The 72089-nt window shown below is 38.5% G+C and overlaps 2 protein-coding genes and 1 pseudogene across 4 annotated transcripts; 2 read left to right on the top strand and 1 right to left on the bottom strand.

Moving 5' to 3' along the window:
- Positions 1-37835: 37835 nt before the first annotated feature.
- Positions 37836-60963, bottom strand: LOC145119684 (pentatricopeptide repeat-containing protein At1g25360 pseudogene; annotated as a pseudogene).
- Positions 60964-62621: 1658 nt separating this feature from the next.
- Positions 62622-67712, top strand: LOC145121214 (uncharacterized protein At1g51745-like). Its single transcript, XM_079056994.1, has 3 exons — positions 62622-63212; positions 64763-65634; positions 66378-67712. Exons 1-3 carry the CDS (start codon positions 63025-63027, stop codon positions 67460-67462), a joined length of 2145 nt encoding a protein of 714 aa, XP_078913120.1. The 5' UTR covers positions 62622-63024; the 3' UTR covers positions 67463-67712.
- On the top strand, positions 67671-71127 carry LOC145121215 (gamma-tubulin complex component 2-like). Of its 3 annotated transcripts, XM_079056997.1 has the most exons (10): positions 67679-67799; positions 68217-68303; positions 68373-68447; positions 68526-68657; positions 68775-68900; positions 69004-69111; positions 69479-69541; positions 69850-69924; positions 70459-70664; positions 70760-71127. In XM_079056997.1, the coding sequence occupies exons 2-10, from the start codon at positions 68298-68300 to the stop codon at positions 70890-70892; spliced, it is 924 nt and encodes a 307-aa protein (XP_078913123.1). In that variant the 5' UTR covers positions 67679-67799; positions 68217-68297; the 3' UTR covers positions 70893-71127. The 3 variants fall into 3 exon arrangements, with proteins under 3 accessions (XP_078913121.1, XP_078913122.1, XP_078913123.1); XM_079056995.1 differs by lacking the exon at positions 68217-68303 and having other exon boundaries at positions 67671-67799; XM_079056996.1 differs by lacking the exons at positions 68217-68303; positions 69004-69111 and having other exon boundaries at positions 67671-67799.
- The last annotated feature ends 962 nt before the right edge of the window (positions 71128-72089 follow it).

Below are 72089 nucleotides of genomic sequence, written 5' to 3'. Positions count from 1 at the left end.
CAGGTGCTCTGCCTTTAAAAGTGATGATTACTTCCAGAGCCAAAGGTCCCAATTCGGAGTAGAATGAGACCTATTTATAGTTTTCCCGAATTCAGATCACCACGATGTGGTAAGGCCACCACGTCGTGGTCTGCGTGTTTATCCCGTGTTCTACAAGTCTTCGAAGCAAATCGGGATTCTTCACTTCACCACGCCGTGGGAAATCCACCACGACGTGTTGGGTATTTTTTCTTCATTTTAAAGCTTTGATTGAAACTCCCAACTCCCAGGTCCAGCTTCCAGCTTCCTTTTTGCCCCAAGCATGTCTTTTATCCGTATAACACAATTCATAACAAATTAAGTATCTTTTGTTCTAATAAGGGCATAAAAGTAATTAAAATTTTAAGTTATGATGTATAATTATGTGTATAAATATGCAAATATCAAAATACCCCACACTTATTCTTTGCTTGCCCCAAAGCAAATTGATTTCTTATTTTACCAGCAAAGTACAAAACAATCCATTTCAAACCCAACCATTAACCCAAGACCTCAATGCATGTATTTGTGTCTATAATTCCTAAGAACTTCCCACTCCTATATACTCACAATCCTTATGAACCTTCACCCCTTAGCTTATACGACACTTATTTTTGCAACCCTCCGAATCAATCCTTAGAAATCTTCCTTACCCTCAAGGTATTTTTGGATAAACAACCAAGCATACATAAATTCTAGAAATTACAACTTCGATACCACAATGGAGCTCTTTGAATTCTTCATTTTCTTTGTATATTTGATCTTTGATTTCTTTGAATTCACCACCTTTTCTGTTTGATTTTTGGTATCTTCAACTTTTTGGGTTTCTTCAGAATTTTGATCTTTGAATTTCATAATTTGACTGCTCCAAAACTCTTGAACTTTTTGGTAATTTCTCTCTCTTTTGTTTTTTTTCTTCACATGTATCTCACTTTTTTTTCACTCAAATCCTACATTCTTAATCAAGGATCTTAGCTTCAACCATTATTGGTTAAGGTATTAGTCTAAGTGCAATGACTAACTAAGCTTTCCTGGATAGATTTCAGGTTTAAGCTGCAGAACGTATTATGGCATACAAGCTACCAGATTACCTTTCATACCTCATGACTTTTCACTAGGAAAAGGGAAGCCACAAATACACTGTAACATGTGTTGGCTCAGGTAAACATTTGGGTTCTCATCGGATCATCCCATACTATACTAGCAAAAATTTTAATTAGCTAAGTTTCCTAAGTTAAACTATTATTTCAAGTTTATATGAATGCAAATTCTGAAACTAGCAATGCAAAAATTTAAAAATCAAATGCTTTTTCCTATGAAATATAATATACCCCCTACCCCACACTTATTTCATGCAATGCCCTCATTGCATGTTATGCAATACATAAAATGAACAAAGAGGGAGAAAACGGAACAGACGCCCCTGGGATAGAAGATGCATCTTGAATCGTGTGGAAATTTGTAGAAAAGCCAGGTTGCTTGAAAGTGTGAAACGAAATTGGAGAGTATAATGGCAGCCTCCTTATGCGATGAACAACTCCCCCACAACATAGGAACATGTCAATCATGTCGTGGCAGCCGGGATAATACTTCTTTATCGTGTTAAAATAAATTCTATGGTGTGGGAACAACTCATCCATACCATGAGAATGAATATAAAATTAGAAACGCCACTATTGAAGTGCTAGACTTCTGAAAGTACGGGATCAGACTTGAAAACGGACTCGAAAAGCACCACCTCATGGTGGACCAAACAGATTGTGATTTTGTTATTTTAACTGCGACACCACGACGTGGTGGATATTACCACGACATGGTGGTCTTGAAATGGCAATTTACTATGCCGGAATCAACTGATTTCTGGAATATTTGTGGCACCAACTAATGTATGAAGCTGGTAGGCATGACTCCTCACTTATTGACGCAACAAACACCCTAAAAATTACTCAAAGCTCGCTTCTCTCGTCATTTCTAATCTTTCTCTATAAATCACCTTCTTTTGCCAATAATACCCTCTCTCAGACTCTACAAATTACACCTGGAAATCTAAAGCAAAGAGGAGTAGTGAAAGTAGGAAACTATTATGATTAAAATCCTTAATGATCGATTAGATTCAAGAACAGATAAAAGAAGAACACAGTAAAGATTCAAGAATGTCGAATGATTAAACGTCATGCCTTAGAAGAACTCTATGAGGAATTGCTACTGTAGAGGCGTGATTAGGGTTACAAAGCAAAAGATAAGCGACACTAAAATACGATACATGCATGCACCTTAAATACTCTAAACCTAGAATTAATAACGAGTGGACAGGCCCAACTCGATAATACAAAAGTCTAACTAATAAGCCCAATGAAGCAACACTGAATAACCAACAATCTCCCCCTTTGCATCAATTGAGGCCCAAACCCTTCAGCCTTGGATTCGCTTCTGCACATCATACACCTTCGGAATGATAGCATAAATTGCTTGGCGAACCTCAATGTACCATAGAACCATATCTGAGAAGCACTTGATATCATCTTTGTTGTTGCCTTTGAACTTGCTCACCTGCTCCAAAATATACTCAAGGAAGGTTGTGGTATAGAGATGCTTATTAGAAAGATAGAAACATCCTTTGCGAAAGTCTGCTCCAGTTCGTTCCCTAGCAGAATAAACCACGAACCAATCTCCATTGTAAAGTTTCCCTGGCTTCAACTTTTCAAAATATTTGGGAGTTTCCTTACGAACAGCAGAATGCTTCTTTCTCAGAACAGCAGCAACCTCAACATCCATCTCCCCAATCTCCTGAACATAGGACTTTATCATGTTCTTGAGATGAGACATGACAGGTTCATATTTTTCTTTGTCCTTCAGCAATATGTTGTAAAGAACGAACCAGTCATATGGGTTAAGTCATTGAAGATCTGCGAGAGTAAACCCGTAGCATTGGCTAACTGAACCTCGTGTCACTTTGAACTTAGCGTTCGAAAAGCTATCAGTCTCGATCGGCCCTGTAACTTTCACACCGGTAATTTTGCTCAATGACCAGGTTTCGTATTGTGGCTTCATATGCTTCAGATAAAACGAGAACATCATATGATCTGCTCCGCTATCTGCGAATGGAGTGTTCGCCACTTTAACAAAAGAACGAAATCTGAAGGCTTTTGGAGTAATTGGCAGATCCAGTTGTGAGTCTCGTGTGTTCTGAAGATCAAACGAAACTACTGGTTCTAACCAATACTGGCTTGGAAGAGCAACAACATCATGTTGGATTCGCTTCATGGTCCATTTGGGAAACAAGAGCTTTTTGCTCGGATGAGTAGCTTGTGCTTCTTTCTCAGCCCTTTCTTTTTCTTCAGCTTCACGGATTCGCTGGTGCTCATCCAATTCAGCTTCACGAACTTTTCGTCTTTTTAGTTCTTCTTCAGTAGGCTCTTCTTCGTCTTCATTATCAAGAATTGGGTCGTCACGGAACAGCTTTTCCTTTCCTTTGGGTTCGTTCTTGACAATAGGCTTGACAGGAGCTTTAGGTCCTTCTTTACTTGATCCACCAGCCACACTTTCTCCCCTTGTTTCGGATGAAAGGATTGATCAGAAACACCTTCAAGGCGGAGAAGCATGGCGAAGACTGGCCTTAACTTTTCTGCCAGATGCTTACGCATGGTGATGGTAATCAAGGAGTCCCTGGTCTTAATGATATCTGAGAGCATGACAGTAACATCAGTTATATAGCTTCGCACGACTGCCCTCTCAGACTACAGATCATGGACCTGCTTCTCCGAAGCTTCAAGTTTGGTACTTAACACCTTGGCTTCTTCTGTCTTGAGAGCGAGAGAGTCCTTGAGGGTACTCTCCTTTACCAGTTCATCTTTAAGCTGAGAAAGCTGAGACGAGATAGTGGCTTGAAATGATTCATGGTCAGTTTTAAGACCAGTACGAATCTCTTGGAGTTTCGTCTTCTCAGTCTTGAAGAGGGAGCCCAGACTCTTTAATGCTTCATTTGCGGATGTGGTGTTGGAATTGAAAGTAGTTTGGAAGTTATCCGTGAAAGCATTAGTTTCTTAAATTAGTTTATCGACTTTTTCGGTCGTGGACTTGCAAACCTCAGCAGAATCGGCGACAGCTTTATTTCATGTTGCAACAGTAGCAGAGTGTTGCTTCATGATTCGCTCAAAAAGAGACTCAACAGCTGCTTTGGCGTATGCATTAGTAGAGGAAGCTTTGTTAGAGAGAATCGGTTGGTCAACCTTTTCATGTAGGGACTGGAGTTGCCCTTTCGTGACTTGCACCTCATCTTCACTCTCAGTCCGGATTTGGAAGGGACTGTAAGTAAAACCCCCAACATCTTCGTCTTCTTCATCACAAAAGACCATATCTGGATCATCACGGTTAAGAGGGGAAATAGGAGGTGAAACATGAGTGGAGAAACCTGAAGTTTGAGCCCCCGTATCAGATACGTTGACTGAAACGAAAGGTAGGATTGAGGTAGTAGGAGCTACTGTGGAATCAGTGAAGAGTGGGATGGAAATAGGAGTGCTTGTTTGTTGTTGAGAAGAAACCAGTGGAGGGCATGAGACAATGGTAATAGTTATAGAGGTGGTTTTGGGATAAGGAGGAGGAGAAGGAACAAAATCATTAACATGTGGAGTTACCTCGGGATTGGATGTGTGTACTGTGTTCTGAACAAGTTCCTCTTTATTGTGAGCGGTGTCATCCTCCTCGTTTCGAACATGATGCTCCTCCCTATTGTGATTATCGGATTGTGTATCAGAATCTGAACCGTCACTTGCACTTGGTGTTGGGGTCTTTCGCTTGCGAGCAGGTTGCTTTCGCTTCTTGGGATTGACTCCAGAAGGAACAACTTTCACCTTTCGCTTCTTTGCAGTAACAGCCAGCTCAAATGGACCCTCTTTCGGTTGTTTTTACTTACCCCCTTCTTCACTTTGTCAGCTTCATCAATGGACAAATGCATCTCAGGAGTAATGGTGCGAGCTCCTGAGGATGAAAGCTCTTTATATTCCTCCAAAATCTTACTAGCAGCTGGAACACAACGATACATAGTCTCTGGAATGGAACCATCGAAAGGAAACTTCAAGACATCAGCGATAATGATCTTGGTGGTGTGAAAACAAGCAATTGAGGACAACAGTGAATCCTTCATGATGGTTATTTGGTATTTCTCGGTTGCTCTTTGAACCACAATAGTCCAAAAACGAGCATAGAAAATCTCACTGTGTCGTGTTGTGGAGTGAGTGCTTTGCACCAGTTGAGACCACATAATTGTGTCGTATTCAAGGTTAATTCCATAGTAAAGACCATACATCAGAGTGATAAATTGCTTACTTGCACAATATGAAACTGTGACTCTTTCAGAAAAGGCCTTGAACAGAAGAGTGAACAAACCATTCCATCGAGGAGGCAAATTGGGTTTTCTGATCTTGGATATGGATGGAATGATCTCTTTATATCCCATCTCATAAAACATCTCGAAAATAGCTGCAGTGGAGATCGATTCTGGATTCACCATTGAATCATCGTAAGCAAGCCCTAACCTGGACTTGGTGATGGAGGTTTTCTTGTCAGAAATCTCGAAGGTGATGCATTCTTCCTCCTTGATGTATGATGTTGAGGAGTAAGCCTTGTACAGTAGAGACATAGGAACGCACTCGACCTTAGTTAAGGCATTGACCAGAGGGGAATACTTCAGGAATTCAACAATGGGAAGCATGTAAGAATCATACTTGAATGGAGTCAGATCGAGAATCAAGTTTTGATTCTGTTTGATGGCAACCAGTGATGAATTAACGGTCTGATCATGAACTGATGAAGAACCAGCCATTGTTGCAGGTTGATGAAGAAGATAAATAGTAGAGAGAAATCATCGTTTGAGGTTCTTGAGAGAATTTGATAGTGGTAAAGGTAATTTCAGGAATCAAAAACCCTTTTATACGATTACGCAGGAGAGAGAATGTGAACTGTCGATTGAGTGATTTCTGTTGAAACGACGCCTGAAAAAGCGGGATTTGACAGCTGTAGCCCCTAAAAAGGTGTCAGGCGGCGTGATGAGTGGAAACGTTTCAAATTCCACGCGCCTAAATTTCGAATTCTTATCCTCCAACAGTCGCGTCATCGTTTTCTTATTCTCATCCTTTTAAAATGTATTCGTTCCAATGAATAACCATCCAGTCGTTCGCATGAAGTATCATTCAATCTGCGAAACTGAAAATGCCATAAGTACCACAAGCAAGACTTTAGGAAAATCAAAGAGATCTTCATGCGAGAGTGTGCCAAAGAAAAAGAAATAAATCAATATTTATTTGTGGTATTTTAGTGATGTCTTAAAAGACACGAAACTATAGATCCCGGGCGACGATCTCTTCCTTCAAAATCAAGAGAGACTAAGAAGTGTCTGTGTGGTTTCCCGTTGAAATATGATCAAATGCTTGATAAGAAACATTTAAAGGCATCTTTTAAATAGGCTTCAATGGGTGGCCAAATCTCCAACCGAACACCGAACTTAACATAAGAATGAATGTTGGATGAAGTACTCGTGTGACCAGTGTAGTCAGTTGAACGAGTAGGTAAGGAATTATTTTAGTGACAAGATTAAGCTTTTGAAATCTCAAAAAAAAAAACTGGATCTTATGGGAAGAAGTATCTTGGAATCAGAACACTTCATAAAGATCTCGCAAAAGAAAAAGAGATTTCATGATACATACCACGAAAGTGGTTTTCGTTAATTCCATGGTGAAAATCTAGAACATTTTAATTGTTCACCGTTAATTCATGTAAGTGTGTTTGATTTGGGGTTTCACTCAGTTCGTAGTGAACGAAACTAAGATCATTAACACTAATGTTGTGCAACCATAAACCTCAGTGGTATAGCTGAGAGTCTCAAGGGTTGCATTGATGAGAGTGTAGGCAATGGAGAAATGTGAAGAGGGTTCCAGAGAAGCGAATGTACCTCTGCTAAACGAAAGTGACTAAGCAGATAACTCTTAATTCAAAGAGCGAAGAGTAAGGTAGCTCATGACTAATGTAAATTTATCAGCCTGGTTGGGAAGAAACGAATGGTAGATTTGATTCATTAAGGCTTCACATCGAGTCAATCGAGGCTTTGGACAACATACAACAGCATGCTTCTAGGGACACTTAGCTAATACATAGATAAAAAAAATGTTATACCTGCCCTTTCACACGAAACTTTGCCTCCATGATCACCTGAAAATATTTTGGGTTTTTGTAATATGTGAAAATAAAGAAATAGATAACACAAAGAAAGTATTTTTGTATTTTGAGATTTTTCTAAAAAATAAATAGGAAAAGAACAAAATATTTTTGAATTTTGAATAAAATAGAATATGGTACAAAGGAAAATAAATGAACATCAAACAAAAATAAAAATAATTTTTTTTTATGAGACGAATTAAGGCGAACGTTGGTGCCAATTCCTGTCCCGAAAAAATCGGAAACGAGTTAGAGCGAGCGTTCGTGCCAATTCGCGTGACAAAAATAAAACTAAAAGCGAGCAAAAATTATTAGAGACGAATTGAGGCGAACGTTCGTGCCAATTCGGTTTCCGGAAATATCGGAAATGAATTGAAGCGAGTGCTCGGGCCAATTCGCGTCATAGGAATAAAAACGAAAGGATAACAAATATTTTTGGATTTTTCAAACAAAGATTTTTGAAGCTTTGACACATTATACATAAAGTACAAAAAGGATATTGGTTTAACCGAACCACGAATGAATAGTAGACAACGATGCTTTGCGAGAATTCGCATCGATTCACGTCAACAACCCTATTAAAGCGAAGGTGGTTTCGGTACATATTCAGCTTCCATCATTCCAAGGCCTTGAAGAATTCTGTTGAATGTTGTTTCAGGCAAGGCCTTTATGAATATGTCGGTCAACTGATCAGCGGATCTTACAAAGTGAATTTCAACATTACCGTCTTCTATATGATCCTTGATAAAATGATACCTCAGTGCTATATGTTTCGTCTTTGAGTGTTGCACTGGGTTGTGACAAATGCGAATATCACTTTCAGAGTCACATTAAAGTGGGATTCGTTTCATGCTTAAGCCATAGTGACGAAGCTGACTTTGAATCCAGATGACTTGAGATGTACATGAAGCAGCAGCTATATATTCAGCTTCAGCTGTTGATAAGGAGACACACGTTTGCTTCTTGGACTGCCAACTAACAAGTTTGCCATCGGGAAATTGACATCCTCCAGTGGTGTTTTTTCTATCTAATCTGCATCCTCCAAGATCAGCATCCGAAAACGCTTGAACAAAGAATCCTGATTTTGCTGGATACCATATGCCAAGAGATGAAGTTCGTTTCAAGTATCTGAAGATATTCTTGACAGCCACCATATGAGGTTCGTGTGGATTTGCTTGGAATCTAGCACAGTAACAAACGGAAAACATAATATATGGTCTACTAGCTGTTAGAAATATTAATGATCCTATCATTTGACAATAGAGGGTCATATCAGAAGCTGGTTTTTCCAAAGATGATGTCAGTTTCGTTCTGAATGTCATTGGAACCTTTGCTTTTGAGTCTCCCACCATTCCAAACTTAGCCAGTAAGGTCTTTGTGTATGCTTCCTGATTAATGAAAATTCCTTATGGTCCCTGTCTTATATTCAATCCAAGGAAAAAGTTAATTGGACCCATGGAACTCATCTCAAATTTAGTTTCCATCAATTTTCGGAATTCAGCTATTAAGCTAGGATTTGTAGAACCGAAGATGATGTCATCAACATAAATTTGAACGATCGTTAAGTGGTCACCCTCTTTCTTGCGAAAGAAGGTTGGGTCAACCGAACCTTGTTTAAATTTAGACATTTTAAGAAAGCGAGTGAGCGTTTCATACCAGGCTCTCGGAGCTTGCTTTAGACCGTAAACTGCTTTGTCTAAAATATAGCAATGATTGGGATACTTTTCGTTCATGAATCCAGGAGGTTGCTCCACGTAGACTGTCTCTTCTAGTTCGCCATTTAAGAATGCACATATAACATCCATTTGAAACACCTCAAGGTTCTTGTGTGCTGCGTATGCCAGGAAGATGCGAACAGATTCCAACCTTGCAACTGGTGCGAAGGTTTCTTCATAATCGATGCCTTCTTCCTGACAATATCCCTTAACCACGAGTCTCGCCTTGTTTCTTATAACATTCCCTTCCTTATCCATTTTGTTGCGAAACACCCACTTTAAACCTACAACTGATGCATCTGGTGGAGTTGGAATTAGCCTCCACACTTTGTTTCGTTAAAACTCATTGAGTTCGTCTTGCATCGCGTGCACCCAATCAGAATGATCAAGAGCAATGTTGACAGTTTTGGGTTCTACCTTGGAAACGAATGAGTTAAACATGCAATATTCTACTTGAGAAAATAATGTAGTTCGTTTCTCTTTTTGCTGAGATCTCGTAAGGACTCCTGCAGAAGATTCACCAATCACTTGGGTTTTGGGGTGATCTATGAGTCCATTTGGCTAGTGGTGGATAGTTTGGATCATAAGAAGGATCCAGTTCAGCATTCACTTCTTCGAATTCAGATTGAGCATCTGAATTGTCATTCGCATCCTTATTCTCCCCCTCGAATGACGAGTGGTCCTCTTCTTCAGGAATTGAGGTATATCCTATGAGTGGAGATTCAAGAGACACTGTGGCAAGTGAGTCATTCGAATCAGAGGGTGGATCTAGAGAAAGAGACAAAGTGTAACCCTCCTCCTGTGATGCAAGGTTCGTTTCTTGTGAAGTTGGTTGCTCCCCCTCAGGACGTGCATTGGAGTTAGAATTCTCCCCCTGGAATGTAGTGCTCGTATCTTGATGCATGTTCGAAGTTAATGGGTGATTATTCATGTCTGTTGCAGCGTCATCAATTATCTTCTTTAGTTCGTCCACTTTGTTGTCAGTTGCTTTAGCTTCGGATGTGACATCCTTTTCTAACTCATCAAAAAGTAGCATGAATTCATCATATAGATTTGAGATTGGAATAGAGGTTGGGCTCGGCTTAGGAAAGATTTCCTTAGATTGATACTCTTTCGACTGAATCCTCTTCAAGTAGTTGTCGTCGAATGTGACATAATAAGTTTCTTCCATCTTCTTTGAGCGTTTCTTGAGAACCCTATATGCCTTTGAGTTCAGTGAATATCCCAAAAATATACCTTCATCAGCTTTCACATCGAATTTGTTTCGTTGTTCCTTGGAATTGAAAATGAAACACCTGTTGGATTAGATGTCTAAGCCCATAACTATTATTGGTATGTACTTGACCTGAGAGTAGCATGGTCCATTTGGGTTGCATATCATCAGGACAATTTGTTAGGATGGACTTTTGAGAGAAGGTTATTTATAGTTTATTAATATATTATAAGTTATAATATATTAATATGAAATCATATGTTTTAATTAGTATCGATCAATAATTAATTTGGAATTAATTTAGTGATCAAAAGAGACTAATTAAATCTATGGGGACTAATTATGATAATTAGTTATATTTATATGTGTTGGGCTTATGATCCATGTTGGACCAAGTTTATGTATGGATACATAAAGAGTTGAGCCACATGAACCATGGATCATAAAACCCATGGGTATGGATTATGGGTTATACCCATGACCCTTGGAATCCTACATATAAATAGGTTACTCCATAGCCAAAATCACCACTTCTTTTCTTAGAGAAATATGGAGGTGTTTTGGTGCATGGAATTCTCTCTCAAGAGCCACCTTTGTCCTAGGTGTGTTGTGATTCCATTTGAGGCATTTCATACTATTGGTGCTAAGCTCTTAAGGCCAAATACATCAAGACTTCAAGCCACATAAAAGGTATGTTTCCCTAACTAGTATATTATATATATGGTTTATGTCAAATGCATGTTAGTTATAGGTTTAATGCCTTGGAAACCATTTGCATGTATAATAGAGAAAACATAGATCCAAGGTATTTAGGGTTGTATGTGCACCATAGGATGTTGTAGTATACTAAAACCCAATAGTGGTATCAGAGCCATGGGTTGTTTTCTATTATATTTGATGCAAATGTATTTTTTTTTTTCAAGTTGAAGGAAAAAAAAAGAAAAAAAAACATGAAGTTTGTCAAATTTTATGATAATTACTTGTTTTTGTGAAAAACTAATTATTTGTAAAATTTGAATCATTTGCTATATGAGTTGAATTATGTCAAATTTAGTAAAAGATAAAATGATATGATTATTTTATTAGTTTTAAAAGTTTGATCTAAAGAGTTTTTTTGAAACCTCCATAAGTTATAGATATGAAAAGGTTTAAAAAAATTGATTCAAAATTTTTTTATGGAGTTACAAAACTTGGTCTTAATATTTTAAAGAATTCAATAACTTGTTCTTAAGTTATGGAACATGAAAAGTTTCATCATAAAACAAAACATTAAACTCCATAAGTTATGGAATCCAAAAGTTATTTTTTTTTGTGTTTCCTTGATTTATGAGTTAGTTTAGATTAATGAAAAAAAATTTTGTGTTTTAGTTGTTTTCAATCCTAATTAATCTAGAGGTAGTTCATAAAATGTGTTTTTATAACTTGTCCTCAAGTTACATAAAAGGTCACATTTATGAATCTTAAAACTCATAAAAGTGTCATAGGTTACATAAAAAAAATGAAGATTCTTTTTCATTAAATAGTATTATGACTCCATAACTTGTCCTCAAGTTATGGATGTTTAAGAGTCACTTCTTTAAAAGTGTTATTAAAGAATAAGAGGTTACATAAAAAATAAAGAGTCTTCATTTTAATGAACCATTAAACTCATAAGTTATGAAATGAAATTTTTTTAATAATTTCAAAAACTTGCCCTCAAGTTTTGGAATTTGTAAAGTTTTCCCATGAATACTTTAATTCCAAGTTAAGCCCTTAGAATTTTAAAAGTTAAAATTCAACCCTTATACTTTATAATATTATAAGTTAATAATATTTATATATATGTATAAGAGCAAGTCGTCTTACCATTAGTAGGCCTCATTCACGAAGCCGGTCTATAAGGGGGGTATAAGGTTACTGACTATAAAATGGCAGTTTAATGGGTGTCCACTCTCACCCACCGCTTCCTTGACCGGTGGAGGGTCGTTAGCCGAACGGGTAGGACAAGGACTATAATTCTCCCTTCATTAAAAGTATTAATGACAAATACTAAGTAACTAAACATTTATAAATTCCCAATCTTAGTTACTTAGGAAAATGTTAATTTGGTGCTAACCCATGAAATTACACTTTGCACTTTCTTAAGTCAGTTAGTAGAGCATGTGTGGTTAACCGGCACACTAGCTTGATTTAACAAGGTAGGCAAAGGGTAACTTAATGTTTATCATAGCATCGGTGGAGCGTGTGTGGTTAACCGGCACATCGATTGAGGGGTAAATATTAAGGGTACCAAGTATATTTTCATGGTTCCTTCACACCTTGTTTTGTGATCCTCGACATCCCAGTCACAAAACCTGAAGGGCACACTCGAGATTGAAACATGCCATTGAAAAGTTCAATGAATCTCAAAAGAATCTAGGAGTTTCAAAACCAATTAAAACCTAATAATACATTTCGTTTATCTTGGTGGAAATTGGTGAATCGTCATTCACCTACCTTCAAATATTTTATAGCTTGGATTACGGCATCCCTCTTCCAAGTTATAAAATAGTTTGTTGGGTCCTAGCCTTAATATATCATATTGGGTGTTATATTAAGGACTTAAATCAACTTTACGTGAATTTCTCCCATTGTTGATGTCTGGTTTAGACAACAATGATCTTCCCAAACCAAGCTTTCCTAATGAATATGACTTCCCGAGTTTGGCTCATGGAAGTCATACTTCTCTTCCTCCACCACCTCCAATTATTCTCCCTAACCCACAAGTTCAAGGTCACTCAAGCCCTAATGGCAAGCAAGGTCTATGTGTGATCACATCTTAGAGATGAAGTCACATATTGACAAGCCGGGAGAGTTGGGTGTCAAAGTCTTGAGAAAGTTGGATGTTCAATCACTTTCTAAGTCACATAGTGAGTTCCTTTGGGACTACTATGAAACAGACTATGACATGAACCTTAATGATCATATCTATTTGCTTGGTGCTGCTGAATCAGCAATGATTTGGAACGATAGTAAAGCAAATTTGATTAGAAGATCAACTTCCCAAAAACTTTATGGACAGTGACAATGGTGACACTGGAAATCCAGAAAAAAACATTCTCTTCCCAATGGAAAGGGATTGACCATAGTCAACCTGGTTGACCAAATGGTAAAGAGAAAGGCTAAGTCTGAGATAGTCCCATTACCAAAGGGTCCATATGTTTATTTTGCCAAAGGAAGGGGCGTTGATTGCAAAGCTGCCAAATTTACCTAAGGATGTTAAAGTCAATAAGTTTGACTCTACATCAGGTAGAGCCCATTATCTAACTCTGTTAAGTTCTATTCTGAGAACCTCATTACATGATGTGACTGGGTCACATGTTGATGTTTTAAGAATCAAAGAATAGAGAGAAATCTTAAAGGAAGTATATGCTGATTCTGATCGCGAAGGTGGATTTCGATCGCATCAGAATTTTGAGCAGTTGCTTAAGAAGTTATGATATATTGCTAAAGGAATAGATAACAACAATTTTCCATGTGGATTGTAAGGATAAGTTTTTCCGCAAAGTTTTAAAATAAAAGAAAATTGTTTAATTTTATTTATTTGAAGTATCCTTACAATGGCATTTGTGGAAAATTGTTGCTTATATGATTCCACTGACAGCAATATTGGAAAATGGATTTGATTCTTTCATTTGTGGTAGTGTCTAAATTTACCAAATCAGGAAAGTTCCTCATCACCCAAGTTTCAATTGGACCGAAACTTGGAATCATGCAAGTTGAATAGTATGATGAATGAGAACTTTCAAGCATTGGGAAATCAAGACTAATTACTTGTTCACATGGATGTGTGAGTCAAGTGAAGGACTAAAGGGATCGAGTACACATTCTTGTGCACTGCTCATGTCCACCACAAAGCTCGTTAAGACTATTTGATTTACTAAAGTTTAGTAAATATGGTTATACTTACAAGTTTAAGTATAATTCTGAAACATTGGAAAAGTCTCAATGTATGGCAGAACGAATGGGAAGAATCAAATTAGGCAGAAAGATAAACGTTTCTCAAATCTGAAAAGATGGGTGAGTACTTTAGTATCATGTTTGTGATCATCTTAATGATTTATAAATCATATCATAATTAGTCCTCTAAAGGTCATCTTAGTGCATTATTATGACTAAGAAGAGGAGTCATGAATTGTTGAAATGGTTAGATCAGGAAGATGAGTCATACTTCGTTCCAAAACAATTCTTAGAGTCACACTCCAAGATTGTAACTTGAGTGACATATCTTAAAGAAAGGTTTAAAACACTTGTCAAATGTAAGAGTAAAAGTGTCCTACTCTTGTACATTTGAAATTGGTAAGTTGTGATGTTTTGGATAAAACAAAGACCAACTGCCAATTGTGTGAAGTGTTTGTCTTGATAAAGAATCCGCACTATCTCTTGAATATTTGGCAAGATAGTCTTATATGTCAAGAGGATAGTGGGAGTCTTAAAGATCCTAAAAAGAATTTCAAGAACTAATCAAGAATAAAACCTGAGGTTCTTCACTAGCACACGACTTGAGGTTTATAACCTATCGTGTTGACATATTCTGTGCCCATTCCAGTTAAAGTTGGCTTTGCATAGGAGTTCTGAAAGTTCTCAATTGGTTGCATAACAACTTGGAAGCAATGGCAGGCCCTGTACTGCCAGGTGGCAAGAAGTTAAGATTGCATAAGTTCAGTCCATATGAGTTTGGATTTGTCATTATCCTTGTCTTGTGACTATGGTTTTGACGATTCACATGGATAAGAACACATACACCATAAAATCTAAGGGTCATAAGGTTTCTCTCCGATTCATGAAAATGATGGTGAGGAAACACTTCCACCAAGTAGATTTGAAGCAGATGGCAAAAGGTCTAAACAATTGAGACTATGATTACGGCATCCCTTTTCATAGTTCTGAAATTGTTTAGACACACATGCTTGCTATCTAAGGAAAGGTGTATGATTTTGATAAAGTTTTATCAAAGCATCTCGTATCAGAAATCTGAACTTTGGTAAGAAAGTCAATAAAGTATTGATTTCTAGAAGTCCAGCTGATTTCTGAGTACATGTCAAAGCTAGTGGGAGCATAAATGTTATGCTAATAATCATCATGTTAGTGGGAGCATGATAATTATTGTTAGTGTTGCAAGTTAGCAATGTTAATTATAGAAAACAAAAGTTTCAATTCGTGAGGCTGCAGGGATTGAAAAAGTTGTTTTGCTATAATTAAGGGAGAGGATATACTTCATTTCAGTTCTAAAGGCTTAGATTGAGACCTTAATCATCCTTACTCAAGAATATATATATATATGAATTTCATGTTGGATTGGTTCAACTTAAGGAAATTCTATATATTGCGTTCTCAAAATTCGATTATGATTACGACATCCCTCTTCATAGTCAAATTTTGAAAACATGGCAAATAAAAATATTGTAGCAAAAGACTGGTCTAGAATCATGTCTTTATGTGAGACATCATGAATCGTGTACCATTTGCTTTGGGTACAGGATCGATTGCATGTGCTATAATATTTGTCATTTCTAAATTTTTCCAAATGCCCAGAGGCATTAAGAAGGGAAAAGGTCTAGAATTGGATATGACTAAAATGATTAAGCAATTGTCGAGGATAATCTGAGGTTTACCAAAGATTGGTTGCTCAGGGACAGTTGGAAGTATAGTGCTAATTTTGGAAGGACCATATTGACATATTCTGAAAAGAGGCATCTCTTATTCAGAAGTGATAGTCAAAATGAGAATATGGAGTTGTCTCCATAGGTGGAAGTTATCTGTGTAAGATTAGAAAACTTAATGCAAGAAGCATGTCCAAAGCAATGTACTTTGAATATGAGACTTAGTTTCCATGGAGTTGATCTCCATTGGAATACCTTATAATGACTGTTGACAAGTCTTTGTGACTTTGTACATATTCATTACAGGAGGGTCAGTGCATATAAGTTTAAAATCTAAACAGATTTCGATAAATGATAGGAATTTGAAATTCTCACATTTTTCGATAAGGATTTGGGAGTGTGAAATTAGAATCATTGAAATTATGTTCAATTGGTTTATTTCACAAAGTAAGGATCATAGACAAACATAGAGTGCATACTTGGTGTATGGCAAAGCTATTGTTTAAGAAAAACATAGTGTACATGCTTGAAGCATGGGACAACTAGTGTTTTTAATTCGAGTATAAAGTTGATAAAACCGAAACAATGAATAATGAGTAATCAGTATGTATTTATATTCATAGGGTTTGATACCATATTTGATTCATTTATTCTTGTGTTTCACTTTGCATGTTTTGACTTCCAGAATAACTAAGTCGCTCTTCCTGAATGATTAAGTTATTCAAACCATCCACAGTCGGTCATATGTTGGAAGTAGATATGAATCAAGACTGTCATGGGTTGGTTTGTAGAGGTCCAAGTTGGTGGACAAAGTGGTGCTACAACACTCATGAGTGCTCATAAGTTCTGAGTATTGGATTCAATCCACGCTCATTTGAATCACTTCATGGATTTTATCACGAGTGATCATGAGACGATAATATCTTATATTCTTAAAACCTAGAGATATGAGTTGTTACTATGAGTTGGTTATACATTGATTGCACGAAAACGCATTGGTAACTCGATGTTATAAAACGTGCCTTTGTGTATGATTCAACAAGTAGTATAACAAGCCATATGAGTCGAAGTTTATCCATTCCTTTTACCTTCGGGATAAAAGCGATATTTGTGGGCCCCTCGATGATTTAGCGATGACACATGTGAGTGCTTGGCCAAGCCAGGACTGATTTGATTTGTTCAATCAGTCAGTCATCATAAATCGAAAATCGGGAAACAACAAATGGACAGAGAGAATGATTATAATCTATGTCTCAGTCCATATGATATCTAGAATGGAGGAATATATGATCCCTTATCTAATGGACGCGTCATTGATTTGTTCAGAGTTCGACATCGGCTTTAAGAGCTACGATTGCTAGTCGGGTTATGAAGTCGTACTTGCAATAATAGTTTTAGACTTATCCAAGTGGGAGACTGTTGGATTAGATGTCTAAGCCCATAACTATTATTGGTATGTACTTGACCCGAGAGTAGCATGGTCCATTTGGGTTGCATATCATCAGGACAATTTGTTAGGATGGACTTTTGAGAGAAGGTTATTTATAGTTTATTAATATATTATAAGTTATAATATATTAATATGAAATCATATGTTTTAATTAGTATCGATCAATAATTAATTTGGAATTAATTTAGTGATCAAAAGAGACTAATTAAATCTATGGGGACTAATTATGATAATTAGTTATATTTATATGTGTTGGGCTTATGATCCATGTTGGACCAAGTTTATGTATGGATACATAAAGAGTTGGGCCACATGAACCATGGATCATAAAACCCATGGGTATGGATTATGGGTTATACCCATGACCCTTGGAATCCTACATATAAATAGGTTACTCCATAGCCAAAATCACCACTTCTTTTCTTAGAGAAATATGGAGGTGTTTTGGTGCATGGAATTCTCTCTCAAGAGCCACCTTTGTCCTAGGTGTGTTGTGATTCCATTTGAGGCATTTCATACTATTGGTTCTAAGCTCTTAAGGCCAAATACATCAAGACTTCAAGCCACATAAAAGGTATGTTTCCCTAACTAGTATATTATATGGTTTATGTCAAATGCATGCTAGTTATGGGTTTAATGCCTTGGAAACCATTTGCATGTATAATAGAGAAAACATAGATCCAAGGTATTTAGGGTTGTATGTGCACCATAGGATGTTGTAGTATACTAAAACCCAACAACACCTGGAACCAAAAACATGGAAAAACTTAACATTAGGTTTGTGATTGTTTAAAATTTCATAGGGTGTAACAGAGAATCGCTTATTTAGAATGGATCGGTTTTGAGTATAGCAAGCAGTCGCAATTGCATCCGCCCAGAAGTATAAAGGCAGACAAGCGAATGTGAGCATGGTTCATGCAGCTTCACACAAAGAGCGGTTTCGTCTTTCAACTACACCATTCTGTTGTGGAGTATATGGAGCACAGAAGTTATGTGAAACTCCTTTATCAGCAAGAAATTCTTCAAACGCCTGGTTTTTGAATTCTAGCCCATTGTCGCTGCGAACCAGCTTTCGTAGTTGAAGCTCTATTTGCTTTATAAAAGTCTTGAGTTTCGGAGTAGCTTCAGATTTCTGTTTAAGAAAGAACACCCAAGTGAAACGAGAAAAGTCATAAAAAAAATAACAAGAATATACTTACTACCACTAACACTTTCGATTGCAGAAGGCCCATAAAGGTCGATGTGTAGAAGTTCCAAAGGTTCGATGATTTTCGTGTTTACAAGAGTTGGATGACTTTTTCTGCTTTGCTTTCCCATTTCACAGGCTGCACACAAATGTTCCTTATCAAACTTCAAGAGTGGAAGCCCTCGCACATGATCACCAAGAACAAGCTTGTTGATATCTTTAAAATTAAGGTGCGAAAGTCTTCTATGCCATAGCCAGCTGTCATCAAAGTGAGATTTCGTGAGCAGGCATATGGCAGGCTTCCCTCGTATAGGTTTCAGATTCAAAGGATACATTTCTCCTTTTTGCTCCGACTTTAAGAGAACTGCTTTCGTTCTCTTTCCGATTATTTCAGATCCTTCATCATCAAAGGCTACTTTCAAACCGGTCCCCACAACCAATTGTGAAACACTAATTAGGTTGTGTTGCAAGCCTTCCACGTATACCACCTTACGAATTGAAAAATCTTCGTTCGTTATCATCCTGTATCCTTTGATCTTTCCAAACGAATTGTTCCCATACTTTACGTTTCCACCATATTTGAGAGATCGAAACTCTCTCAGTTCCTCCTTCCTCCCAGTCATGTGACGCGAGCAGCCAATGTCAATGTACCATTCGGTGTCAAACTGCTCGTCACTAATAACCTGCAAAATTAAGCAGATTTAGGAACCCAAAGTTGCTTGGGTCCTTGTGAGCTTTTTACAAAACGAGGAAAAGTAATTGCGAGATCAACCATAGGATTTCGTTTGATTAATGTGGTTTCATCTTTCTTACTTATGGTGAAAACTTTTACTTTATTATCTTTTATTTTAGTCTCTTTTGAATCAGATTCTTTTCGTTTGTTTTTGGTTTGATTCTTGACGAATTCTTTCTCAACTCTCTTTGTATTAGAAGTCGATTACTTGACTTGTCACTTATAATCTGTCCAATCTGTCAAATATCTTTCGTGTTTAAGTGGACCACAATACCGGTGATTGACCAGATCTAAACATGCAGGTGTGTGCAGATAAACAATATTGAATTGTTTGACAACTTTGATCCCAAATTAGTTTTGGAATTTAGTTATTATTTTTGTTTTGGTTAAATTTGTTCATAGTTTTCCTCTATGCACAAATTTAGGGGGAGAATTAAATTAAAAAAAATCAAACAAAAATTAGAAAATTCAAAAATCAAACAAAATTCAGAAATTTCAAAAATCCAAAAATATTTTTGTTTCTGTTTTTATTTTTCAGAAAATATAAAAAATACAAAAATATTGTGTGCTGAGTTTGTTTTTAGTTTTGTCTTGAAAAGTGAATTCAGATGTAGATGAGACTCATGGAGACTGTATCAAGATTTTCTAAGCCAAAGCTTCATCCGTGATCATTGAAGAATTATCATTCGAAGGAACAAGAAATGAAGATTATTCTTTCAACATTCAATCTTTTAACCCCAGAAGCAAGGTGAAGCTGTACTTGAAGATTATGTGACAGATTGCATTGAAGCCTCCTCAATCAATTTGCTGCTATCTATGTACCCGCTGTAGTGATCCAGAAGTTTCGTTCTCTATACTCTCGGAAGATTCTCAAGCTGAAAGCGCCAATTTTCAAGAATCTCTACATGAAGCCTCCTCACCCAACGTACGTTCAAAGTCAAATTTTGAAGAGAACCCCAATTGTTCAAGATGAAGTCACTCACATAGAAGATTCATATGTTCATCTTGAAGCTGTGAAGAAATTGAACACAAACGCTGAAGCCAAGCTCCAAATGAAGATTGACAAGAAAAGCCAGCTACATTTTTAGGGGGGTTTGTTGGGTCAAAAGAAAAGAAAGCTATAAACCAAGGGGGAGATTGTTGGGTCTAAAATATTGGTTTATACTTTACTTTTCTAGGCAATTGTATTTTTCACTCTTGGACCAAAAACAGCCTTGGATTTACGGTTGGTGTGTTTGCTGCTCAGGTGGTGTTCACGGCCGTGAACTGGTTTGCGGTCGTGAACCCATTTGCAGTTGCTTGTTTGGGCCTTGGGTTTGCGGTCCATATATATATATATATATATATATATATATATATATATATAGAGAGAGAGAGAGATGTAAGGGTGAGGAGTCTAGAGCAACAAGGAGTCATAAGAGAAGCGCATATTGTAGAGAGAGAAAGTTAGAGAGAAGAAGAGTGTGTGTGTCAATCTTGTGTTGGATCATAACTCTTATCATCAATACATTGAAGATTCATCTTATTCTTCTTCTCATTTTTCTTCATTATGATCTTGCATCATCCAATTGATTGGGATTCCGCACCATCAATTGGACCTGATTGATATATCAAGCAAATTTGGGACTTACAGTTGGTTTCAGAGCTTGGATCGTATCAATCATTTTGGCAAGATATGGAGCATTTTTGCACTTTTTCTTGAAGGATTTTGCCTTTTTGGATAGTTTTTGAAGAAATATTGGGGGTTTGTTCTTCACGTCTTTCATAAAAACGAGTTTTTGAGCAAATTTGGGTGGAAAACGCTGTTTTTTTTTCGTAATTTCCGAAGCGTTTGCGGTCAGAAGAATGGTTCTCGGCCGGACAGAAGAAGGGTTTTCGGCCAACCGAAGCAGTGTTCACGGCCAACCAAAGCTTTCAAGGCCCCGAACCAAAGAACCGTTTACGGCCGGCCTCGCACGTGTTCGGTCCTCGCGTTTACGGCTCATCAGCCTTGTTTGCGGTCAGCAGTCTCGTTCTCGGCCCAGCAGCGTGTTCGACCCAGCGAGTCTTCGGTCAGCAACATTGGTGCGAGAGTTCGCGTCCAACAGCAAATACTCAAACAAATTTGGGGGTTGCCAGGTTTCGAACCCAGGTCCCCTGCCTCCACAACCCACGTGTCTTACCACCTGATCTAGGTTGCCTCACGTTTATCATCTTCCAAATTTAATTAAAAAAGGCTCGCTATTTCGACCTATTTTCGGATTTTTGACAAATTTTGCCCAAAATTAAAATTTTCAAATTTTCAAATTTCATTTTCAACCCAAAGTTTTTGACTTTTAATTTTTGACTTTTGACCTTAAAAATTGACTTTGACTTCCAAGTTTGACCTTTGACTTTAAACTTTGACTTTCTCGTTTAACTTTCAAATTTTCAAATTTAGCTTTTCGCTTTGACTTTTAAGTTTGACTTTTTAAGTTTGACTTTTAAGTTTCATTTTTTAAATTTGACTTTTAAGGTTGACTTTTGAGTTTTTTTTTAGTCAAAGGGCATTTTTGGTAAACAATGAGTTCTTCAAGCATCCCGATCACTGAAGTTTCATGTACTCCATCTTGTGAAGCTACGATTAAATTTCTTCGTGAACAAAATGATTTACTAAAAAGGGTAAATGAGGACCTTAAATATGAAGGATATACTCTTAGGAAAGGTCAAAAACCCTTAAAAGACCAACTAGAAGTCAAAATCAAGGACTTCCGAAAACTTCAAGAGGAATATAGTAACAAATGTGAAATAACTATGTTAAGAGACAACTTGCCGAATTAACTGCCGAACTTGATGCATTAAAAGCTAAATATAAAGATGTTGAATTCAACTTTAAGAAATTTTATGTGTCAAGTGAGGTAGTTGCGTCCATGATTGAAAAACAATTAACTTTTAAAGATAATCAAAACAAGTGTCTAGGGTATCATAATGTGCCACCTCCTTTCAATGACAACTATAACCCACCCCTTGAGACCAATGAGGAAGAAAGGATTGCTCAGTATGGCCAAACCCATGTCCCAACTTCAGTTAAGACTGAACCATCTGGGCCTACTAAGGTTATTAAGGTGAATGTTTCTGATGCTCCTACTTCATGTGTAGGTAAAGTAGGGAAGATGAGAACAAGGAGAACACTATTGACCAAACCAATGTCTCCTTGAACTCTGAATCTGTTGCTTCTAACTCAGTTATTTCTGACAAACCTGCTATTGGCAAGTACAGGTCACCAAAGCAAGTGAAACAGACGGCCTGCTGCAAGTGTGCTTGTGGGAACAATCAGAGACAAGGCAAGGGCACACCACCAGGGGTAGGAAGAAACAACTCATACGTGAAGAAGCATACTTGCTTTCACTGTGGGACTCCTGGACACATTCCCAGATTTGTCCAAATCGCGCATACGTTCCCTACTATGCACAAGGCTGGCAGAACGCACCAAGAGGGAGATCTTTTAAAAGAAATCCTTCGAGGCCACGTTCAAGCAATGGTGACTGGAACGCACAGAAGGTCAAGAATCTAAATCTCAAAGTCAAGAAGGTAATGTCGGCCAAGAAGTCCAATCCAAGAGATGCTCCAGTGAAACAAAGATCAGTTAGATCAAAGTCATCTCGGCGGTCGACTTCAAGTTCAAAAGCAAGTACTGAGGCATCCATCCGAGCGAACAAGAAATGGGTTAAACCCGACTACATATGGGTACCAAAGGTTCACTCTCCCAAATCACCTAATCACTCTAACATTTCTTCATCTTCTGTTTGTGATAAGCAGGATATGTCATGGGAGATAGTATCTTGCAAGGATGATAAAGGTCGACCCAGTTTCAAAATGGACTAGGTTCCAAAGATCAACTGATCCCGCTCTGTGCTGGAGAAGCTATGAAGGCATATCATCAGACTTCGGTTTGTTGATAGTGGCTGTTCCTAGCACATGATAGGGAACATCTCTCAACTGTATAACACTCAGAACTTTAAGTGAGAGTATGTGTACTCTGCGGGAAGGGAAGAAAGGAAAGGATCACACATGGGGTTTGTGCTTAACGATGTGAAGAATTTTCGGATCTGTTCTGAGATCGAAATATGTGTGCTGTTCTCAGACTTTATGGATGCAAAATTCAATCGGTGACTTACGGTTTGAGTTTTCTTCTCGATACTCCTAAGTTTTCTCTTACATTGATTCGTTTAAAAGATAATCTTTTATTTTCTTATAGTCTTTCGTTAGTAGGTATTGTTTGGGAAGTGATATGAAGTATAGTGCTAAAAGGAAATTTATGATGCGTGTAATGCACTAAAGCCGAATTGTCTAGACACTGTGTTCAGTGTGCTGGTAGGCACAAAGGATTTAAATGGACTAGACTAGGCATAGATGGACTGTGAAAAGACTTGACAAATATTGACTTAGATAGTTCCGTTTGGTCTGACAATACGACGCTTGGGTAGATTGAGCAGTGAGATAAACATAGGAACCTGCGAGATACACTACATGTTAATTATCTAGAATTGTGGTTTAAGATTTCCTCGATGTACGGACTCATGTCCTTAATTCCGGTACTGATAGGGCGACTGTGGGGTTCTGATAAAATAGGTCTATAGGAAATTATTTTTTGCTTTCTATCTGTTAGTCATATGTTGCTTCCTCTACGTGATTGGAAGAGATCTGACTTGGAATGCAACATATGCAACTCTATTTCTATGCATCTCCTTATCTATGCAATTCTTTCTATCTGTTAGTCATATGATGTCTCCTCTGCGTGATTGGAAGAGATCCGACCTGGAGCACAACATATGCATCATTCTACTTCTCAATCCCTCTATATTAGTTAGCCATATGTTATCCCCTCTGTGTGATTGGAAGAGATCCGACCTGGGTCACAACATATGCACCTATCTCAAAATCTGACTTCTCTCTTAATAATTGTCTACTCACCTAAAGTAAAGAGTTCTTTGGAAGTTCTTGATTACCAGGGTATATCGAGAAGTGGGAAACACGCTCTAGTGCATCTAAAATTGAACATTTAATAGGTTGTCTGTAGATCTCGCTGCTGAATTTAAGTGGACAACAATATCCTTGATCGTCGTCAGCTAAATGTCTATTTAAGTATATAGGTTCAAATGACTTGTCACTTATAATCTGTCCAATCTGTCAAATATCTTTCGTGTTTAAGTGGACCACAATACCGGTGATTGACCAGATCTAAACATGCAGGTGTGTGCAGATAAACGATATTGAATTGTTTGACAACTTTGATCCCAAATTAGTTTTGGAATTTAGTTATTATTTTTGTTTTGGTTAAATTTGTTCATAGTTTTTCTCTATGCACAAATTTAGGGGGAGAATTAAAATTAAAAAAAATCAAAAAAAAATCAGAAAATTCAAAAATCAAACAAAAATCAGAAAATTCAAAAATCCAAAAATATTTTTGTTTCTGTTTTTATTTTTCAGAAAATATAAAAAATACAAAAATATTGTGTGCTGAGTTTGTTTTTAGTTTTGTCTTGAAAAGTGAATTCAGATGTAGATGAGACTCATGGATACTGTATCAAGATTTTCTGAGCCAAAGCTTCATCTGTGTCATTGAATAATTATCATTCGAAGGAACAAGAAATGAAGATTATTCTTTCAACATTCAATCTTTTAACCCCAGAAGCAAGGTGAATCTGTACTTGAAAATTATGTGACAGATTGCATTGAAGCCTCCTCAATTAATTTGTTGCTATCTATGTACACGTTGTAGTGATCCATAAGTTTCGTTCTCTATACTCTAAGAAGATTCTCAAGCTGAAAGCGCCAATTTTCAAGAATCTCTACATGAAGCCTCCTCACAACGTGCGTTCAAAGTCAAATTTTGAAGAGAAATCCAACTGTTCAAGACGAAGTCACTCACATAGAAGATTCATATGTTCATCTTGAAGCTGTGAAGAAATCGAAGACAAACGCTGAAGCCAAGCTCCAAATGAAGATTGACAAGAAAAGCGAGCTACATTTTTAGGGGGAGCTTGTTGGGTCAAAAGAAAAGAAAGCTATAAACCAAGGGGGAGATTGTTGGGTCTAAAATATTGGTTTATACTTTACTTTTCTAGGCAATTGTAATTTTCAGTCTTGGACCAAAAACAGCCTTGGATTTACGGTTGGTGTGTTTGCGGCTCAGGTGGTGTTCACGGCCGTGAACTGGTTTGCGGTCGTGAACCCATTTGCGGTTGCTTGTTTGGGCCTTGGGTTTGCGGTCCATATATATATATATATATATATATATATATATATATATATATATATATATATATATATATATATATATATATATATATATATATATATATATATATAATGCCCGTAGATCCGGGCTAGTCAAATTAGAGACGATAAGCATCAAAAATGACTTTTTGATGGAAGATTATTTAGAAGGATTAATCTTAACCAAGTTGTAGTATATGTCTCAAGGTTTCCGGATATATAAAGAATGTCGAAATCCGAGTTATAACGAAGAAGTTATGACCTGTCGAAGTTTCGCGACAAACCGGCACGGTGCCGAATGTCGTAAAAAGTGAGTTTTTGATAAACTACTTTTTAGCCTTAGTGATCTAAACTAAAGTTGTAGTGCTCGCTAAACCGAGAGTATGTATAAAAAGAAAGCCCAAATCTGACTTCGTATGAGGAAGTTATGATTTTTCGAAGTTTCAGCTTAGCAATAGACAGCTAAAAACTCGAATTTTAGATCGAGTGATTTTTAGCCGACATGACCTAAACAAGAATCGAAGGTCTCGTCATTTGTAGAACAATGGTAAAAAGACAGACGAAAACGGACGTCGGATGAAGAAGTTATGAATTTTTAACGGATTTCCTGTCCTGGTCTGTTAAAAATAAAAATATAAAAATTAAAGTCAAAATTAGCTGACAAAGTCTAAACGAAAGTTGTAGAGCGTAATTTTACCTACGCGTGCATATAAAGAACGTCAAAAACGGAGCTCGTATGCGAAAGTTATGGATTTTATAAGATTTGGCGCGAAAATCGAGAAAAATCCCCAAAACCGAGGAATTTCGCACACGTGGACTTCGGCCACGTGTCCTCGCTTCGCATCCGACGCGTATCCGAAAACTGCTAAGTCACCAAAGCCACCTGGCGAGGCGTGTCACGTTCTTCTCGAGTCCGAGGTTCGGTCCAATAGGAGGCTGCCCCGTGTCCGATCTCGGTATGTCATCAGGAGCATGTCTGAACCCGGAGAGTCGTCCGAAGTGGTCCAATCAGAAGCCTCCAGCGAGGCCCTCGCATGCGCATCCCACGTGTGAGCACCTACGCGCCTTCGCCTCCTGCTGCCGCGTGTCCCTCGCTGCTGACTCCCCTTCTCGGCCGACCTTCGGATCTCCCCTATAAATAGAAGGGTTGCGAGATTTCTCGGGTAATTTTGAGAAATTGCCTCTTTTCACCCCCTTTTTCAATATTTTAGCCATTTCCACTTCTCATGAAGCCCCGGTATCAATTATAACCCCCGGAATACGCCACGAAGTGCCCGAGAAGCCCGAAAAATTTATCTTTTCGGTTTCGAAGCCCGACCCTTGTAGAGCCCGGTTTCTCAATAAAACTCCCGGTTTTATTAGAAACGATCGTTTTAGGAAACGAATTGCTGCCCGATTTTCATTAAATCAGGTGAGTGTATAGTCACTTTCATCTTACACATAGATATGAAGTATTTTATATAAAATACGTGCTATGTGTATATATGTTGTTTGTTTATTTGAGATGGATGTTGAATGAATGTTTTATACATGTTTAAAATGATTTAAAATGTATAAATATTTTATCTTCAAATATGTTGGGTAAAACATGGGTAGATAAAGTAGGAGGGATAAAAGTACAGTATAGATGTACGTTGGTAGCTATGAATTTAGTACATTATAGATGTACATTGGTAGCTATGTATTTAGTACGTTGGTAGCTATGAATTTAGTACAGTATAGATGTACGTTGGTAGCTATGTATTTAGTACGTTGGCAGTTATGGACTTAGTGCCTGTTGTATAAACCTTGGCGACGTTGTGACTTCGTGCCTATTAGATAAACCCTGGCGACGATGTGACTTCGTGCCTATTAGATAAACCCTGGCGACTATGAGACGTAGTGCTTATTGTATAAACCCTGGCGACTATGAGACATAATGCCTATTGTATAAACCCTGGCGACTATGTGACGTAGTGCCTGTTGTATAAACCTTGGCGACGATGTGACTTCGTGCCTATTTGACATAAATTGCTGAAGAAAGCAATGTTGTCACCCTATTGGTTGTCTTATTTGACATAAATTGCTGAGGAAAGCAATGTTGTCACCTTATTGGTTGTTTTATGTTAGGATGTCTGGTTTGACATAAATTGCTGAGGAAAGCAATGTTGTCACCCCGGTGTTTGCCTTATTTGACATAAATTGCTGAGGAACCTCCGAAGCAATGTTGTCACCCCTCATGAAAATCCTTAGGCTAGGTCCCTTGTGATAGTTGTTTTAGGGACGTAAGGTGAGGATAACGGGAATGGGTAATTAGGTTTGTTTTTGGTTGATGAAATTAATAAATTATTTGTTGATTGATAAACTTAAAGAGTTTATTACTTATTGTGGGTTGAAAACCCTATATGCTCACCAGGCTTCCAAGCCTGACCCACTCAGCTTTTTATATTACAGGTAGTGGACCCCGAGCATAGTCGGATGATGACAATGAGTGATTTTTGGATTATAGGCCAGTAGTTGCAAATAACTGTTGTAAGGCTTATAATGTCTTGTTTATGCTTTTGATCTGTATCGGAACATGACATCCCGAGGTTTTGATATGAAATGAAAATATATTTCATAAAGAAAGGTTTTGATAAACTTTTATCATGTTTTGTTTTGGGGACCAATTCCGCAACATCTTTTAAAAAGATTTCTCTGATTTTATTTTAAAAAGCATAAACGAAATCGGTCTTTTCTGGCCGTGAAATTGGGGATGTCACAATATATATATATATATATATATATATATATATATATATATATATATATATATATATATATATATATATATATAGAGAGAGAGAGAGAGAGAGAGAGAGAGAGAAAGATGTAAGGGTGAGGAGTCTAGAGCAACAAGGAGTCATAAGAGAAAAGCATATTATAGAGAGAGAAAGTTAGAGAGAAGAAGAGTGTGTGTAAGAATCTTGTGTTGGATCATAACTCTTATCATCAATACATTGAAGATTCATCTTATTCTTCTTCTCCTTATTCTTCATTTTAATCTTGCATCATCCAATTGATTTGGATTCCGCACCATCAATTGGATCTGATTGATATATCAAGCAAATTTGGGACTTACAGCTTTTAAAATGCGAGGTTTGTTTTGAGAGATTCGTGCGAACTCAACTGAATTTTCAGAAATCAGAGGTTTCATACATTCGTTTTCGTTTTTAACAAACTTTGAGCAATCTACCTCATCCTCTACAGAGATTTCGCTCATGTCACTGTCCTCATCGAATTCAGAAGTGCTTTCGACATTTATCTTATTTTATGAACTCAATTTAGTACTCAATGAGTCGAATTTCTGTATAGTATCATATTTGATTTGTTTTTTATCATTTTCGTCCAAAAGCTGTTATATTTGTGGTCTTTGGACTTAATGTATGATTCAATTCGTTCAAGTCCCACTCTATAGGCATCAGAAGTCTCATCAGACGAGACGATGGATTCGCACTTCTAGCAATCGGCGTCTATTTCATCTTCCTTTAATTCGAGGAATGGTAAGATCATCTTGTGGATTTTCTTACCAATCTCACAATCAAGGTGCAATTGAGTGATGTTAAAATAAAGCCTTTTAGAAATTAAAAAAAATGTTACGTTGTTTTAAAAGCTTCAAATTGTCACGTTGCAAATAAATTAATTGATCCCTAGACTTAGATGACTCCGACTCAATCTTCTCAATCCATATTCGCCTCTCTTCGCTTTTTGATGAAACCCTGCTGATTTGATCAGTTAGGTTAGAGTTTCTCAAACGAGTTCTTTTTAAACTATCGCTTATGTTTGAAAATTTGAATTGTAGATCATTTAGTTCAGTTTCGTATTTAGACACAGGTATGTTGAGTGATTCGAGAATTAGGTTTACCTTGTTGATCAGTTGTTCACATTCGTTGATTTGTTCACCCACCGGTTTCGCAGTGAAATAGCTATCATCCCTTCGCTCACTTCCAGCAACATTCTCCAGCGTCTGTGACCTTTCGCTTGTCACCATCAAACACCTTCCAACGAACTTTAAACTTTCTTATTTCGCAACAAACGCCTTGCCATGTGTGGGCCTGCAAACTTCTTCATCTTCTGAGTCTATTAACCAGACTTCAACTCCTCCAAACTCATTCTAAACCACATTTTCCTGCAAAATCAAAGCAGGCATAGAGTTATCATTACCCTTTTTCTTCTTAATCTCCTCTAGCTTTCGCACGTGATATGATTCATCGTCTTCTCCTTCTCTCTTCTCATTTAGCCTTCTTAGCATGCAATCCTTGGCTAGATGATTTTTGCCATGACAATAGTTGCAGTCATAGCCAGAGTCTCCCATAATCTTTTTCTCCTTCTTTTCTTCCTCCTTTTGAGAATCGTTATCGTTCTCCTCTTTCACCTTTTTAGAGTTGTAGCTGCCCTGCCAGTTTCGGTTCTTGTTTGATGGAAATTTCTTTCTTGCGAACCGCTTGGGACTAGAGACCATTAAAGCATACTCCTCGCTTGTGAGATCACAATCAGAGTGTTATTTTGTTCGATCAAATCTCGTCCAATACCATGCTTCGTCATCTTTCTAAGAGGATGATTGTAGCGATTGAATGTTTGGCTCAAGTTTTCCTCTGGCTTCTGCGTAAAGGCACCAAACTCCGAAAGCAGGAGTGTTTGAGTAGAGTGCTCAAGATCTTCATCTGTGGAATAAAGTTCTCTGAGCCTATCCCATATTTTCTTCGCAGTATCACAAGAACTGACCAGACGAAAAGTATCAGCCTGCAAAGCGAATCTAATGACCCTCATTGCTTTGATGTTGCTTGTCAGTTTATATCTCTCGTCTTGAGGAACTTCCTTCATGTCACGTAGCAGCTGGTTGTATTCCTTCTGAGTTTTGATGGTTCTTTTGGTCTCAGTGTGGACAAACGGACCTTGAGTAATAGCTTCCCATATCAAATAGCCATTATCTTCTGAACCAAGAACATAGTCTTCGAAGTGGAGCGCCCATACTTCATATTCATGAGGGAAAGAATCGGGATCCTTGTTGTTGACCCAATGCCGCTCGAGATATTAATGGAGTTAATGTTGGAATCATCTTGTTGCATGATGAAGTCTTATTTAATACCTGTAAAGAATCAGACGTGTAAACCTAGATTGTTCATAGGGTAATATCAAGATCCCTGCAAGCCGTCAATGTGACAATGAAGACGACTGAACTAGATCCTATATTAACGGAAACCCTAAAACTCTGTAAACAGAAGAGATGCGTATGGATTACACAATCTCCTGCTCTGATACCAATTGTTAGGATTAAAATCCTTAATGATTGATTAGATTCAAGAACAAATAAAAGAAGAACACAGTAAAGATTCAAGAATGTCGAATGATTAAACGTCACGCCTCAGAAGAACTCTATGAGGAATTGCTACTGTAGAGGCGTGATTAGGGTTACAAAGCAAAAGATAAGCGACACTAAAATACGATGCATGTATGCACCTTAAATACTCTAACCCTAGAATTAATAACGAGTGGACAGGCCCAACTCGATAATACAAAAGTCTAACTAATAAGCCCAATGACGCAACACTGAATACCCAACAGAAACATTGTCAAACAACCAAACCAAAAAGAAATGAATATCTAAACAACCAAACCAAACAAACCAAACACATAAAAAGAAAAGACATAAAATAAACAAAGTCTTCAATCCACTAAAACAAAAGGATATAACTCTCATTCTTCGTCATCTCCATCATCACCTCCTCCTCCACTACCGCCAGCTCCACCGCGTTGCTCTCTCCATAATTCCTCCCAACTCGGTGTGTATGGGTAAGCAGGAGGAAAATGAACGGGCCGGGTTACATACATCTGCTCCATAAGATGGTCTAGGCTCATGTTAGTGTAGTTGGTACTCTTTGCCAAATTATCATCAAACCTCCTCCTTGCAATGCTATAAGGATCCATGGGTAGCTCGTCATCGGTGGGTACAACTAGTGGTTCATTTTCTTCAGGCTCCCTTCCTCTTTACCTTACCCGCCTCGGAGCTTGGCCTCGTGCAGTGTCATCAGGAATGGCAAAGTGGCCCATCCCATGATCAACAACAATATTTTCCCTTTTATAAAGTAGTGTAGAGAAAGGCTTTTGGGACTCCACAGTCAAGAGGACGACATCACGTTTTTCAAGTACTCCAAATGAACGCGCTAGCCGGGTAATCAACATACCCACGTAAAGAGGAGACCCTCATCTATCCTTTCCTTCAAGTCGTTTGATCATTGGATGTGTTAAGGGAATCGTACCTTCGCGCGGACTAAAGTCGGTTAAAGTTCATTAATTCCTTGAGGATGGAAGTTAGAGTAGAGATTCATCGGTACATGGCAAGAGTTATGGCTCGTAGACGTCGGCATAAGAACTCAAGGAATTGGTATGGTATCATGTGAGATGATTTGGATTATCAGACTGATTAAAATCTCGAGAGTATTCTTCCGGAATCCAGAAGCTAGGAAATCGTTGAGATCGGCTAGTAATGGAGCACTAGTTGGTAACCGCTAGTTGTCAACAGGTCGGTTGTTGTAAGGTAAGAGGGATTGGGAATCCTTCGATTCTCGTGTGTTTGGGGAAATTAGTCGATTCAAAGTGGGGGAGAATCATTCAGGTATTTCAGGACAGGAGCGGTTAGGGAAACTAGGAGGAGTTTCGCATCCCCGTCAAGGAGGAGGACAGTCCAAGTGGTTGTTCAGTTTGAGGGTTGTGTAAGTGAGAGTTTGGAAAAGTGTCCCAGCATGAGAATCGCGTCTTCCTGATGCTTGATAGAAGAATTTATAGAAGACCGGCTAGGGTTTCAGTCATGAATTAAGTTCAGTTTGGATGATCGGTCAGGTGCGTGCCCGACTCGGGGTGCGTTCCGAAGTGATAGATTGGGGGTAAGGCATTGGATTGCTGTTGTGTTAAGAGCAAAAGTGTTGTAAGACTGCAGGGGTAGCCGTAGCATTCACAAGTTGTCAGATAGTGTGGAAAGTGCAGAAAGACTGCAAGGTAGTTGTGACATTCTAGGATTCGTCCAGATGACTTAGGCCAGGGTGGGCAAATTCGCAAGATTGTGGGTAAACCACAACATGTTTGAAATCAGGAAATGGTAGGTCGATGGAGACCGGGTATGAGGAGGACTACAGTTGGACGTGTAGCGTTCAACATAGCATCGAGACAGTGTATATATATGGTTTGAGTAGTTATTACCTGGGGAGTTTTCTGTTGGTAGTCGCGAAGGGCGATAGTGTGGGAGCCTTTTTGGCTCAGTAACCGGACTGGAACCCGATATTTCAGATGATTGGCAGATGAATGGAGACCAGGGAGGTCTCGATGAATTATGGAAAGCAACCAGGAGGCAGCATGCTCTTTCGGGCAGTATCTGGTCGGGTTGGACCGAAGGGGTAGGTCGAGCACCTAGATATGCTCGACAGTATCCGGTTGAAATAGACCGAAGGGGAGGCCAGCACCCAAATATGCTTCGCGGTATTAGGGTTTTAGGATTTCGGGAATGGATGGGTAACTGGTTGCCTGGGTAACGCTAAGTCACTCACAACGGGATTGAGTAATCTCAAAGTAAATGATTTGACCCTGTTGCGCAGCTCTCGTCGAAGTCTAACCGTTGTAGGGATGAATCTGTTACTCGAAGGATTATCTGATCCTTCTGTCGAGTATAAGTGTTCTGTAGTGGCTTATGGTCGCTAATTTTGCTCCGTTCGAGATAGCAGGGCGAGCACGGACCAGAAGCAATTTGTGTGGTGCGAGACTCTATGAGGATGGTTTGGTGGCAGATCTGAAACGGAGTCAGGCCATTGAGACTTCGACTTCGAATTTCAGGTGAAGTAGGGTTGGTGTTATTTGAGAGATTGAGAATTCGTTCTTCACCAGGTTTGAAGAATTACTCCAAGGATTCATTGTATGATCAGAGTTGGAAGGGTTATGACTAGTTTGCTATTAGTTAAGAGAAGGTATTGGTTGTTTCAGCACAGGCGAGCTGTCGGGAAGTCGGGTTATTATAGATGTCACGCCCCAGAAGGTAGAAGTGGCTTGCAAGGGTTGAATGGTTGGGTGTATTCTCAGGATAGAAGTTTCGGTTTGGGGTTTCTGTTGTCTTGAGAAGATTGTTATACACATAGAATCATCGTTTGCGTTCCTCATATCATTCGTTGGAATATGGGTGTTAGTAAGGAGAGATTTCGAGGACGAAATCTAATTTAAGTGGGGGAGAGTTGTAACACCTGGTTTTGAAAGTGCTTCGTTACTCGGGGTTGCGGCCCAATCATCGGTTGCCATAGGGTTTAGGGCTTCGGTAAAGGAAGGATTTAGCCCATTTTGGATGTAGTTGCCATGGTTTAAGTGATCCAAGTGTGCGATTGTGTCCTCGGAGGCCAAGGGTATAACCGTAATTTGAGATTTTGACCTTTTATGGATTTTGGGTTATTGTTCCGAAAGTTTTTGGGCAAGGGTGAGTTGCTAGAAGCGTATGGCTTCTCATCACCTTTCCGTGGATATAAAGTTCGTCGGAAACGGACTTAGAATGAGGAAGTTATCGTACTTTGAAGGTTTTGGCAAAATTAGCCCCTAATGGAAATACTTGGCAGATCAGCCCCATGCATGCAAGGATGCGTGCACGTGTTCAGCTGGGTACGCCCAGCGTATGAAGGAGGATGATCGCGGGTGGTCATTGAGTACGTCGGGCGTACAAAGGGGTACGCGGGGCGTACTCCCTTCAGACCAAAACCCTAATATCTCGACTTGTGGCCTATATAAGCAACATTATATCCTTCCTTGGGTCATTTCAGATCAGCCTCCACCCATTTTAGCATCATAGAAACCCTAGAGTGCCTTGAGTGAGCTTTTGGAGCTTGGAGAAGAGTGTTCATGGTGGTTTGTGTAAGAGAAGAAGAAAGTTGATGGCTCATTTCCTGGAGGAAGCTTGTAGATCCAGAAAGTTCTCATCTTTTGCAATCCATTGGAGGTAAAAAGATCTGATCTTGACTTTCCATTTCATAGATCCTCTTTTGGGTTGGTTTTTGGCCATTTTAGCCTTTTTCTTGGTCTTGGTGAGCTAGGGTTGTTTTAGGGACTCAAACTTGTAGATCTGGACATTCTAAGGTCCCATCTCTCATAAAGGTGCAAGCTTTGTGAAGTGTTTGACTCCAAACATGAGTTAAGACCATCCATTAAGCTTTTTTGAGCTCTAGAGTCCCACTAAGCCATGCATGTTAGTAAAGTTGCCAACTTTACTTGAAAAGTCACCTATAGAAGTCAGACTGGAGAGTTGGAGCAACGGCTGAAGTGATTAGGTGCTTATTTGGAGAGGGTTGGACTTCAGAGGAGTACGTTGGACGTACGTCTGGTACGTTGCGCGTACTGGCCCAAAGTGGTGTACGCTGGCCGTACCATCTGAGTACGCAGGACGTACTCGGCCTGGTTGACTCACTTTGTCTTGTTGACCTTTTTGGGCCTTGGACCATGGACCAAGAGTTGGTTAGGGTAGCCCATTTAGTATTTCAGGCCTTTTTGGAGATTGGGCTTTCTTGGGTTAGGCCCAAGATGGATTTGGGCCTTATTGGGCCTTGTGGGCCATTTCAGATTCGGGCTCTCTTATGGGCTTGTAAGTACATGGATTTCGTTGGGCTAACTATGGACATGTATAATGATTCAGAAAAAGTAAATGGGCTTTCGGGAAAGGCCCATGTAAGGGTTTGGGCCCAATTTGGAAATTGGGCCATTAGTGGGCCTTTATGGATTTTGGAGTTTTGGACTTGATTGGTTTTGGACTTGGTCCTTAGTTAAGTACCTTGTGGGCCAGGGGTAAAATTGTCATTTTACCCCAAGTATGGATTATGGATCATAGTATACAACCCAATTACTAATTGGATGATATTTTGGTATTGTTAGCTCGAGGAGTTGCCAGGACAACAGTTAAGGATTTCTTGCAGTGGAGTTCATCAGCATGAGGTGAGTTACCTTCCTATAAGAGTGGGTCTAAGGCACCAATGCCGGCCCACTAGTAGGAGTATAGAGTAGAGATGATTGTCTTTGTGATAATTGTTCGTTGTCACTATCTGATGAGATTTATATGTTATATGTTATGTTATATGTGATAGTGGTAGGGGTGGTTAGACCCCGTAACCGGTTGTGATAAATCGGTGGGTAGGTCGGGCACCTAGATATGCCTGACAGTATGTTTACGATATGATATTATGTGGTGGTGGTAGGGGTGAAATAGTCCCCGTAAACCGGTTGAGATAAACCGGAGGGTAGGTCGGGCACCCAGATATGCCTGACAGGCGTAGGTCGGACGCCCCGGTATGTCTGAAAAGGGTAGGTTGGGCACCCCGGTATTCCTAACATGGGTAGGTTGAGCACCCAGGTATGCTCAGCAGGGTAGGTCGGGCGCCCAGATATGCCTGACAGGGTAGGCCGGGCACCTAGATATGCCTGGCAGTATGTGATTATGTGGTATGATGGGGGAACTCACTAAGCTTCGAGCTTACGGTTTTCAGTTTTGGTTTCAGGTACTTCTTTTTAAAAAGGAAAGGAGTCGACAGGATCGCAGCGCATCACACTATGATTTCCGCATTATGAGATCTTTGGGAGTTGTACTCTGATAATACTTTCATATGACATGTTTTAGTTATTTGAAATACTCGTTTTTTATTATGAAATGAGTTAACACTATGGATATTTCAGACTACTGGTTTTATACTTATTTAAAAATAAAATTATTGGCTATGAATTTTGGGATATTACATTGAACCAAATTGGCATGCTATGCATAATAAACTTGAAAATGCAAAGAGCATAGATGAGGTATATGTTGATTTTGATTCCTCTCAACTCGTAGGTTAAAATGCAAGAAATAGCAATGTACTTCTGTTGATTTATTTATTGTGCTTTGAAAAATCTACCCAATTATAGTAATGTTATCCAAATACAAAGTAATTTTCACTTCTCTAGTTTGGTAATTCAATTTTTGTAGTTATACTTTTTGTTTTTTTAGGGTGCACGTGCACGTGATATGCATGGAACTGCAATCTCTTCATCATCAATACTATGCATGAATATGCTTAAATTTATAAATAGCCTTTTACACTATCTAACATTTGAGGTAAAAATAACCATGTTCTTAAGTTTATAAATAACAATGTATTTACATTTCCTTACCAACAATAACAATATATAACCTGTAATTTGTATGTAAGACGCGTACAAATTTTATGTTATTGCTATTAATTATTATCAGTAAAATGGTAAGTGTGTTATGTAAAAAATAAAGTATATTGTGTAAGTTCATGCTATAAGTATGTTGTTATTATGGGTGAATAAATATAAATATATCTCTTTTTCCTATTTATTCATTACTCCGATGTTAATGTGCTTATTTATCTCTCTTTAATTATTTTGTCAACCAACAAAGGTAGAAGTGATATTATATTATTATGATTGAATAACATATTCTTTTATCTTGTTGTAGATTCTTGAACCAAATTGGCATGCTATGCATAATAAACTTGAAAATGCAAAGAGCATAGATGAGGTATATGTTGATTTTGATTCCTCTCAACTCTTGGGTTAAAATTCAAGAAATAGCAATGTACTTCTGTTGATTTGTTTATTGTGCTTTGAAAAATCTACCCAGTTATAGTAATGTTATCCAAATACAAAATATTTTCACTTCTCTAGTTTGGTAAATTGTTAAAAATATAATGTTCTAATAAGAAGAAAAAATGGAACTGTAATGCTTGTAAAAGAAAATTAAAGTACATTGCTATATTTCACAAATAAGTTAAAGTATGTTGTTATCTTTTTCCTTGTGTATGCTTCTAATTTTTGTACTTAAATAGGTAATTCAATATCATTAATTTTTCATGGATAAATGTCTCAAGGAATGTTCACTTCTTTCTCCAATCCTCCTCATTTATAAAAAATGGACTCTCTTTTGTAACAGTAGAAACGAGAAGAATAATAATGATACTGGTTATTCCATAAATAAGATCAAATCAGTAGCTATACTAATCATAATTAACGCTTGACATATTTCTAAAGTAGATTTCAATTGTTTATATAATCTAAATGTTAAAAGTATGTCAGCCTCCTCTTGTTGAAATTGTATTTTCAAAGTAATTTCTCATTCACTTAAAATTTCTAGAAAAAATTTACATACTAGTTCGCACGCAGCACCCTCTTCTAATCTACAAGAAAAAACAAACACAATATTCTTGTTCAAGACTTGTAATCATGAAGATAAATCCACAAAAAAAAAACTCAAATTCCTGAGATCCGTATATAAAAAAATGATTAAAATGGCAAAAACAAGTAAACAACATAACTTATCTAAAAAAAGTTGCATTCTATCAACTTCTGATTTTTCTAAATTCCAATTTCGCAAGTATAATCATGGCTTGTCAACAATAACAACAATGTGTCATTGCTTCCTTCTCACCAGTAATTGCCACAAGAATATTTCCCAATCCTGAAATGATGAAACCTCTTCCCATCTCTCACAACAATTTCTCTCTCCACAACTTGCGACATGAACTCAAATGCATTATGAAAATCCCCACAAATCCTCAAGTTCTAGAAAACCCTAATCATGGCTCCCGAAGGAAGCTTCAAAATCCCAAAAACAACCGCAAGCTTTTCACTATGAGTAGACAACACATATTCCTTTTGCTCATTCTCCATATCATGCAACACAAACTTCGTATCCGGAACATACCCTAATTTCCTCATTTTAGAAACCAATTCCTCAAGATACTCATACACCTTCTGAACCTCAGGGTGCTTAGTATCATCCACCAAAAATACATGGACCATATTGTCAACTTCAATCCAACTACACGCAGGCTCTTTCTTCACTCCTCGAGATCTCATCAAATTCCGAACCCGTGCAGCATCGTTCCATTTTCCCGAGTTGGAGTACATGTTTGATAAAAGTATGTAGGTCCCATCATGATCCGGGATTAATTCAAAAAGTCTTTTTGCAGCCTTGACCCCTAACTCCATATTTCCATGGATTCTACACCCACCAAGTAGTGCTTCCCAAACCGGTGCACCAGGGTAGAATGGTAATTTTTCGATCATGTTTTTTGCTTCGGTGAATTTCCTAGATCTACATAACAAATCGATCAAACGACCGTAATGATCTTCACCCGGGGTTATACCGTATGAATCTTTCATCGAGTTGAAATACCGTTGACATTGGTCAACAAAACCCGAGTGGCTACAAGCATAAATAATCGTAAGGAATTTTATTCGATCAGGAACTATGTCCTCTTTTAGCATTTCTTCGAAAAGCTCAACTGCCCGAGCACCATGCCCGTGCTGCCTCAAAGCTGCAATCATTGTGTTCCAAGACACTGAATCTAAACATGGCATTGTAAGGAATACATACTGTGAATCTTGAAGGACCCCACAACATGCGTACATTGTGATTAAAGAATTGGAAGCGGAAAGGCTCGATTCAAACCCTGATTGAATAAGTTGAGCATGAAGTTGGCGTCCATGGTTTAGTGACGCGATAGCTGCACATGACTTAATCACACCTGCTAATGAATAATCACATGGTTGACATTCGGTTGATTTCATTTGGTTTAAAAGCTTCAAACCCTTTTCTCCTGATCCGTTTTGGGCAAATCCTTATATCATCACACTCCATGTCATGTGGTTCTTTTCGGGCATTTTGGTAAATACCAATCGGGCTTCTTCGATTCCGCCTACATCAACGTAAGCAGATAGAATGTTGTTCCATGAAATAAGATCTCTTATTGACATCCTATCGAAAATCTTTCTTGCATCATCTGTTTTACCACATTTCCAGTATAATGTAATCAATGTGTTGTTAACACTATATAGAAAGTGGTGAAAGGGTTTATTACAGTTCTGATCATGTATGCATGTATTTGTTTTCCATGGAGAAACAATTTAGCATTGACACAAGCACTAAGGATACTTGTATAAGTGAATGCATCAAACTTGATTCCTAAAAGATTCATCTTTTTTGACATTTCTAATGATTCGGAAACAAACCTTTTATGCATGTATCCGGAAATCATTGCATTCCATGTCACTACTTGCTTTTCATTGTTCATACCATCAAAGACTTGGCTTGCACCGTGTAAATCGTCATTTCTTATATACCCTGTGATTATTGTAGTCCATGATAACTCGTCTTTATGTGGCATTTGATCAAATAGTTTCTGTGCAACATCCATTAATAAAGAAGGTGTTACGAAATGAAACATCCCAAAAATACGGTCCAAAATTTTCATTTTTAATTATTAAAATAACCATAATTATCAAACCCATTTCTTCCAAAAACATAAGTCAAAGTATCAATCAAAGTATCTCATCAAAACTCATATCAATACATCCGAGCTCTTCCTTTTGCTACCGGAAGTACCTAAAACCAATACTGAAAACTATAAGCACGAAGCTTAGTGAGTCTCCCCAAACTACCACATACCATACACATATCATGCAACTAGGAGATACGGACCCCGCCCACACTCAATGAGATACGGGCCCCGCCCACACTCGGCTACTATGAGATACAGGCCTCGGCCGCACTCTATGAGATATGGGCCCCGCCCACACTCACATTCCTAACAACACATACATGTATCACACAGACAACAAGTATAGCAATCCAACAATCTGACTGATATCTATACTCAGGTAATAATAAGATATGGGCCCCACCCACACTCTGTGTTCCTATCAAGAACATATAAACTACATGGGTCGGCATTGGTGCCTTAGACCCGTTCAGTCGAGGAGGAAACTCACCTCGCACTGCATGTTGGGTTTTATACAAAAGAACATTCCTATGTGCACATGCAAAACCCTAAAGCTTTGGATCTAGGTTTCTCTATTGTACATGCAAATCATCCAAAGCTGTAAAACCCTAGATCTAGCATATGAAATTCAAAATCAATAATTAAAACATGTTTAGATGATTACCTTTCACAAGTAGCAAGAATCTTCAACTTCAAGAGCTTAGTATCACAAATGTAATACATCTTATGGCTTACAAACACCAAGGCAAGAAGGATAATCTTGAAGAGAGAGAGAGTGGAGGTTCTAAAATTCGGCTCTAGAACTCTTGGAACAAGTGGTAGCCGATTTTAGGTTCCCTAGATTCCTTTAAATAGGTGTGCAGCTAGGGTTTCAGTCAAAACCCTAATTGGATAGCTTAGGCCTTAAGCAGTCCAACAGAACCTTCCAGAACAAGGCCTTGGACGATTTCAAGTGGGCTTCTACCCTAATTTCGTCCAACATATAGTCCATGAGACCTGCAGCCCATAATTCAATTATCTTATAATTGCAATTCCAGTCCCCTAGGTTTAATTAATATCTTTTGACCACAATTAATTCTTAATAAATTCTTGACCAATATTAATTCTCTTTTAATATATTATTCTTATAATATAATAATAAACCATATTATCCTCTCTTTCCACTAAATATCCATTCAATTTGCTCTAGTGAAGGCAACCCAAAAGGACCATGCTACTATCGGGTCAAGTACATACCAAATATAGTTATAGGCTTAGACACTTAATCCAACAATCTCCCACTTGGATAAGTCTAATAACTATAATTGCAAGTATGACTTCAGGATCCGATTAGCAATCGTAGCTCTCAAAAACCCTCTTTCAACTCTGACCCAGTCAAATGACATATCCTTTAGATAAGGGATCGTATAGTCCTCCGTTCTCAAGATATCGTGAGGACAATCACATGGAACATAGTTATACTTATTGTCCAGCAGTTTGTTTCTCGATCTCTGATTTGTTCGACATAGAACTTAACTGAGCACATCAATTTAGTCCTGACCGAGCCCGACACAAAAGTCAAACCAAATCATCGAGGGGCCCAATATATCGCTTTTGTCCTTGTGAGACAAAAGGAACAGATAAACTTCGACTCATATGCTTGTACTATTTGCTCATCAAATCGTACACAACAATACGTTTTATAAAATCAAGTTACTGATGCGTTTACGCATTATCAATGCACAACCAACTTGAAAACAAAAAATCATATCTCTAGGTTTAAAAACTATATGATATTATCGTCTTACAACCACTCATGATTAATTCCATGAAGTGATTCAGGTAAGCGCGGGTTTAATCCAATACTCAAATCTTATTTCATAAGAACTCATGAACGTTGCAACAAACTTTTGCTATGCCTAAACCACCTTAGACAGTCTACAAGCCAATTCATGACAGTCTTCTTTCATACCTACTTCCGATGTATGATCGATTGTGGATGGTTCAAATAATCTTATTATTCAGGAAGTCAAAACATGCAAAGTGAAACAATAGTTATAATTAACATAAGACAATAACTTTACTTATAAATAAATACACCTTTTATTTAATCATCAAATGTTAATTACAATTTATCTATTACAAGTTTCTAAATCTATCTAATCACAAAAACTAATATCGTCCTTCATCCCAATGCTCCTAGCGTGCTGCAAGTGCTTAACCCTACTTGGTCCCTTCGTAAGGGGATCTGCTGGATTATCCTCCGACGATACCCTATTCACAACGAGGAGTCCCTCTTCTACGTGATGTCTAATAAAATGATATTTCCTATCGATATGCCTGGATCTGCCATGATCCCTCGGTTCCTTGGTCAAGGCAACCACACCTTCGCTATCGCAGAAAATCTCCATAGGCTCATTTATGGCAGGTACAACTCCAAGGTCTCCGCTGAAGTTCTTTAGCCATATTGCCTCCTTTGACGCTCCACTCGCTGCTATGTACTCTGATTCGCGCGTTGAATCAGCCACAGTTTCCTACTTGGAACTTTTCCAAGTCACTGCTCCTCCATTTAGAGTAAAGACCCAGCCTGACTGAGATCGGTAGTTATCTCTGTCTGTCTGAAAACTGGCGTCATTGTACCCTCATACTCTCAAGTCGTCACTCCCACTGAGGACTAGGAACCATTCCTTGGTCCTTTGTAGGTACTTAAGAATATTCTTGACTGCGGTCCAATGGGCTCTACCAGGGTTCCCTTGATATCTGTTGACCATGCTCAAAGCGAAGGCCACATCAGGGCGAGTACAAGTCATAACATACATGATTGAGCAGACTGCGGAAGCGTAAGGAACTCGGCTCATCTCTGCTATCTCAGCCTCTGTACTCTGGCTATGAGTCTTACTCAGTTTGGTATTGCTTTGGATTGGTAACCCCCCCTTCTTGGAATTCTCCATGCAGAATCGTTCCAGCACTTTATCCAAGTAAGTACTTTTACTAAGTCTTATTAGTCTCTTAATCCTATTTCTCATTATCCTTATCCCCAGGATATAGGCAGCTTCTCCGAGGTCCTTCATAGCGAAGCACTTCCCAAGCCAGGACTTAACTTCCTGCAAGGTTGGGACATCGTTTCCTATGAGTAGTATGTCGTCCACATACAGTACGAGAAAACTAACTATACTCCTACTAGCTTTGACATATACGTAGGATTCATCCTCGCTCCTCGCAAAGCCAAACTCTTTGACTTTCTCATCGAAACAAAGATTCCATCTGCGAGATGCTTGTTTCAATCCATAAATGGATTTCTCAAGCTTGCACACTCTATTAGGATGCTTCGCACTGACAAAACCCTCTGGCTAACTCATGTAAACATCCTCAGCCAACTTCCCATTAAGGAAAGCGGTTTTGACATCCATCTGCCATATTTCATAGTTATGAAACACAACTATGGCTAGCATCACCCTAATAGACTTCATCTTCGCAAATGGTGAGAAGGTCTCATCATAGTCAATTCCAGGAGTTTGAGTAAAGACCTTCGCAACCAATCGCGCCTTGTAAGTGTGCACTTTCCCATCCATGTCTGTCTTCTTCTTGAATATCCACTTGCACCCGACCGTCTTACGACCTGGTACATTGTCAACCAAGTTCCAAACTTGATTGTCATACATGGACTGAATCTCGCTGTTCATTGCCTCTTTCCATTTTGCAGACTCCGGGCCTGCCATGGCTTCCTTGTAGCTGTTAGGCTCGTCCAAATTTACTAGTGTACTATCACTAATAAACGTATCCCCCTCAATAGTAATATGGAATCCATAAAACTCGGGAGGATGACTAAATCTACTGGAACATCTAAGAGGTAAGGACTCGTCAACTGGTTCAACAGGAGTTTCCTCCTCAGGTTGATCGCTAGTGTTGGAGGTTCCTTCATCACTTGATTCTTGAAGCTCTTCAAGATCAAATTGCCTCCCACTGTCCTCTTGGCATATGAGCTCTCTCTCGCGAAAGACTCCTCTCCTCGCAACGAAGACAACATTGTCACTCGGTCTATAGAAGAGATATCCAAAAGACTTCTGTGGGTAACCGATGAAAATACACCGCTCACTACGAGGTTCGAGCTTGTCGTGAGTCTCTCGTCTTACGATAGTCTCGCAACCCCAAACCTTGATATGTGCCAACGAGGGAGCTTTCCATGTCCACATCTCGTAAGGTGTTTTGGCAACCTTCTTAGTAGGGACTAGGTTAAGGATATGGGCGACAGTCTCTAAGGCATACCCCCAGAATGAGATAGGTAGCGAAGCACGACTCATCATGGAACGAACCATGTCCAACAAGGTCCGATTGCACCTCTCAGCCACACCACTAAGTTGTGGTGTCCTAGGTGGCGTCAATTATGAAACTATTCCACATTCCTTTAGATACTCATGAAACTCGATACTAAGGTACTCTCCTCCCCGATCGGATCGTAGCATATTTGTCTTTCTACCCAGCTGATTCTCCACTTCATGTTTAAACTCTTTGAACTTTTCAAAGGTTTCTGACTTATGCTTGATTAAGTAGATATACCCATACCTACTATAATCATCAGTAAAAGTCACATAGAAGCGACAAGTATCCCTTGTGGTGGATCTGAAAGGCCAATATACATCAGTATGTATGAGATCCAACAAACCCTCACCCCTTTCACAAGTACCAGTGAAGGGTGACTTGGTCATCTTTCCAAGTAAACAAGACTCGCAAGTGTCGTTTGATTTTAGATCAAACGACTCCAACACCCCATCCATTTGGAGTTGGCCTATGCGCTTCTTGTTGACATGTCCAAGACGACAATGCCACAAGCATGCTTTGTCCAAACCATTGGACGAATCGATTTGCAATACATTATTTCCTAAATTATCAACAATCATCACAGTTTCATATATTCCATTACAAGGCAATGCTTCAAAATAGAAAACATCATTCAAATCAGCATTAGAACCAATTTCATTATTGAATGAAAATCTAAATCCTTGTCTATATAAACCATGAAAAGAAATAATGTTTCTCGCCATCTCAAACGAGTAGCAACAGTTATCCAAATATAATCCTAACCCGCTACTAAGAATTAAAGAGTAAACTCCAATCTTGGTTACATGCGACACTCTTCTGTTCCCCATGATCAGGTTCATCTTCCCATGCTCCACATCCATACTTCTTTTTAGGCCCTGCAAGTCAGAACAAATGTGAAAACCACATCCTATATCAAGAACCCAAGAAATAGCATGTGATGAGTTGTTAGATTGAATAGTATAAATACCTACGAAGGTGGTTTGATCTTCCCATCCTTGATATCCTGTAGATATTTCGGGCAGCTCCACTTCCAATGCCCTTTCTTGTGGCAGTAGTAGCAATCTGCTTCTTTAGGGTTGGCAAAGGGAGTAGTAGAACCAACTTTGGTCCCACTAGAATAGGATCCACCATGGGGCTTGCCCTTGAAGCTCTTGTGAGGAGCCTTCCTCTTCTTTCCTTTGCCTTGCCCAATAGCCAGGACAGGGGCAGCAGCAGTAGGAGTTGATGCAACATGTTTGTCTTTGAGATTGCTCTCAGCAGTTCGCAAGAGACCTTGAAGCTTTCTTAGTGTAACCTCCTCCTTATTCATATGATAAGTCATACGAAACTAGTTGTAGCAAGGAGGTAAGGAGTGGAGAATGATGTCAATTACCAGCTCCTCGTCGAAGTTAACATTCAACTTCAGCAAGCGGTCCACATACCTCTGCATCTTTTGCAGGTGGGCCGTGATGGACTCTCCATCCTTCATCTTGGTAGTGATCATCGAGACGATGATCTCATACCTTTATTGCATGACACTTTGATGGTACCTCTCCATCAAGTCCTGGTGCATCTCATAGGGATAGTAGTCCTCATAAGACTTATGGAGTTCGACAGTCATAGTCGCAAGCATGATGCAATGGACCTTAGTAGCGTCCCTTTCATGGGCATCATACGCAGCGATCTCTTCAGGAGTAGCAGTATTGGGGTTAATCTCCTTGAGCTCCTTGTCAAGGACATATTCTTTGTCCTCGTATCTGGTCACCATTCGTATGTTATGAATCCAGTCATTGAAATTGGTGCCATTGAAGATCACTCTCCCACAAAGGTTCATGAGAGAGAAGGAGCCAGAAGCATTAATCCCCGAAGCGTTGTTGTTGTTTGGAGTAGACATCTGAAAAAGAAAAGAGACAAAGTTTGATTAGATAAGAATTCCCAATTAAACACCCAAATGAGAAATTAGGGCTAGGACCCAACAACATTATTCACAATTTAGAAGAGGGATGCCATAATCTAAATCACAAATAATTTGAAGGTAAGTGAATAACGATTCACTAATTTCCACCATGAAAAACAAAAACAAAGATTAAGTTTTAAATGTATTGAAACTCCTAGATCTTTTGAGATCCATTGAACTTTTCAATGGCATGTTTAAATCTCGATATGCCATTCAAGTTTGTGATTGGGATACCGAGGATCACAAACAAGGTGTGAATAACCATGCAAATGTACTTGGTGCCCTCAATGTTACAGTCACCTAATCAATGTGTCGGTTAGACACACACACTCCATTGATCTATGACAAACATTGAGTCACCCTTTGCCACCTTTGCTAGACCCAAACTAGTGTGCCGGTTAACCACACACGCTCCACTAACGTCTTGGCAAGGATACAAAAGTGTAATTTCATGGAATAACATCATTTTCACATTTTTCCTAAAGTAACTAAGATTGGGAATTTTATAAAAACATTTAGTTACTTTATATATTCATTATACTTATAATGAGGAATTAGTTGTCTATTCCTACCTGTTCGGCTAACGACCCTCCACCAATCAAGGAAGCGGTGGGTGAGAGTGAACACTCATTCAATCGTCATTTTATAGGCAATTTCCTTATACCCCCCTTATAGATCGGCTTCGTGAATGAGGCCTACTAACGGTAAGACTAGCTTAATCTTATACATATATATATATATATATATATATATATATATATATATATATATATATATATATATATATATATATTATTAATCTTGTAATACTATAATAGTATAAGGGTTGAATTTTAAACTTGTAAAATTCTAGGGTTTCGAATTTAAATATTTCAAAATTAAATTTTTAATCAAAAAATTTAAATTCCAAAACTTGAGGGCAAGTTTTTGAAACTTTTCAAAACTTTCTAGATCAAATTACAAATAATTTAATTAAACAATTAAATAGTGATTATCTAGATTTGACCTAATTCAATTTCATACAAGATAATTCAATCAAATAATTCAAATAATTAAGGTTTATCACATAAGGCAATAATTATAAATGATAATTCTCTTTTATTTTGGTAAGGATAATCACCATATATATAAAAATCGGATTTTATTATTCAAAAACAATTTTGGTAATTATCCAAACACAAAATAAGTCAAAAATCCGAGTTTTGAGCCATCTGATCCACTGACTCGTCGAGTAGCCTTCTGGACCCGTCGAGTCTATCAGACAGACTGGACTCACGTCGTGAACTCAGTGAGTCACGTCGTGAGTTGGGTGTTTTTTCAAAAACACTACTAGAAAAACAGCCTTTTACGACGCGCAATGCATGTCGTAAAACGCGCAGACGACGCGCAAATGCGTGTCAAGGAAGGCCCTGTCATAACGAGAGACGACACGCTTTTGCGCGTCGTCTATAGACGACGCGCATTTATGACACGCAATGCGTATCATTAAAACCCCTGTCAAGAAAGGTCATGTCATAAATAAAGATGACACACATTTTTGCGTATCGTAAATTTAAATGTTTAAAAATATATATATTTATATATTTATTAATTTTTAAATTAAATTTTCAGTTATTGTCTCATAATAGAAATAAAATACCATATACAAAAAATACAATCCATTGCATAAAATTTAATGTCATACAATTCTATTTCTTACAATATATAAATTTGCATTCATCTAATCTACTATGTGTTTCATACAAAAAATCTATTTCATGCGGCTTGTTCCATTTCTTTTATTAGCAGCTTCCATCATTAGTAGTACAACTAACAATTGAAATGAAGAATGCGATACTTGTATATCTGCAAAAAACTTGAAAAAAACAACAAAGATTTAATGTTTATATATAGCAAGAACATATTGAATGCATAAAATAACAAGAGCTAATAGGAGGTCATTTTCTATTCCCTTCTCAGTATGTGATGATTCGGGCTGTTGATTGCAACAATTAAGCATCTGCTTATGATGAAAGTAGATACCATTTCTCCAGTGATTGATCCTCACTAAAGGGACAACAAGATAGTTTATGAATGTTATTACAAGTTTACTTAAGGTTAAATAATTAACACTTTAGCTCTGTGATTTGTAAAAGTGAGAAATCATTCAAACACATATAACCTTATAGTTATAGCAATGATGGTGAAAAAATGAACTGTGGATTTATTGAGCATGTACCTTTAAATGATCAAGTTTGTCCACTACACCAAGGTAAGTACCATGAGACTCTGTCTTACTGGACTCATGCCTTGTAAATCCACGAACATGCATTTCATAAATTACCAGATCTCTTTGTGCAAATGATAGGGGCAGATCTCCTTCCCAGTCAAACTAAGTCAAAGAAACGAATACAAATCAAAACTGAAACGAGATATAGTTTGATGTGTCATCTGCTATGAGATGAAAAGTTATAAAATAAATATACTGAGAGATTTAGATAGAAAGAACTGACCAGTTTTATTGAGTTTATTGAGTATAAAATGTTTAATGAACTGTGTTTTATTGAGTATTTCTAACCTCTTGGACCATAAGGGAACTAGAATGCTCCATTGTTTCTTTGTGCCTAAACATGAGAGCTATGCAAGTTAATATTATTCCAATCTTTGGATGATGAGAACCTACAACATATGCAATGCATAAGAGTCAAAATACACACAAGAAGTATTTGACCTTAAATCACATGTAGATTATGAACAGATGTATACTAACCAAAACGTTCTTCAGTCACTGTAAGTGCCCTTGTTAGTATCTCTTCAGCATCACCAAATTTCCTAAATCACAAAACACACCTCATATAATGTAACCAAAGGTTTTGATTTAGAGTAAGAAGCAGTTTATGGTAAGGTATTGTTACTTTTTGACTTCAAGGGGACAAAAAGAAACAGGCTCTTAATGGCGGAAAAGAGAAAGAAATAAGTCTGAAATACATGTATGATGTATGATGTATGATGCATGATGTATGATGTATGATGTATTAACCCATGTGTGACTCAAGTTGTCCTAAAGCACAAGTTGCTGCCAAAAGAATGTCCTCCCATACCATGTTTCCAACAGCCAAGTTATATGGATCACTATAATCTTTATTTTCTGGTATCCCTTTGATTACATTCTCATACAACTTTTTTGCAGTTTCAAAATCTCGTGTTGTATGCAAGAATTCAACATATGACAAAGCATCATTCCCTACACAAACATTATTGTTTTTTTTTATAAAAATGTTCTTGATATGAAATGAGGCATGAGTTGCAAGAGTTTACCAATTCCCAAGTTATCTTCAGCTCCAGTAAAACAAGATTGGGTTGCATAAATAAAATGTTCCATTAGATTATCATACAAACAAGAAGATGCAACTATCAGAAATCAAGGACATACACGAATCTGTGTTGCCCTGAACAAGCTCTGTAAGCCCTTTTAATGCTCTTGCACGAGCATTTAATGATCCAAATCCATCATCAAGTTCCGGTTTATTAGCATCTAAATCATTCAAGCAAACATCTGCTATCACTGAAGAAGTATCATCCTATATAGGGAACCATAGCCAAATATTTATGTACCCAAAGAACATAGAGAGTTTATGTATTTGAATTTGGATAAAAGATTGAAGCACAAACACAAACAAACAGTTCTTACTTCTCCTAATTCCAAATAAAGTCCTGCAAGAGCTTCCATAGTAGCCATTAAACCAAATCATAGAAATAAAAATGAACTTCGTAAATTTTTGACACTTGATCAAACTCGGATACATGAAATGAATTCGGTGTTGCTTTGCATTACCTCTAAGAGGGAAATAAGAAACTTTTAGGTCCTTAATGGTATTCAATTTCTCAATAGCTTAAATAAAATTGCCTCTGTGAATAGAAAGAAGCAACAAATTAAATGGATGACTTAATTTTAAACGCTTCTACTCAGATAATTGAAGTAATACTCCCACTGTGAAAAGGAGTATGGATTAAGAAAGGAAAAAATTACCTCTCATACAAAAGGGTCGACATCGCAAGAAGAACCAATCCCTTGGAATTACCATCATGCTGATTGGATTCGCACTGTTCTAGCACCATCAAACCTTGCCCATATGATTCATTTACACATACTCATACGTAAAAATGTAGATAGTAAACTGATAGAAATGGGTATTGACGGGATTATTCGAAATGCACAACAAAGGGGGAAACTGACATGATTCAAACATACAGATTCAAACACATTGAGAGATTTAGATAGAAGGAATTGACCAGTTTTTTGCAGATCTTGAATGAAAGTAGAATCGATGAGAGTATAATCGATGAGAGTATAATCGATGAGAATGAAAGTAGAATGAAAGTAGAATCGATGAGAATGTAGAGAGCCCAAATTAAAACCTTGTCCAGTAGAATCGATTTGAGAGTGAGTGTTGGATTTATTGCTTCCCTTTCCTGGTTCGCTTACCCTTTGGTTACCCTAGTCGATCGATTCAATCTTTCACGAAAAACACTAGGTCGCGACCGATAGAGACAAGAAGGATTGGGCGAAGGTAGGATTGGATCCGATTTCAAAGAGTAACAATAGATTTCACTGAAAACCCTTTCCTGGTTCGCTTGACCTTTGGTTACCTCAGTCGATCTATTCAAGCTTTCAATAAAAACCCTAGGTAGCGACCGAGAGAGACAATAGGGAAAGGAAAGAGCGTCGATAGTTAGGGCAAGAGGGAAGAAGTAGGCGGCAGGGAAAGGAGAAAAATATGGCGGGGTGTTTAATTTTTTAGGATTTCATTTTCCCCCTGCTATTAAAGGATGGAACGCGCGTTCCATTCAAATTTATAAAGCGACATCATTAGACGACGCACATTTCATTATAGGTGCCCTCCGTGTTTTTTTTGTTTAGACACTAATTTAAGGACACGCAATAATGCGTGACCTAAATCCTTAAATTTTTTGAAGAGACGACACTTTTTTAATGTCACTCTCTTTTGCGTAACATAAATCAATGAGTGTCGTGGTTTGCGCGTCGTAAATGGGTCTTTTTCTTGTAGTGAAACGATTTTCTTTTCAATCTATTGACGAACATATGAGCATCAAATACAATTGAAACCAGTCAAGGCTCTGATACCATTTTTGGGTTTTACACAAAAGAACATTCCTATGTGCACAGGCAAAACCCTAAAGCTTTGGATCTAGGTTTCTCTATTGTCCATGCAAATCGTCCAAAGCTGTAAAACCCTAGATCTAGCATATGAAATTCGAAATCAATAATTAAAATAAGTTTAGATGATTACCTTTCACAAGTAGCAAGAATCTTCAACTTCAAGAGCTTAGTATCACAAATGTAATACCTCTTATGGCTTACAAACACCAAGGCAAGAAGGATAATCTTGAAGAGAGAGTGTGGAGGTTCTAAAATTCGACTCTAGAACTCTTGGAACAAGTGGTATCCGATTTTAGGTGCCCTAGGGTCCTTTAAATAGGTGTGTTGCTAGGGTTTCAGTCAAAACCCTAATTGGATAGCTTAGGCCTTAAGCAGTCCAACAGAACCTTCCAGAACAAGGCCTTGGACGATTTCAAGTGGGCTTCCACCCGAATTTCGTCCAACCTATAGTCCATGAGATCCACAGCCCATAATTCAATTATCTTATAATTGCAATTCCAGTCCCCTATGTTTAATTAATATCTTTTGACCACAAAATTAATTCTTAATTAATTATTGACAAATATTAATTTAACTAATATGATTTCTCTTTTAATATATTATTCTTATAATATAATAATAAACCATATTATCCTCTCTCTCTACTAATTATCCATTTAAGTTACTCTCGTGAAGGCAACCCAAAAGGACCATGCTATTATCGGGTCAAGTACATACCAAATATAGTTATGGGCTTAGACACCTAATCTAACACTGCAGACGATCCCTGGCTGCTGGCTGACAGATTCTTGAACTGTCAACATCAAAATAAAACCCAATTAACCACTTGGGTTTCAATGCATCACCATAAATACACACTTGGGGTAAAAGGACCATTTTACCCCTAACATAGCTTGGTCCAAGATCAAGGCCCAACTCGTACTCTGAAGGCCCAAAAGTCAATTAATCAACCAAGGCCCAATTATGGCCCGATTTTCCAAATTGGTCCCAAACCCTCACATGGGCCTTACCCTAAATCCCAATCCAAATATTCTAGTCCATATACTTGTTCTTAGATGTCCCATCAATAACCCAATCACCAAAGCCCAAAAGAAAGGCCCAACTCAAGGCTCAACCAAAATTAAGGTTTTCACATAAAATGACGATTAGGGTTAAGTGTTCTTACTTAACCCATTAAGGACTTAATCCATTAAGTCCATCACTCTACTAGGCCATTCATACAATGTAGTCGCGCATAATTCAAATTTCCAATCTAACAGTCCAAACGCGGGTCTCGGCAAATCCCAAACTAACATTTCCAAAATTAGGGTTTGCTAAACCCTAATTAGGGTTTCCAACCCAATCACAAACCAACTCAGTCCAAGATTAAGCTATTGGGTCAATTAGGGTTTCACTATGTCGAGCACCACCCACTGCGACCTCGGGCGGTGGTGATCGACGACGGCTCACGGCGGCAGCCACCACCTCACGGTGGTGGTGGTTATGATTCTAGGCCAAAATAAAGACAAAAGTACCCCAAGCACCAATCCTCACACACCCATAAACATGCAGCCACCGGAGATGGTGGCTAGTGGCGGCAAAACGGTGGCAGCCACCACCTCACGGTGGTGGTGGTGGGTTTTCCGGCCAAACCATTACACATACAACCTCATGAATACCCAAAATAGCAGGTACACTCGAATATACACCCATACACATACATCCACCTCCCACGGTAGCTGGTGGTGGCAAGATACAGCAAAAGGCGGCAGAAAGAAGTAGGAGTGGCGGCAGCCACCATGGTTGGCTGCCATGGTGGTCCGCTAGTGTTCCGGCCAACAACACCCGATATGCTACACTGAAGTATACACACACATGGGTGGAGACACTTACCGAGCTCATGTATTCCATTCCTGGAGGAGGGCGGTGGCGGAGAGATAGTGAACGGACTGTAACATCACCGCAATAGCGGCGACGTCAACGGACGTTCCAGCGACTGCAAGGTTATCGACCGGCGATGCCGGTGGCGTGACTGAAGGTGAATCGGAGGAAGGAAACGTTGTGCGACCGAGAATCAACAGCAGCAACATCCGCGACGTGTTCTTCGGCAGTTTGTCTTCGTCGGCAGCAGTGCAGTGGCGGCTTCCGGGCTTCACGACGGTGGGGCGGCGGCTGGATGACTTTACCACAGTGGGGGCTGGCAAAGAGAACTAGGGTTAGGGTTTGGTGGTTGCCTTAAAACGTATCCATGAGGAGGGTAACGGGTTATGTCCCATATTTATACAACTTACACCAAATGTTCATATTTAGTCCCTCCTTCTCAAATCCTCTTCAACTTAAATCCATAAGTTACCAAACCACCCCCATCTTTAATAACTCATTACAATACAAGCCCCAGAAGTTACCATTTAATCCCTCAATAATAAAAATGTGGCTTTTAACACCCCAATGTGTACACACCGTTAGTTAGTACGACTTAGGGCTAAAATACAATACTTAAAAAAATACGTCTCGGGTTCTAAGGTTCATTATTTATTTATTTATTTTTAAAAACGGACTGTTACAATTCTCCCCAACTTAAATTATATTTCGTCCTCGAAATCATTACTTACTATTCCCAACATGCCGAACAACCTTGAGCAACACAACCACGATCCCGAGCATATCACAACCTTCATAAAGCGACCGAAATCAACCTTCACAGGGTTCTAAAACCCGAAGATGAACGAATTCCTTGCATCATGATCATGTTTACTCAATCTGAAGTATGAAGTATCGCGATGGTCTGACTCCCTGACAGACCACCCATACTGAAGCATTATTGTTGAATCCCTACAGATCCCTTATACTTGACAGTAGGCTCAGATAATCCTTCGAGTAGAAGACTCATTCCTGCAACGGTTAGACTCAGACAAGAGCTGCACAACAAGGTCAAATCTATTACTCTGAGATTATTCAATCCCACTGCGAGTGGCTTAGCATAACCCAAGCAATCAGTTACTCCATCCGTACATGAAATCCTAAAACACTAATACTGCCCGAAACAGCATGCTGCCACATGGCTGCCTTCCTAAAATCCATCGAGACCTCCCTGGTCTCAATTCGTTTGCCAGTTATCTGAAATACTGGGTTTCGGCCCGATTGCGGAGCTAAAAGACTCCCACGTAGTCGCCCCACACTACTTCTAAATGAAATCCTTGTCTGTCAATAGTTGCCACTAGTTATCTTGCCACTGTGGCTCTAACGACCTTCTGATTTAACTGATCGGGTCCATACGTCGAGTCATGACATCACCAAATCCAAGGCTAAAAGTGATTGCTACATGACTAAAAGGTAGCCTTGTACCACAAACGACCTTATACAGTCCATCGCTTCATTGATCCCATGACTGCAGTGGTGTTCCTACGGTCTTATCATTGGCTCAACCAGGTCTAATTCATCTGGGGAAATCCGTAAACCCATCCGTGGATTTGCCACGCCCTCACTGCTGCGCCCGAACTGGTGGGTAATACTGTTTCTCCCGCGATCTAATAACACTCCCATACTATCTACCAACCTAGTGAATGCTACGGCTACACCCGCAGTCTTACAACATTCTAGCGCTATCTGCCAACCTTGTGAATGTTACGGCTACACCCGTAGACTTACAACCTCTAGCAATATCTGCCAACCTTGTGAATGTTACGACTACACCCGCAGACTTACAACACTCTAACACTATCTGACAACCTTGTGAATGCTACGGCTACACCCGCAGACTTACAACACTCTAACACTATCTGGCCGCTAGTGAATGCTACAGCTGCCCCGTAGTCTTATGACACTTCTCACGTTGTCTCGCTGCTGGTGAATGCTAAGGCTATCCCGCAGTCTTACAACACTTTACACACTGTCTCAATCTCTGATTACCAATCCGAACGCATCCAACGTCGAGCACCCACATGGTCTAACTTCCCAAACTGAACTCATGTCCTGACTGGATTCACCAACCTGGTTCCCTAAAGCCTGCTATCAAACATCATGAGAACGTAATCCCAATGTTGGTAAGTTTTTCCGAACTTCCAACTCACACTAACCCCAATCCATACAACCGCTTGGACTGTCTTCCTTCCTGACAAGGATACGAAACTTATCCCCGTCTCAAAACTGCTCCTGTTTCTGAATCCCTGGACGATTCTCCCCCACTTAGATTCGACTAAGTCTTCACAATACATGAAAATTGAAGAATTCCCAATCCTTCTCACTTTCCAGCGATCTATCCGATGCCGAACAACTCTTACCAACTAGTGCTCCATTACTAGCCAATCCCAAAAGATCACACAACTTCTAAGAACCAGACGAACACTTCCCAAATCCCAACAAAACCGATAACTCCAGATGCTTGAATGATACCACACTCGAATCTTGAAGACCAAAATATAAATGCTCTAACCAATACCTCAGCAACGAGCCACTTCCCTTGGCGATTCCATCAGCCAATCAATAACAATTACTAAAATCACTGAATCATGACAATGCTGAGTAACCATCCTGCGGAACTCTGACCACAGACCTTCCATATAATACCCCTGAACCGGTCTCGATCATAAACCAAGGTAATACTGAGCGCTCCCAAATCCGCAATTTAAGGAAATGACCTTTCACTTCTCACTAATAATTCTCGGCATGCAAAAGACATATGAAATCACTTGAAGGTATAACCCTAACACAACAGGGAAACATCCCAAGTATACACTTACCCAAGCCCTTGGAACGAAAACTCCATCGTGCAGTTTCCCGCAAGTGTTGCACTGAATCCGACCTTGCTGGCCTCTCAAAAGCTTATCCGAATTCTTGGATCCCTTCCCGAGACCCTCCAATATATGCAACTGATCTGGTTCCCTCTTCCCAATGTGCTCCAAGTCAATATCTCGTTCTCGGGCTCTAGAAGTCGTATCATTCCTGGTCTCGCACCCCGAGATACTCATCTCCTTGACATCATTCCGCAGTATGTCATGATACCTTACCTTCTTCATTTCCTCATTTGTTGCATACTGCGGTACCAAATAAGCTCTCTCTCCCGAGACTTGGCAGTGATCTCTGCCACAGTCTCAATAGTCTGGCGGAGACCTAACAACTCTTGCGCCAACTGCTGCGCCTCAATCGCCTGGGCAAGCTCTGCCCGGAATCTGGTCAAAAAGTCATCCCATGACATAACATTAACCGCATCATCACCCAACGCACTACCAACCCCTTCCCATCAATCACGTGCCTTGTCCTTCAGGAGGCAGGAAGTAAGTCGGACCTTGTCCCTATCGGGCAACGGCTGGTACGAAAAGCGTTGGCGACATCTGCAAACCATCTGCTGCTAGCAATGGGGTCCTTAGCCCTATGATAATATGGAGCGTCACAAGCTATGAACTCCCGAAACATCAACGTACGCGTCCCTATCATGGCTGATATCTCAGTGTAGAATGCACTCAGTCTTATCACAAATCTCCAAAATGCCCTCCTTGACCGTACTGAAGATCACAGGAGTCTGGTCAATGATATTGCCCGTAATCTCGGATGGAATGAACTCCCTCATCTGATCATCGAGCTGCCCGGATCCAGAGTCTGAGCCTGATCCCTTGCCGGCACCAGATCTGCCATCTGATCTACCACGTAGTGTTACCATACTCAAGTATACTATAACAATATCATAATACTCTTCATAAATCGAGGGATCACATACACTACAAGTTCCCTGGTTTTATCTCAACCTTCCTTGAGTCGAGTACAGATCCTCTTCTTTTAGTAGTATGGCCCATACTACCTTCCACATCTATCCGTATTTTCCTCAAGAACTGCCTCGACTCTACCAAGTCCCTTTGGCTACTACTGCTCTCTGCGCTAATCTCATCCTAGGCTTGCCCTAAGGTAATCTCCGACCCACTCTCTGCCATCAGCTGCATAAGAAGTCCATGCTATCCCCCCTAACTAGCTCGCGAATACTATTACATATCACTAAGACTAGATAATTATTCGAATGAGGGGTCCTACCCTACAACGGTTAGACTCAAACGAGAGCTGCGAAATAAGGCTAAACCTAACCTTCTGAATTTATTTAGTCCTCGCAATATGTAACTTAACATATTCATTTACTAATTAGTTGGAGATAACTAGAACTCCTAAAATCACAAAGCAAGCAGCATTCGGGCATTGAGTAAACATAAGCAAGTATATCCTAATCAGGCCATCATATCACTGACTAATCAGTACTAGCATGCAGTTCATAAAGCTCATACACATATAACAGGAACATAAGGCATCCTTCCTAGATCCTTAGCCCTAATCTAGCATGTAGTTCTCATAAACATATCATAACATAAACTTGTATGGGTAATTTGGGAGTACTTACTTGAGCTCGGCTGATTGCATGCACCACACCCTTTTCTCTTTTCAAAATTCTTTTTATAAAAATGGTTTTCTTTTGAAAATTTTCATACTAAGTCTTCAGTTTGAGTTCAGACACACCCGAGAGTGTGTCCGAATCCCTCAAACCAAGGCTCTGATACCAACTTGAAACATCCCAAAAATACGGTCCAAAAAATTCATTTTTAATTATTAAAATAACCATAATTATCAAACCCATTTCTTCCAAAAAATAAGTCAAAGTATCAATCAAAGTATCTCATGAAAAATCATATCAATACATCAGAGTAAAAACATTCAGGCTAAACATCATGGTGTGTGCAATGCAGTCATCCCGAGCTCTTCCCTTTGCTACCGGAAGTACCTGAAACAAAAACTGAAAACTATAAGCACGAAGATTAGTGATTCTCCCCAAACTACCACATACCATACACATATCATGCAACTAGGAGATACGAGCCCCGACCACACTCAATGAGATACGGGCCCCACCCACACTCAGCTACTATGAGATACGGGCCCCACCCACACTTAGCTACTATAAGATACGGGCCCCGCCCACACTCAGCTACTAAACATACTTACAAGTATCACACAGACAACAAGCATAGCCAAATCTATTAATCAGTCCTATATACATACTCAAATAATGCTATGAGATACGGGCCCCGCCAGCTAATGATGAGATACGGGCCTCGCCAACACTCTATGAGATACGGGCCCCGCCCACACTCACATTCCTAACAACACATACATGTATCACACAGACAACAAGTATAACAATCCAACAATCTGACTGATATTTATAATCAGGTAATAATAAGATACGGGCCCCGCCCACACTCCGTGTTCCTATCAAGAACATATAAACTACACGGGCCGGCATTGGTGCCTTAGACCCGTTCAATCGAGGAGGAAACTCACCTCGCACTGCAGACGATCCCTGGCTGCTGGCTGACAGATTCCTGAACTGTCAACATCAAAATAAAACCCAATTAACCATTTGGGTTTCAATGGATCACCATAAATACACACTTGGGGCAAACGGACCATTTTACCCCTAACATAGCTTGGTCCAAGATCAAGGCCCAACTCGTACTCTGAAGGCTCAAAAGTCAATTAATCAACCAAGGCCCAATTATGGCCCAATTTTCCAAATTGGGCCCAAACCCTCACATGGGCCTTACCCTAAAGCCCAATCCAAATATTCTAGTCCATATACTTGTTCTTAGATGTCCCATCAATAACCCAATCACCAAAGCCCAAAAGAAAGGCCCAACTCAAGGCCCAACCAAAATTAGGGTTTTAACATAAAATGACGATTAGGGTTAAGTGTTCTTACTTAACCCATTAAGGTTTTAATCCATTAAGTCCATCACTCTACTAGGCCATTCATACAATGTAGTCGGACATAATTCAAATTTCCAATCTAACAGTCCACACGCGGGTCCCGACAAATCCCAAACTAACATTTCCAAAATTAGGGTTTTCTAAACCCTAATTAGGGTTTCCAACCCAATCACAAACCAACTCAGTCCAAGATTAAGCTATTGGGCCGATTAGGGTTTCACTATGTCGAGCACCACCAACTGCCACCTCGGGCGGTGATGATCGACGGCGGCAGCCACCACCTCACGGTGGTGGTGGTTATGATTCTAGGCCAAAATAAAGACAAAAGTACCCCAAGAACCAATCCACACACACCCATAAACATGCAGCCACCGGAGATGGTGGCTAGTGGCGGCAAAACGGTGGCAGCCACCACCTCACGGTGGTGGTGGTGGGTTTTCCGGCTAAACCATTACACATACAACCTCATGAATACCTAAAATAGCAGGTACACTCGAATATACACCCATACACATACATCCACCTCTCACGGTAGCTGGTGGTGGCAAGATACGACAGAAGGCGGCAGAAAGAAGTAGGAGTGGCGGCAGCCACCATGGTTGGCTGCCATGGTGGTCCGCTAGTGTTCCGGCCAACAACACCCGATATGATACACTGAAATATACACACACATGGGCGGTGACACTTACCGAGCTCATGTATTCCATTCCTGGAGGAGGGCGGTGGCGGAGAGATAGTGAACGGACTGTAACATCACCGCAACAACGGCGACGTCAACGGACGTTCCAGCGACTGCAAGGTTATCAGTCAGCGATGCCGGTGGCGTGACTGAAGGTGAATCGGAGGAAGGAAACATTGTGCGACCGAGAATCAACAGCAGCAACATCCGCGACGTGTTCTTCGGCGGTTTGTCTTCGTCGGCAGCAGTGCAGTGGCGGCTTCCGGGCTTCACGGCGGTGGGGCGGCGGCTGGATAACTTTACCACGGTGGGGGCTGGCAAAGAGAACTAGGGTTAGGGTTTGGTGGTTGCCTTAAAACGTATCCATGAGGAGGGTGACGGGTTATGTACCATATTTATACAACTTACACCAAATGTTCATATTTAGTCCCTCCTTCTCAAATCCTCTTCAACTTAAATCCATAAGTTACCAAACCACCCCCATCTTTAATAACTCATTACAATACAAGCCCCAGAAGTTACCATTTAATCCCTCAATAATAAAAATGTGGCTTTTAACACCCCAATGTGTACACACCGTTAATTAGTATGACTTAGGGCTAAAATACAATACTTAAAAAAATACATCTCGGGTTCTAGGGTTCATTATTTATTTATTTTTAAAAACGGACTGTTACACGAAAGTTGAAGAAGCACACCTGACGTAAAGAGAAATAAGAGAGTTTACAACCGATGTGACAGACCCGATTCCCGACTTCACAATTTCAGAGTGTAGCTGCTGACAATGTAATTCGCGCTCAGCTATAAGAGACAACCTAGATAACATGCTTGTGTAGGTGTAGTTATCTGACTGAAAATTGTTTCTTTTTCATGTCACGAAAGAGCTCGATAGCAGCGTTACCATCGTCATTATGAGCACAGCCTGTTATCATGGCATTGTAGCAAACTGTATCTCGAGTATTCAAAGGAGTGCTATTAAATATTTCTCTTGCCAACTTTAGATTTCCAGAAGCGGAATATGCACTAATAAAGGTTGTTTTGGCAATAATATATGGTTCTGCAATTTCATCGAACAGTTGACGTGCGTATACAAGATTGGACGATTTGCAATACAAATCCATCAAACGGTTGAGGATATGAGACCGCGATCTGACCAGAAGCGATCATATTGGCATGAATCATTCGGACACTGGAATATGAGGTTGGGATTTGGTTGGAACATGATAGGAGCTATGCAACGTAAAAGTTGGCTAGAGCACGAACGACGTCTGTTACGCGAACGGCCTGTTTTATGCCAAATCACGAAGTTATACACACAAAAATGGATAAATAGGAAAAGAAAAAAAGTAAATAGAAACAAGAAAGGCATGAGGGAATTTAACAGATAGAAAAAGATGGTAGTTTACGAACGAGAAAATCTTGTTTAGTACCTGTTCTCCGAGATTCGACGCATGCTTTCTTAATGCATTCATTTCGCCAGTTGCCGATCTACAGTAATATTTTCATTTTCAAATCAGACGCTGGCGCCCGACGGATATTTTCCGCTCAAACCATGTTGCTAGATTGGGGGCATCCTAATTCCCAGCTCTAATCATTTGAAGGTCCTAAACTAACTAGCTGAACCAAAGTCCACAGCTAAACTTTTTTCACGTAATAAGAGAATAGAGGTGCACATTGTGAACCCTTAACTTTGAAAAACAATAAGGGAAATCTCCAGAAAAGTCCTTAAATTTTAGTCCAATTTATGATAAAGTCCCAAACTAAATTTTGTTTACAGAAAAGCACAGAATACCGGCTAAAACTTCGAAAAAAACCCTTTTCGGCCGGTTTCACAGATTTATCCGGTATTCTGTCCTTTTTTGTTAGTTTGCTCAAAATTTTGGGACTTTTCCGAAAATTACCTGATAACCAAAATATTGGGACTTTTCTGAAAATTACCATGAAATTAATGGATATTATTATTAACAAATCATTTATAAACATAACAAATATTTTTATTATAACAAAGGAAATACACATGTTGCTAATTTCTAGGAATAAATTGGTGGTCTAAGTACTCCTCTATTTCTTATTGACCACATCAAACTGTCTACGTTCCTCCGACGCATCGTTGTGGGTATGATGGTGAGATGTACTCAGTGAGTGTTCCTCTAATGTTGGTGTTCCTCCTATGTTGTTTAACCTAACTACCACCCAAACTAAATTAGAAAATATCATTACATAATACCAGCTAAATACCACCTAACCTCCATACATATAGATAATATTCTTGAACATATAGATTGTTCATTATGTAATGATATTTCCTCATTATGTGATTACTTTTCTAGAGATAATGATTACATAATGATTCTTGAACATATAGATCTTTCATTATGTTCTTTAATCTAAATACCACCTAACCTCCATACACAACTCGGTAACAACCATCAAATTACACACATAGTGAAAAGTAAACTTTGAATGACAATTTAAATAGATAATCACCCTTTACTTGTTTCCATATAAACTATCATTCACATTTTCACATTTGATAGATGTGTGTTAGCCTATGGTTGTTACCATGTGTGGTATGGATGTTGGGTGGTAGTTAAGTTAAAGAACATAAGAGGAACACCAACATTAGAGGAACACTCATTGAGTACATCTCACCATCATACCCACAACGATGCATCAGAGGAACGTAGACAGTTTGATGTGGTCAATAAGCAATATAAGAGTACTTAGACCACCAATTTATTCCTAGAAATTAGCAACAAGTGTATTTCCTTTTTTATAATAAAAACATTTGTTATGTTTATAAATGATTTGTTAATAATAATACACATTAATTCCATGGTAATTTTCAGAAAAGTCCCAATATTTTGGTTATCAGGTAATTTCCGGAAAAGTCCCAAAATTTTGAACAAACTAACGAAAAAGGACAGAATACCGGATAAATATGTGAAACCGGCCGAAAAGGGTTTTTCGAAGTTTTAACCGGTATTTTGTGCTTTTCTATAAACAAAATTTAGTTTGAGACTTTATCATAAATTTAACTAAAATTTAAAGACTTTTATGGAGATTTCCCAAACAATAATTAACACCTAACTCAACTCGTCGTCTCAGTTGAATCAGCGAGTCAACACCAACGAGTGTCATTCTACCTCCGCACAGACAAGGACGCATGCACATCCAATAGCTTGCAAAAAGAGAAATTGAATCACGCATCTGTTGATCTAATGCGAATTCTGTTTCCAAAAAACCCCTCTGAAATTTTCCCTAATTTGAATGGAAGCCCTAACCCTAAAACATATCCCCTCTGTGAATCTTCCAAATGTGGCCGTCTTTGGATCCTTTATCCATATCAACATTTTTCTCTCTTCTTCTTATCTGGAGCGAACTTTAATCTCTCCGTTGTTTTATTGGTCTCGAAGTGACTAAGCAATTTATTTTAGGTTTACAATCAGTTGGAGAGTTTAAAAACTACACTATATATACATTATTCTTTATAGAAAAGGGAAGAAAATAATTTTTTTAAAGGGAAGTAAGAGATGGAGAGCTCTGACGCAGAAACAGGCATGGTTGATTGCGGTGTTGGGACCATCGTTTGGGTTCGGAGGCGGAATGGGTCGTGGTGGCCGGGTAAGATCCTGGGCCCCGATGAGCTCTCTGCTTCTCCTCTCATGTCTCCCCGATCTGGAACTCCTGTCAAACTTCTTGGGAGGGAAGATGCCAGTGTGTAAGTCCTCTAATTCACTTCCTCGATTTCATTCTTATGCTTTCTGTATCTCGTGTATATTTGCTGGATTGCTGAAAGAACAAAGACAACTGGTGCGGTTTTCATTTGTTGAGGAAGTAAAAAAGAATGATTGGGTTAATGTCAATTTTTTTTTGTTTCTCACATTCGAACCTGTTGAACACACACCTGATATCACATAGCTACTTAGCTCAGCTCACATAAGGTGATTGCTTCGAACAGTTGTAAATGACTTGGATTTGTTGAAAAAAACTCAAATATGATCAAATCATCTAATAGTTCTTCTTGGAGCTTACATCTCTTTGTCCAGAATGATTATATTATGGAGAAGTTAGATGCTTATTCTACCAATAATACTATTACCTATCCTTTAGTTGATTAAATAAATGATTACAATCGTTAAAACACAATTTTGTTTGTGCTAAGCTTGCTATCGTCATTGATTGGTAAGTGAAACTTGAGTACTGACTTGGTTCTTTACTACTTGTTTTATGATTAATAAATCCTTACTCATTGTCTGCACTCATGTGTTGATCAACTGGACGTAAATAATTCTTACTTTATGTGAGCTAAATTCTAGGAGGTGGTGTATACTTGAGTGTCCAAGGATATTGTTATGTGGGATTTGGGATAAGTTGATAAAGGAAGATTCATGACAAAAGATGTTTTTTTTTTTTTCTTCCAGTTACACCACATGGATCATAGTGAGTAGACTTCCAAATCAGTTTGTCAGCTTCTGCTTACTTTTATAGGAATTAGGAACTATGTTCCCTGTCTTTGTCCATTGCATATCAAGCCACCAAAAGTTGATCAACATTTGAAGTGTTTTGTCTGGTAGCAAAAGCCATTGTCAGTTTTTGTTAAAACAACTTAAACACAGATCCTAAGTTTCTAACAGCATAGATGAAGATCATTGGAATCATTGTGAATGTCATTCATATATGTGATAAATGTCACTCTAAGTTCCTAAATTCTTATAGCGGTTGATGCTTTCACCCATCATAGCCTAACTACCTCGGCTATTTGACCTCTCATCGTTCATTGCTTCTATTACGTTTCCGAAGACAGATTTAGCTTCCTTGGTTTTATATAACCACGGACGGTGGAGCTTGATAACATGTTACAATCTAGACCTGATACTCACTAATTAGGGCACAATAGATTTGGTTATAGCTGAATGATTACAAATCAGGAAATGAAATCCCAAACAATCAAAAGCTACCTTCTAACTAACTTCAGGTCTATCTATACTTTTGCAACAGATACAAGACTAAAATTACATAAAAGCCCCTAAACCTGTAAAACTTATTCTTTTATTAAAAGTACGCAATCAACTACTAATTCTTAGTTCTTCTTGTGTAAGTACGCCTCGATACATTTGTATAAAGCTATCAGTCACTAGAGGTTTTGACTTATTATTTATAATCATTCTGGTTATCTGCAGCCTTGGAAGGAAAAAACTGAGGAGTGAAATTTTCTTTTTGTTCAGTTGATGTTCTTGCACCTAATAAGCTTTATTTGACAATGAACAGGGATTGGTACAACCTAGAGAAGTCGAAGCGAGTTAAACCTTTCCGCTGTGGTGAGTTTGATGACTGCATCGAGCGGGCGGAAGCTTCACAGGGAATGCCTCCAAAGAAAAGAGAGAAATATGCACGTAGGGAAGATGCTATCCTTCATGCGCTTGAGCTTGAGAAGCAAGTGCTGGAAAAGAAATATGGGAAACTAGGTGTCCAATCTAATAATACCAAGTTAGTAGGAAAAGACACAACTATAACTCCAGAATTATCACGTGACAGTGGTAAACATGTGGATCTGTCTCTTGATGACAAAAGAAAGGGTCTTTCCTTTCAGTCAAGGAGTCACCTGAATGTAGATGATGTACCTGTACGTCCTATTCTTTTCAAGCATAAACTCTCTTCCTTGGCTGCTTCAAATGGTTCCCATAGGAATGCTTCAGATGTCCTTACACCAGAAAATACGGTTATTGTCGGTAGTAAAAAGTTGTTGGAGAAAAAAAGGAAAAGGTCACAAGAGGGGAATATGGAGGAATCAGTTGGTAAGAGGCGTGACAGACATCGTCCTCTTGTTCAGGTACTCCTGAGTAGTGCAAAACTGCCCCACCATGACCACACTCACCCCTTGCAGTCAAAGGCTGATGGAGGGGAGGAGCAGAGAAAAGTTGTACACCGTGCAGCGGGTGGCAATGATCCAGGTGACACTAGAGAAGCTATCCCTGACCAAGTGGAAAATTCAGCACCCAAGTTTGAGAAAAGGAACGAGTCCTTCCCTGTTGCATTGAGTGAAGAAAACACTACTGAATCTAATGAAGACACTGAAACTGATTCTTCTGGCACTGAATCTCTGATGTCGGACACATATGACGCAATGGCTGCATTTTCAGGTTCATATTTGATTGTTTTTCTTCTGGATAGTGTCATTGTTTTTCTATTTGCCAATGTTATGCTTAGTGGTTTGAAATTCTCAGTTGGCCCATGGACACATAATTAATTCCATTGTTGTTGTGAACGTTGGCTTTTGCTTCTCAAAGCTGTTGCATGCATTAATTTGTGTTCATTCACACTCTTGACTTTACATTGATCCAGCGTGCCAAAGATTGCATAGTAATTACACATATACTCTTCTTTGCAACTATACCCAGACATAGTAGGATTGAGTCTAGATCCTCCCTATGCTTCTCTACAGCTCTTTGAATAAATCCCAATGTCATAAAAAAGCAAAAAACACATCCTTATTAGGAACTGAAACACCATGTTCATGATGTTTAGGAATGTAGCAGGGGGATTTTTCTGTCCAAAAGGCATAAACACCCATTATGAATTCCGAAGACTGTTCAATTAAAAAATGTATAGACTGTCAAGTATTTACATCAATATTCAAAGATAGTTATTCTCAAATATGTGTTTAGTATAAGTACATGTTTGTATTTATATGTTGTGACATTTAAATTTGTGAGGCCCAATGGCTGCTTGCAAGTGTTATTCATGTTACTGTTCGAATTGTATCGAGTCCCTCCTGCTTGTTTTCTGGTTGCACTTGTTTGTAACTGTTCCTCTCTCTCTCTCTCTCATTGCTTTTTGTCTGATCTTATTATTATTATTATTATTATTTTGATTTGTTGTTTAGATGAAGCTGAAGATGTTGAATTCATACCAAAAGCATTTGGAAGGCAAGGGGTACATGAGGAGAGCATGAGTGATGATGAGTCAGGAGGAGTTCCTGATGATACCGTAGCAACAGTCTCCAAATGGCAGCTGAAGGGAAAAAGGAATAGTCGCAGTTTGAGGAAGAGAAAGGTAGCTACAAATTCCAGCCACTGGATGCCGGGTTTCAATGGAATTGACACAAGTTTAAGTTTGAGAAGCGAAGCTAGTGGAGGCTTGTTAGACATGTTGAGTTGGGATGATGATCCTGATCCTTACCCTTGTTGTTTGAAGGGATACTCATACTCATACTCATACTCATACTCAGGTGAGTACCAAATATACGATGACGATGATGATGATAATGATGATGACGACGATGATGTGAGGAGGCATGGGACCCGGATGTTGATTGATGTTGAAGTAGGAGTGCAATCAAGTTATCAGAGAGAACATGTGCCCATGATTTCCCTGATGAGCAAATTGAATGACAAGGCCATAGTGGGTCACCCTATTCCAGTAGAAGCCGTGGAAGATGGTTCATCTGATGATATGTTCCAAATGGAATCATTATTATTATTAGGTGGTGGTGACACAAGTGCGCCGCTTCAACCATGGAGGACCGCCAGGAGGACCGCCAAGTGTCGGGGGGTTGCACTTGCACGGCCGCCTCAATTTTTATCAACATTAGAGGAAGAAGAAGAAGAAGAGGCGGTGGCCTCCTTTCAGTTTCAGGAGTATTATGATGAAGATGGAAAAGCAAGTGTAAATCGCAGCAACAGCAAGGGAAGAAAGTGGGCTGCACCAAAAAAGCCACAAAGGAGGACCACCTCATCTTGCAGCAGTCAGAAAATAAGGACGTTATCATCAATAGGTGGGACCCAGCAGCAGCAGCAGCAGCAGCAGCAGCACAATATGGATTTGAAAGCAGAAGGTGAACAAGGGATAGGAATGATGATGATGATGATGATGAAACCAGAGTCATTGCCCACAGCAGTTGCTTGTATCCCTGTTAAATTAGTGTTCAGTAGGTTACATGAGGAGCTGGTTGCCCCCCGCCATCAATAAACATGATGTAAATTGTATGTAATTGATTATATGCTTCCATTGCCAAAGCGGTGGTTTTGTTTTTCTGGTTTCATGCAAGAGGAACATAACATTCAGTTAGTGGTGTTTGGTTTGCTTTGGCAAAAAAAATGTTTTGGGGAAGAGAATACTGTAAAGATAGAAAGGGAGGTTGAAAATTCTAAACCCGTATGGAGAAAGTGTATATGCTATGCAGTATGCAGTGTGTTTGATATTTGATTTGATTGAGTTACAGGATGATTTCTTGGTTTATTTTATGGGTATTGCACATGATGAACTTGATAAAACACCAAATGAGATCTCTGTTGAGAAGCTTCAGGTCTTTATCCATTTACCTCATATTATCTTTACAAAAAACAGAGTATATTTTGGGCAATTATTGTCATTACACCACTGATACTTTATTCTTTCCAATCAAACCATAAAAGTTAAGACTTTTCTTCCAAATTAACCATTTTGACCTATTATATCGGGTCAAATTGTTAAATTTTGAAATATGTCTGAAACTTTAATGGTTTGATTGGAAAAAAATAAAGTAGAAGTGGTTAAACCACAAAATTGCCCAAAATATAATGCTGTTTCTGTAATTTGCCCTTATTTGTATCATCCACTTATGATCATATATCCCATATGTATAGTTAGGGATAAAAGTTATTCATGTATAAGAATTATCGTTTCTCACTCTCTTTTTAACCATTAAGTTCTATCTGAGAAAATAAATGACATTTGTAAACAGATGACTTATTGAAAAATACTCAATTTCCGGACTTTCTTTCTGCATAAAGAGTTTGATGCTATAAATATAATACACAAATAAATGAAGGTAAACTGCCTTTTTTTTTTTTTTTTTTTTGCAAATTTACGTTTTTATTTAACAGACTTCAATTTTCAGTCTCTGTTGGACCTTGCACTGCGTTCCACAGCAGCTGCAGCAGATCCTTTGCATGAAGATGTCACATGTTCTGTGGTCAGTTTCATTTATTCCTATTACAACATTCTACTTTGAGAAATGATTAATACTTTATTTATTATTATGGGTTTTCAGGACACAGGTTCTTTGTTAAAGAGATTGAGCATTCTGAAAGATCTTCAAACAGGTGGTGAGACAGTTGCAGAGCCTGATGTTGTAGAAGAGCCCTTGATCACCGGTATGGAAACCTTCTCTGTTAATTACAAGGTAAATATCAATACACCTTTTATTTCTTTCATCAAATCAATAAATAGCAATGTACTTTCAGTTATCTGATTATCTAATTATCAATTAAATGAAAGTAAGTTGGTATTTTTGTTACAGGTTCAATGGGCATTATCCCTTGTGATATCAAGAAAAGCTCTGACAAAATACCAATTAATTTTTCGATTTCTGTTTCACTGCAAACATGTGCATATGCAACTTTGTGCAGCTTGGCAACTACATCAAGTATGAGACTAAATATCCCTGATATAAATATTTATTAAAAATTAAAAATATTTCCTTTTTTACTCTTTATATTTTTTGTAGTTATACTTTTTGTTTTTTTTAGGGTGCACGTGCACGTGATATGCATGGAACTGCAATCTCTTCATCATCAATACTATGCATGAATATGCTTAAATTTATAAATAGCCTTTTACACTATCTAACATTTGAGGTAAAAATAACCATGTTCTTAAGTTTATAAATAACAATGTATTTACATTTCCTTACCAACAATAACAATATATAACCTGTAATTTGTATGTAAGATGCTTACAAATTTTATGTTATTGCTATTAATTATTATCAGTAAAAAGGTAAGTGTCTTATGTAAAAACTAAAGTATATTGTGTAAGTTTCATGCTATAAGTATGTTGTTATTATGGGTGAATAAATATAAATATATTGCTCTTTCCTATTTATTCATTACTCCGATGTTAATGTGGTTATTTATCTCTCTTTAATTCTTTTGTCAACCAACAAAGGTAGAAGTGATATTATATTATTATGATTGAATAACATATTCTTTTATCTTCTTGTAGGTTCTTGAACCAAATTGGCATGCTATGCATAATAAACTTGAAAATGCAAAGAGCATAGATGAGGTATATGTTGATTTTGATTCCTCTCAACTCTTGGGTTAAAATGCAAGAAATAGCAATGTACTTCTGTTGATTTGTTTATTGTGCTTTGAAAAATCTACCCAGTTATAGTAATGTCATCCAAATACAAAGTAATTTTCACTTCTCTAGTTTGGTAAATTGTTAAAAATATAATGTTCTAATAAGATGAAAAAATTGTACTACAATGCTTGTAAAAGAAAATTAGAGTACATTGCTATATTTCACAAATAAGTTAAAGTACGTTGTTATCTTTTTCCTTGTGTGTGCTTCTAATTTTGGTACTTAAATAGGTAATTCAATATCATTACTTTTTCATGGAGAAGTGTCTCAAGGAATGTTCACTTCTTTCTCCAATCCTCCTCAAGGTTTGCATCATTCCTATTCATAATGCTCTGAAATTTGCACATCTAAATTTCAAAATACAATATAAAAAATAGAGGAATAGAATGGTATGCAAATTTAATATGATTTTCATTAAGCATTATTTCTGTATAAAGTGCTGTTTGGATAACTATTGTTTAAAAATCTTTGAGAAAATGATGACACTTAGGGAAATGGAAAGAAAAATTAATTGAAGTCAAATTCATAAAAAGTTAGGTTAAAAAGAAACATTGATATGTAAGTTACCACATTAAGGGGATGTTTCTTTTTGACTTAATGAGGTTAACAAGGTAAGTACTCTCTCATGTTATAATTGATGAATATTCTGATATTTTCGGAATGTAAGGGTAAAATGGTCATTTGTTCAGATAGACATCATTATCTGTTCAGTCACATTACCCATACACGACTCAATGGGGCCCGAAGTCATGTCTCCATTAATTGAAAAAGAAATAGTCATAAAATACAAGGTTTGTGTTTCTTCTAAATAATAATAATAAGTTTTTGGGTGAATGCAGAAATTTGAGAAACTGAAACTTGTATGCCTTCAATATGCTTCTGCAACTCAGTGGCTAATGAGATCCATTGAAGCTCCCGATTCAAACAATTCCTTTGATGATTCACATTCATCTTCCTTGGAAAATTTAAAAGTTTTAAAGCTAAGAAAGTCTTCCAAAAAACCAAATTCACCCACAGATGAGTCTACAGTCATCGAATGTGTCCTGTAAGATCTTAAAACTATACCTCTTTTTCTTTCTATGTATGTATGTATGTATGTATGTATGTATATGTCTGATGGAGTGGAGTGATTTTTGGCAGGAAATTTGAGACGGAGTTTAGTAGTGAGCTGGAGAATTTAAGCCCAATATTGAGCAGCAGGGCACAAGCAGAACCATATTTGACTCATCTTGCACAGTTGATTCTTGGTGTTGGTATGGATCACCGGATGTAGATTTTTGTATTTTTCTTCTCAAGTTTGCTTGTTGCTTGTTGATCCTAGTGGTTTTTTGTATATATCTGTTTTGGAATGAGTGTTTTTGGGAGATTTTGCTGCATGATTAACCACTTGTGTAGATTTCATAGTAGTAAAACATGGATCATCTGGATTTGATTTAGCCATACACACAAGTTGTTTGTGGTTATTAAAATGATATGGAGTTTTATGTGATGCTGTTTTTCGTCCTTCATATTTGATTGTTTTTCTTCTGGATAATGTCATTGTTTTTCTATTTGCCAATGTCATGGTTAGTGGTTTGAAATTCTCAGTTGGCCCATGGACACATAATTAATTCCATTGTTGTGAACGTTGGCTTTTGCTTCTCAAAGCTGTTGCATGCATTAATTTGTGTTTATTCACACTCTGGACTTTACATTGATCCGTGGACAATCCTGCGTGCCAAAGATTGCATAACAATGTAGAACTAGTTTAGCTATACATACACAAATATCAACAAAAAAGAACAAATCAACAAATATAGTTCAGCAAATAAACACAAACTCAGCAAATATCAACTATACATACACATCCATTTCATAAACCAACAAAATCAGCAACATCATCAACTTATGTTTCCTCAATTAACTCATCGAACAAAATTAACAGAAAATCAACAACAAATTACCAAAAACAATAAATAAATACAAATTATAAATGAAGAATTGTTATGTTTAGAAGGTTTGCTTGCTAAGTTAACCAAAACTAAACTTAAAGTGAGATTATAGTTTGGTGGAACGGCATTTGAGGTCGGATTCAGCAAAAAGAGCAGAAAAAAAAACGAGAGAAACAGATCGAGAGAATCACATACCTGCGATAGAGACGATTGAGGATGGCGATGGGGCGGGTGGTGATGGCTGGAGATGGCGACGAGGAAGAGTATCGTTGACTGTTCTCCAGCTGTTGGTGGCGACGACAATAGAGAGAGATAGAGAGAGAAACATATGCGAGAAAAGAGCGTTAGGGCTAGAGCGTCTTTTAGTTCTTTTCAGATGTGATTCCACATCAAATTCGGTAAGTGGATTTATTTAGATTCAGACCATCAATTAATGGGTAAACAAACACCTTGAATCTTACAGATTCAAAGCTACATCTTATTAAGAGGTACTATGTGGTAAACAAACAGGCCCTCAACCATTATGTAACCATAAATTC

Source organism: Lactuca virosa, chromosome 6 (genome assembly GCF_052849685.1).
Source record: "Lactuca virosa cultivar CGN04683 chromosome 6, Lactuca_virosa_CGN04683_v6, whole genome shotgun sequence".
NCBI lineage: Eukaryota > Viridiplantae > Streptophyta > Magnoliopsida > Asterales > Asteraceae > Lactuca > Lactuca virosa.
Note: the sequence above shows the minus strand (reverse complement) of the source record. Positions and strands in the feature narration are given on the sequence as shown.

What these genes read in the sequence shown, in the direction of transcription:
- LOC145121215 (XM_079056995.1), top strand. Translation starts at nt 67,671, where the DNA reads ATGCAGTATGCAGTGTGTTTGATATTTGATTTGATTGAGTTACAGGAT. An exon ending in AAGATGTCACATGTTCTGTG is followed by an intron (nt 68,448 to 68,525) that starts GTCAGTTTCATT and finishes ATGGGTTTTCAG; the next exon opens with GACACAGGTTCTTTGTTAAA. An exon ending in TTTCTCCAATCCTCCTCAAG is followed by an intron (nt 69,925 to 70,458) that starts GTTTGCATCATT and finishes GGGTGAATGCAG; the next exon opens with AAATTTGAGAAACTGAAACT.
- LOC145121214 (XM_079056994.1), top strand. Translation starts at nt 63,025, where the DNA reads ATGGAGAGCTCTGACGCAGAAACAGGCATGGTTGATTGCGGTGTTGGG. An exon ending in GGGAGGGAAGATGCCAGTGT is followed by an intron (nt 63,213 to 64,762) that starts GTAAGTCCTCTA and finishes GACAATGAACAG; the next exon opens with GGATTGGTACAACCTAGAGA. An exon ending in CGCAATGGCTGCATTTTCAG is followed by an intron (nt 65,635 to 66,377) that starts GTTCATATTTGA and finishes TTTGTTGTTTAG; the next exon opens with ATGAAGCTGAAGATGTTGAA.